At 32.0% G+C, this 72,089-nt stretch overlaps 3 protein-coding genes across 3 annotated transcripts; 1 reads left to right on the top strand and 2 right to left on the bottom strand.

Annotated features, from left to right (window-relative positions):
* Positions 1 to 18,786: 18,786 nt before the first annotated feature.
* Positions 18,787 to 46,641, top strand: LOTGIDRAFT_157385 (hypothetical protein; the record flags this gene model as incomplete). The annotated part of the gene is made up of 17 exons (XM_009049598.1): positions 18,787 to 18,827; positions 30,984 to 31,235; positions 31,606 to 31,789; positions 33,596 to 34,486; positions 37,863 to 38,011; positions 40,289 to 40,451; positions 40,955 to 41,066; positions 41,368 to 41,465; positions 41,746 to 41,802; positions 41,963 to 42,058; positions 42,286 to 42,355; positions 42,973 to 43,100; positions 43,678 to 43,721; positions 44,830 to 44,912; positions 45,341 to 45,426; positions 45,893 to 45,957; positions 46,515 to 46,641. 17 exons carry the CDS (start codon positions 18,787 to 18,789, stop codon positions 46,639 to 46,641), a joined length of 2,646 nt encoding a protein of 881 aa, XP_009047846.1.
* Positions 46,642 to 54,344: 7,703 nt separating this feature from the next.
* On the bottom strand, positions 54,345 to 56,171 carry LOTGIDRAFT_111844 (hypothetical protein; the record flags this gene model as incomplete). The annotated part of the gene is made up of 3 exons (XM_009049597.1): positions 54,345 to 54,515; positions 55,051 to 55,217; positions 56,108 to 56,171. Coding segments are annotated over 3 exons (402 nt in total), but the record flags the coding sequence as incomplete, so codon positions are not given.
* A 13,850-nt stretch (positions 56,172 to 70,021) lies between these two features.
* On the bottom strand, positions 70,022 to 70,459 carry LOTGIDRAFT_111997 (hypothetical protein; the record flags this gene model as incomplete). Its single annotated transcript, XM_009049596.1, has 1 exon — positions 70,022 to 70,459. A coding segment is annotated over one exon (438 nt), but the record flags the coding sequence as incomplete, so codon positions are not given.
* Positions 70,460 to 72,089: the final 1,630 nt, after the last annotated feature.

Raw genomic sequence — 72,089 nt, 5'->3', positions numbered from 1 at the left:
GACTAAATTCTAGTGCTGTAGGTGTAAGAAATACACTACAGCACATGAAAATAGCCCTGTGACCAAGAAACATGAAATAACCCAAGTGAAAGAGAGGCTGATCTCTGTCCAGTTGTAATTTGACCTTTATTTTCTGATTGGTCAAAATTATGCTCTTTTATTTCTATTTGAAATGTAGACTTTTAAAAGACAAAGTCAAAGTTAGAGGGTGTGAAACAGAAAGAAAAAATACAAGAAATATTTATTTGGTTTATTTTAACTTGAAGAAACCAGTTGAATATTGTCCTATCAAAACAACTCTTCAATATAGAATACAGGTGAAGTTGACCTCTAGGTCAAAGTTCACTAAATATTGGAAAGAAGCCAAACTTAATGGTAGATTTCTGTCAAATTCCTATGGCACAGGTTAAATTTTCTGTTTCTGTTCTATTTTCACTCTAGCACTTTTTTCTAGTGTGACATTTCCTTTACAATTCAGCAAAATGTAAGCCTGCACATGCATGTTAATATATGGCACAAATAATTAAAGGGAAATAACTTGTTGTCCTTTCAGACCACAATGATGGAGTTTATGGAAGCTGATCTATATTATTGTGATACCAGTTAAAATTAATCTGATTTTCCAGTCATTTTTTCCTCCAAAAGGAAATAATAAAAGATGCCTGGAAAATAGAGATAGATTTCAACTACTCTCACATCCCTGTGTTTAAATTTTTGGAGTAATGATCCATATCAGGACAAAGACAATAACTAGGCGATTGGATTTGGACTGACAAATAACACCTTAAAGGATATAAAACAATGGTTTATTCTGACAGAATTTATTCATATTGAAGATTGTACAATAGATAAACACATAACACAGAAAATACAGAATGTCAGCTACATTATCTAGAAAGTTATGATACAATATGAATATGGTCATCAGGCAACTGACCTATTTCTGTCTGTGTCCCTTATTTTAGTATTACCGGTATACTGTTATACTACTTATAATATTGTTTCATATGTTCCTAGCTCTGTATTTTAATTACAAATAGTGCTGTACACACAGAAAATACAGAAACAAAATATATACAGATATATTCTAATCAGATTGAGTGAAGTAACACACAGAAAATACAGAAACAAAATATATACAGATATATTTTAACTACTAAGATTGCTGTTACCCACAGAAAACAAAGAAACAAAATATCTGTTTTCTAATTAGATTGAGTGCTGTTACCAACAGAAAATACACAAACAAAATATCAATGGCTGTATTTTTATAACAATTATTGCAATAGTTCACAGAAATATCTAGAGCTATTTTAATCAGTTTAATTTGTGAAGTAACCCACAGAAAATAACTGAAACAAAATATCTAGAGCTGTTCCAGGCTTGACTGCAATTAACAGCGAGTAACCAAACTAAAAACAATTTATGTAAAATTTAACGTTTTCATCTTAGACATACCTGTAAATTAATATAAAGGTAACAAGACTGTCAGTCCAAATCGAAGAAACAGATTCAAAATACAACAACATACAATAAAGATAACAATAAATACAAAAAATATAACCTTGTACACCAGGTATGGTATTATCAATAGAAATTACAATATTAAAAACCACCATTTTAACAACTAAAACTATAAACGTAATAGTACACCTTGGTATTACATGTATAAATAGAATTTACAATATACAATATTAAAAAAAGATAGTGGACCACAGCCATATATGCCTACCGCGGCATGCAGATGGTAAATATTCAAGATTTTGGGGCAAGGGCAATAACTCTGCTTCTAAAGGTCGAAAATAACTCAAATTCGAATTTGATCTTCGTTTTATGAACATGTCTACACATACCGAATTTCATTTGATTCCATCAAAAAATCTAGAGCGTTTACAAGCAAATGTTGACGGACGAACGGACCGACCGACCAACGGACCTTCGTTTCATGAGTATGTATGCACATACCGAATTTCATTTGATTCCTTCAAACACTCGTTTTTAGAGTGTTTACAAGCAATTGATGTTGATAGAAGCACTTACTGTATAAGGCCTAAATATTGAAAAAGCCTTAAATTTAATCAGAAGTAAACTAAACTTTCTCAAACCTTTCGATTTAGGTCCAATAACATCCATTTTAAGTTTCATCAAAATCGGTTGAAAACTAAGAGAGTAATAGCTTATTCAAGATACAAGCAAATGTTGACAGGCGGACGGACCAACTGACGGACGGAGTGTTTACGAGCAATTGATGTTGATAGAAACACTTACTGTATAGAGGTTAAAACTGACGTAAGAGGTCTAAATCTTGAAAAAGCCTTAAATTTAATCAGAGGTAAACTAAACTTTCTCAAATCTTTCGATTTAGGTTCAATAACATCCATTTTAAGTTTCATCAAAATCAGTTGAAAACTAAGAGAGTAATAGTATAATCAAGATTTTGGGGCAAGGGCAATAACTCTGCTTCTAACGGTCGAGAATAGCTCCAATTTGAACTTGATCTTCGTTTTATGAAAATGTATACACATACCGAATTTCATTTGATTCCATCAAAAAATCTAGTTTTTAGAGCTTTTACAAGCAAATGTTGACAGACGGACGGTGCCGACAATATACATCCACATAGAGAGATGTGGGCGTATAACAACTAAAACTATAAACATAACAGTACACCGTATAAATAGAATAACAAAGTTTAAAGGGGAAGTATACACAAAATTTTCATTATCAAAAATGTTAAGTTCTAAAATATTTCTAAAATATGTTTTGTACATGTATGTATCTACTTGATCAACACAAAACTAGGTTGAAAATTCTGAAGATATCATCTAAGCCTATGCAAGCATTGAACCCTAGACCGTCTGGTAAGCAAGTAACCTTCAAATTCACTGAGCAACCTCAGCTCCCAAATAGTGTTCAAAAAATTGAGAGGAATATGAATTCATGAAAATAAAGTAATAGTAATAGAAGTAGAAAGGTGGTCGTTATCAGGTGGTCCAATAGTTATACTTGGCATCGGCTGGAAACCTTCTTCACTGGCTGGTAATGTGGGGCTGGAAGCTTTCTTCTCTGGCTAGAAGCCTTATTTACTGGCTGGTAACGCTGGGCTGGACGCCAGGGATGTGGTCATAATCAGCTAAGATAACTCAAACTATGAAAGAAATTACAATTTCAAATAGTAAAATCTAATTTAGACCAACACTTGGTCCAAAGATAGTGGACCACAGCCATATACGCCCACCACGGCATGCGGATAGTAAATATTCAAGATTTTGGGGCAAGGGCAATAACTCTGCTTCTAACGGTCGAAAATAGCTCAAATTCGAACTTGATCTTCGTTTTATGAATATGTATACACATACCGAATTTCATTTGATTCCATCAAAAAATCTAGATTTTAGAGAGTTTACAAGCAAATGTTGATGGACGGACCGACGGACCTTCGTTTCATGAATATGTATGCACATACCGAATTTCATTTGATTCCTTCAAACACTCTAGTTTTTAGAGTGTTTACGAGCAATTGATGTTGATAGAAGCACTTACTGTATAGAGGTTAAAGGGCAATAACTCCTCAAAACTGACGTAAGAGGCCTAAATCTTGAAAAAGCCTTAAATTTAATCAGAAGTAAACTGAACTTTCTCAAACCTTTCGATTTAGGTCCAATAACATCCATTTTAAGTTTCATTAAAATCGGTTGAAAACTAAGAGAGTAATAGCATATTCAAGATTTTGGGGCAAGGGCAATAACTCTGCTTCTAACGGTAGAAAATAGCTCAAATTTGAACTTGATCTTTGTTTTATGAATATGTATACACATTCTGAATTTCATTTGATTCCATCAAAAAATCTAAATGTTGACGGACGGACAGTGGTGCTGACAATATACATCCACATAGAGAGATGTGGACATATAAAAAGGTATAACAAAAGGTACGTATGATTCGTACCAAATTATTGGAAAAATTATTTTATTGTTTCAATTTGTTCTGCAATATATCTGGAATATCCAGTCCAAAAGTTAAAGAAATATATTCATTTATAAGCAAGTGAGAGCTATTCTAGTTTAAGTCTCATTTTCTCAAAATGGCTATACAGGTTACAATATTTCAACATGTAAAATTCTAAATTAACTATAACTTTCATATTTCTTTAGATAAATTAGTTTTGTAAAAAGTGTCAAGTTTGTTATTCTAACAAAAACCTGGAAAAATAGAAAAAATTCAGGACAAAAAAATTGCTACCTGGATACTGTTGTACTTTGTTGACACTATCTGGTTTCTAACTGTTTTTACTGAAATCTTCAAAATAATCACTTTGTCAAGTAACAGAAAGCTTTAGATAATATAGTATCTTGATATTTCCCAAACCTGGAAGAAATCAAAATATCAAACATTAAAATCTTTATATAGAATAAGCTAGTTAGAGCTATTTTACTTTTACACTCATTTTCTCAAAATGGCTATACACGTTACTATATTTCAACATGTAAAATTCTAAATTAACTATAACTTTCTTATTTCTTTAGATAAATTAGTTCTGTAAAAAGTTTTTAGTTAGGCATTCTAACAAAAACCTGGAAAACAGAAAAAATTCAGAAGAATATTTGTTACCTGATTTACGTTTCTTGTTTTTATAGAAATCTTTAAAATAATAACCTTTGTCAAGTACCATACAAACTTTACAGATATTACAGGCTCTTCATATTTCCCAAACCCTGAAAGAAATTACAATATTAAATATAGATAGCTTAAGATAGGCAACGTAACATACATCCACTACCAGCTGTCAGAAACGATAACAAAGTCTACACTCATTTTCTGAAACTGTCTATACTATTTTGACATGTAAAATTCTAAATTAACTATAACTTCCTTATTTCTTTAGATAAATTAGTTCTGTAGGAAGTTTTAAGTTTGTTATTCTAAAAACCTGGAAAACAGAAAAAATTCAGAATAAGAATATTTGTTACCTGATTTACGTTGTACTTTGTTGACAATATCTTGTTTTTATAGAAATCTTTAAAATAATAACCTTTGTCAAGTACCATACAAACTTTACAGATATTACAGGCTCTTCATATTTCCCAAACCCTGAAAGAAATTACAATATTAAATATAGATAGCTTAAGATAGGCAACGTAACATACATCCACTACCAGCTGTCAGAAACGATAACAAAGTCTACACTCATTTTCTGAAACTGTCTATACTATTTTGACATGTAAAATTCTAAATTAACTATAACTTCCTTATTTCTTTAGATAAATTAGTTCTGTAGGAAGTTTTAAGTTTGTTATTCTAAAAACCTGGAAAACAGAAAAAATTCAGAACAAACAAATTTGTTACCCGACTAATGATGTACTTTGACACCTTGTTTCTAACTGTTTTTACTGAAATCTTCAAAATGATCACTTTATCAAGTACTATAAAAACTTAACAGATATTACGGGCTCTTCATATTTCCCAAAAGCTGAAAGAAATTACAATTTCAAAGATTAAGATAGCTTAAGATAGGCAACGTAACATACATCCACTACCAGCTGTCAGAAACGATAACAAAGTCTACACTCATTTTCTGAAACTGGCTATACAGGTTACGATATTATGACATGTAAAATTCTAAATTAACTATATCTTCTTATTTCTTTAGATGAATTAGTTCTGTAAAAGGTTTTAAGTTTGTCATTCTAATGAAAACAGAAAAAATTCAGAATAAGAATATTTGTTACCTGACTAACGTTGTACTTTGTTGACACTATCTTGTTTCTGTTTTACGTAAAACCTTCAAAATAATAATCTTTGTCAAGTAACTTGAAAACTTTACAGATATTACAGGCTCTTCATATTTCCCAAACCCTGAAAGAAATTACAATTTCAAACATTAAAAATCTTAATCAACATCAAAACATAGTCCTAAAATAGGCATCAAAGAAAATACTATGTAAATATAGAATTGACTTGACATATTATATTTGTACCAAGTCAAACATTGCAGAAATAATTTTCTGCATAGAGTCTAAAAATTATTTTATTGTTTCAATTTACTCTTCAATATAATATCTGGAATATCCTGTCCAAAAAATATACAAATAAATTCATTTATAAGCAAGCGAGAGCTCTCATTTTATCAAACTGGCTATACAGGTTACAATATTTTGACGTGTAAAATTCTAAATTAACTATAACTTTCTCATTTCTTTAGATGAATTAGTTCTGTAAAAAGTTTTAATTTGTCATTCTAACAAAAACCTGGAAATCAGAAAAAATTCAGAATAAGAATATTTGTTACCTAATTTACGTTATACTTTGTTGACACTATCTTGTTTCTAACTGTTTTTATAGAAATCTTCAAAATAATCACTTTGTCAAGTAACATACAAACTTATTGACATTTGCATGGATAAATTATTTCTATTGTTTTAATTTGCTTTATAATATATCTGGAATATCCTGTCCAAAAATTATACAAATAAATAAGCGAGTGAGAACTATTTTCTCAAAATGGCTATACAAGTTACAATAATAATAGTGACATGTAAAATTCTAAATTAACTATAACTTTCTTATTTCTTTAGATAAATTAGTTCTGTAAAAAGTTTTAAGTTTGTTATTCTAACAAAAACCTGGAAAACAGAAGAAATTCAGGAAAAAAAATTGTTACCTGACTAACGATGTACTTTGTTGACACCTCTTTTCTAACTGTTTTTACTGAAATCTTCAAAATAATAATCTTTGTCAAGTAACTTACTTTACAGATATTACAGGCTCTTCATATTTCCCAAACCCTAAAAGAAATTACAATTTCAAAAAATTAAAATCTCAATTTAGAATAAGCAAGTGAGAGCTTTTTTTAATTTTCACCAATTTTCTCAAAATGGCTATACAGGTTACAATATTTTGACATGTAAAATTCTAAATTGACTATAACTTTATTTCTTTAGATAAATTAGTTCTGTAAAAAGTTTTAATTTTGTTATTCTATCAAAAACCTGGAAAAAAGAAAAAAGTCAGAACAAACAAATGTGTTACCTGACTAACGTTGTACTTTGACACCTTGTTTCTAACTGTTTTTTCTGAAATCTCCAAAATTATAACCGAAATTATCAAGTAAACTTTACACATATTACAGGCTCTTCGTATTTCCTAAACCCTGAAACCTTAAAGATTTAGATCAAACCATAGTCTTAAAATAGACATCAAATAAAATAATATGTAAATATAGAAACAGCTTAATGTATCTTTGTATCAAGTCAATCATTGCAAAAATAATTTTTGGCCTGACTTCTGCATGGAGTCTAACAATTATTTTATTGTTTCAATTTGCTTTTAAATGATCTGGAATATCCTGTCCAAAAATTATATAAATATATTCATTTATAAGCAATGAATGAATGAGCTCTCATTTTCTCAATATGGCTAAACAGGATACAATATTTCGACGCGTAAAATTCTATATCAACTATCTTATTTCTTGAGATAAATTAGTTCTGTAAAAAGTTTTAAATTTGACATTCTAACAAAAACCTGGAAAACAGAACAAATTCGGAATAAGAATATTTGTTACCTGATTTACGATGTACCTTGTTTCTAAATGTTTTTACTGAAATCTTCAAAATTATAATCTTTATCAAGTAAACTTTACAGCTGTTACAGGCTCTTCATATTTCCCAAACCCTGAAAGAAATTACAATATCAAACATTTAATATCTTTATTTAGATCAAAATATAGTCTTAAAATAGACATCAAAGAAAATACTACGTTAATATTGGCACGGGCACACAAGGAGGCAAAAATCTTGAATCTGTCGTTTACCACCTTGTCAATAATAACGTGATGAGCATGCAATTGAAAGTAAAGTGAATTGGATGATGATGCTCTGTCTTGCAAACGATAAAACTATCGGAGACAGTTATCAAACTTGTCTGATATTATAAATCCTGTCGGAGATGCAATAATCTTGGGCATACACAGATTTATCCCAAGACACTAATTGGCGACGAAAATCTCCGACAAAGACAGCTCGTGTTCCCGCACCTTAACAAAAACTGGAAAACAGAAAAAATTTCAGGATAAAAGTTTGTTACCTGACTAATGTTGACATTTTGTTTGGAACTGTTTTATTGAAATCTTCAAAATAATATTCTTTAACAACTTTACAAAAGATTGCTTGCCAGGCAAAGTAAAATACACCCACTGGCAGCTGTCAGAAATGATAAAACTGTCTATAGTGACTAACACATGAATTTTCTTATATTAAAGAAATTTTAATAGTTTGAATTCATTGATATATATATCTACTGCCAATTATTTATGCTGAGAAATACCACCAAATTTTTAAAAATCAATATCAATAATCCAAACACATCAAATTATCGCATCAATATGCATGATCACACCATGTTTCATTAAAATCAGTTGAAAACTGTATTCTCTATTGTGTTCACAAACAAATTTTGACGTGTTTTTCCTAAGTCAAGGGCAATAACTCAAAAACCGTTCATTAAAATATCAAATTCGATCTTGTCCATGATCTCATCAATATAAATGATCACACCAAATTTCATTAAAATCAGTTGAAAACTGTAGTCTTTAAAATCAGTTGAAAACTGTAGTCTCTATTGTCTTCACAAACAAATTTTGATGCGTTTTTCCTAGGTCAAGGGCAATAACTCATAAACCGTTCATCGAAAAATCGTGAATATGGAATTTGTCCAAGATCTCATCAATATAAATGAACACGCCACATTTCATTCGAATCAGATGAAAACTGTAGTCTCTATCGCGTTCACATGCCAATTGTGGACAGACGGACCGACGGACATGGGTGACGACAATATACGTCCACATTATAATGTGGGCGTATAAAAATCTTAATCCAGATCAAAATATAGTTTTAAAATAGACATCAAAGAAAATACTACGTTAATATTGGCACGGGCAAACAAGGAGACAAAAATCTTGAATTTGTCGTTTACCACCTTGTCAATAATAACGTGATGAGCATGCAATTGAAAGTAAAGTGAATTGGATGATGACGCTCTGTTTTGCAAACGATAAAACTATCGAAGACAGTTATCAAACTTGTCTTATATTATAAATCCTGCACCTTAACAAAAACTGGAAAATAGAAAAATTTAAAGAAAAAAGTTTGTTACCTGACTAATGTTGACATTTTGTTTGGAACTGTTTTATTGAAATCTTCAAAATAATATTCTTTAACAACTTATATAACAAATAATATTGTATCTTCATATTTCCCAAACTCTGAAAGAAATTACAATTTCAAACATTTAATATCTTTATAGAAAATAAGCAAGTAAGAGCTATTTTACTTTTTCACTAATTTTCTCAAAATGGCTATACAGGTTACAATATTTTGAAATGTAAAATTCCAAATTAACTATAACTTTCTTATTTCTTTAGATGAATTAGTTCTGTAAGGAGTTTAAAGATTGTCATAGTAACAAAACCCAGGAAAACAGAAAAATTTAGCAAGAAAAAATTGTTACCTGACTTATGTTGTACACCTTGTTTCTAATTGTTTTTGGTGAAATCTTCAAAATAATAATCACATAAAAACTTTACAGAAAATACTGGCTCTTCATATTTCCCAAACCCTGAAATAAATGAAAATTTAAAACAATAGCATCATAATTTAGATTAAAACTTATTCCAAAACAAGACAAGGAGAAATTGATAGAAATAGCTTGAAGTTTATTTATAACATTCAATCTCTGCAGAAATAATTTTTGTTTCAATTTTGTTTTGAGAGCAAAAATTTATTTTTTGATTTGATTTATTCTATAATGGGAGATTACAAGAATCAAGCATAGTTCATCTACAAATCTCATATGGCTTTTTAATTTTATCTGAAGATGTTATATTCATCGATTTTTCAAGAAAAAAATTGAAATTCGAAAACAGTGTCACTGTAGACTAGGTCAATTACAAAGATTTTAAGCAACTGGTTCATGCCAACTTCCGTCGAAAGTGTGCAGCTCTCAAATTATATCTTCTAGAGCGTTTACAAGCTAAAAATTGAATGCATTTTCAAGAACTAGGGCAATTACTTATATTGATTCTTTATGTAATGATTTGATTTTCAATAGGGTTCATCCTTTGTTGATTACAAACACAAAAAATCTGTTAAGAATTGTGCCTTCTAGAGTGTGTATGAGAAAAAACTGAACCTGTTTTCAAGGACAATGGCAATAGATTAAACTAGATATTTTTCGATATTTCTGATTTTCAATTTTGTACATCCTTAACTTAACACCCACGCCAAGTTTCATCAAAATCCATCAAGTATATTTAGAGAATACGAGCTAACAATTCAAAGAACAAATTTCTGATTTTCATTTTCAAGGTTCATCTTTGGGTGATTACAAGTTTCTTGAAAATCTGTCAAGCATTTTTTAAAAGATAGTGGACCACAGCCATATAAGCTCACCACGGCATGCAGATGGTAAATATTCAAGATTTTGGGGCAAGGGCAGTAACTCGGCTTCTAAAGGGCGAAAATAGCTCAAATTCGAATTTAATCTTCGTTTTATGAATATGTATACATTTGATTCCATCAAAAAATCTAGTTTTTAGAGCGTTTACAAGCCAATGTTGACGGACGGACAGGGATGCCAAAAATATACGTCCACATAGAGACATGTGGGCTATAAAAATCGGTAGCACTTTTATCTCTTTCAGTTGCCCGTTGTGAGCTCTCATCCTCTAATACCAAAAAAGCTCAAAAGAAGTGCATGAATGAAGGTTGAATATTTCATATTGGTGATTGTTACTGTACTTCCAAATTTTTTCATCCAAAGCTGCCAATGGACGTTTATTAGCATTATTATTTAGTCGGTTATTGTCAACGGTAACATTAAGACACTTTTTGGTTCTTTTGATCAATAAAATATGTTTAAATCAACTATTTTGACGGTTATCGAACAGCTTGCCAACGCTGGGTGACTCTTATCTCACGTCTGATAGTTTTTTTTGTAGAAATTGCTAAAATATCAATCTTAATTTATTGGTTTAATAAAAGATTATATTTCTGTTATATTTCTACATTGATCAGATATCAAAAAAAAAATTATTGGACAATATTATGGCCCATGACCAACTAGCATTAAGAGGTCCTATTCTTTTAATATCCTGTAAGCTAACTACGTTCAATGTTTCTCCATTTTATGTAAACAGACACTCAAAGTGTAATTTCACCAAGCTATCTGTGAGAAAATAAACAAAAGAATAAAAGGAAGGTGAATAGCCTTGTGGCGGATGAGACAATATTATTTTAGAATTGCTATTATTCCTATTACAGGTAACTAAGCAACCACAGGCAACATTGTAAACAATTTCCATCCCAGGACTTTTATCCGAATTATTCCATTTATCATTTCTATGGCTTGACAAACGACAGGGTATAGCTTATAACCTCTGCATGTATATAGGAAACACTTACTGCACTTCTCTTCTCTCATTCTGACCCCGCTCGAAGTCTACGATTTCTGAAATTTCAACAAAACTTGACCAGATATAGACATCAGTGTAAATATTACCATTAAAGCCAATTGTATTTTTGCAAAGGTCGTAATGTGGTCAAGTTTTCTAGAATTACAGATTTTGAGGCTATTTTGACATAGCTGTGGATTCAATGGACTAATTAGATAATTAATTTGTCAAGAAGGTCATTTTTTATTCTATGTAAAAGCGTGAAGATATTTTGACCATACTTTACATGGATTAAAGTCTTCACAGAACCCAATATGAAATTCAACTTCCTCATCAACAATATTTTATACATCCACGACTATATAAGTCTACATAGGTGACATGTTATGAGCACGTAAGAATTTCAACGCTTTTAATAAGTCAGAATATTTCGGACTAATTGTCCCATTTCCTCTCATACATAAATAAAAGGGTGAAAATAAATTATAGGATAAAATGTTGCTAGATCGAATAATACATAGGTTTAAGCTTAAAAACGTTTACATTTCATTGATTTCTATTCACTTAGTACAGACATATCATAGAAATTAATGATAAGATACAAACTGGCCCTGTAACCAATATATGATTAAATGTCTTAGGAAAATAGCCGACCATCATCAATAAATAAACTACTATATTATACTTGCTCCCTGAAACTCTCAACATTTTGTTAATTGGTCCTAAATTATTCACTAGTTTTATTTCTTCGATCAAGCATTAAGTTGCAGGTCTTCGTGACAAAAATACCCTTTGGGGTTTCATGTTACAAAACACTTTATGTTATCTGGGACATCTTAAGCATGTTGTAAAGATGTATGCTTTCATTACTATGATCGATCTTATCACAAATTAGAATGGAATTTATGTCTAAATTTAACTTTGTTAAAGGTTTATCACTATCAATATTTTTGTAGCAAATGTTGAGATATCTTTAACTGGAGGTAAGAGTGGAAGAAAAGGGCACTGGCACAGGGTTAGAGTGACAGTGTACAGTTAATTTAGAAAAACAAAAAAAAGCATAGCACACAGTACTTCCACTAGCCTTGGACCCTTTAATGTCAACCTGCATCACTGACAGGGGAAACTGAGTTGAAAAAAGTTGAAAATGGTGCACAAAACAAAAATCAACTGGCAAACTGTTGAACCGTATCTCAGGCTGAAGGCTCCACTACAAAATAGCATTTAGATATAGAGCTGACAATGTGTCAAATTTGTCAATATCAAATATCTAGACTAATTGGTCCAAATCTGGTTTTCAAATGTTCAACCAAACCTTACATAATTTGCAATTTCAGCTTTGACATGACAAAATAATGGCCTAATTTGTCGAATGGCTTGTTGTCAATAAGTGGCAGTGTCAAGTTTCAAATTCATTGAATCGTGGACAAATAGGATCTATGAACATAAACAATCAGATTGAAGAGACAATAGAATAACTGAAGGTGATCGGGAAGATAAGCTTGATAGGACATGGTAGGTACAACCCATACATGTATACCTATAGTGTGATTTGTTTTTCTCCATGTACATGTGTATAGGCCAACTAGGCTGCTATAAAATTCAGCGAAGCAGGGGAATAGAATGCCATAGGTATAACAAATAGTTATGTGCAGTCATAAGCAAAGGATGAAAATGTTCCCGATTGTTCATTTGGTTTGGTCTTAGCCTAGCGCCCAGAAAACAAGAATACACTATTTCTTTTGAATCTTAGGTCTTACACCATCAATTAGTCCTTAATAAACGATACTGAAGCAGCCTGTCACCAGGATTGAATTGGTGCTGGAGCTCAGATTTTGTACTCAGAAAATTTGAAGAATTAAAGGCCCAGAGAAACATTTCTCACAATTCTGAGGTGCAAAAACATCAAAATCTATATCTTTTTGGTTTTGTACAAAGACACTGTAAATGAATCAATCTCTGCTGAAATGAAGAAGGTTTTGTTGGGGTCTAATTCTCATATGCTGGAGCCCAGCCCCATGGACCTCACCCAAAACAACAGGGCTGTACTGAAGGTGTTACAACATCCACTATTGCTATTCCAAACGAGAACAATTTATTTTCATGGCTGAAAGATTAACTCACTGCAAAAAGCATTTCTCAGTCTATCAGTAGTCAGATAATAAAGCATAAGCTTAAGCATTTTGGCTATGAATTATTGAAAACCAAGATGAAAAGAAATTCCTTGCAATAATGAAGATAGCTTGCCAGGCAAGGTAATATACACCCACTGGCAGCTTTAATTTTAAATAAAAATATTTGGCAGTACAGTAACAATCACCTGTATGAAATATTCAACCTTCAGACATACACTTCTTTTGAATATTTTGAAGCGATACCGAATATTATTACCAAGTTTCATCAAAATCTGTCAAGAATTGGGCCTTTTAGAGTGATAACAGGCTAGAACTTGAACACGTTTTTAAGAACAAGGGCAATAATATTTTTCAATTTTCTGATTTTCGTTAGGGTTCATCTTTGGGTGATTACATACACTCACACCAAGTTTCGTCAAAATCCATCAAGAACTGTGCCTTCTAGAGTGTTTAAGTGCTACAAATTGAACACATTTTCAAGAACAAGGGCAATAACTCATACCAATTATTTTCCGATTTTTCTAATTTTCAATCTGGTCCATCCTAAGGTGACAACAAACACTCACACCAAGTTTCGTCAAAATCTGACAATTATTGAACCTTTTTATAGCGTTAACGAGCTAAAAATTGAACGCATTTTCAAGAACAAGGGCAATAACTCATACTAAATGTTTTTCAATTTTACTGATTTTCGATAGGATTTAACCTTGGGTGATTACAAACACTCACACCAAGTCTCGTCAAAACCCGTCAAGAATTGTGCCTTTTAAGAGTGTTTACAAGTTAAAATTGAATGTGTTTTCAAGGACATGGGCAATAACTTATATTATGTTTGATCTTTCTGATTTTACATCGGGTTCATCCTTGGGTGAAAACAAACACTCACACCAAGTTTCATCATAATCCGTCAAGAATTGTGCCTTCTAGTGTGTTTACGAGCGTTTTAAGACAGAACACGGGCAATAACTCATACTAAATATTCTTCGATTTTTTCAAGTTTTGTCGAAACGGTCAAGGATTGTGACTTGAAGAGTGTTTACTAGCAATTGTGGACTGACGGATATGGGTGACGACAATAAACGCACCAATTTCACGTGGGCGTATAAAAATTATCATATTATCGTACCACTCCTTCCTCCAGGGCTAAAACATGCTTACAAAATAGTTGTTATAACTGGTAAAATAAAGGTATAGATATCGTTACGATACAGTATTTACCTTTCACCTTCTTATAAATACAGATTATCATATAACACGTTACGTATTTGTTTTCATATTACAGTTATTATGATTATAGATTAATCTCATAGATAATCTCCAATTTTATCGTTCTTCAATTAATATTCTTACCCTCCATTTTGCTTATTACCATTTTTTTATTTTCAATTTTGAAGAGCGTCATTTATAACAGGTTCTAGTTTCTTAATACCTATTCTCAAGAAGATTGTAACCTCTTCTAAACTTTTAAGTTTGCTTTGATGTCTTTGAGCAATCGACACCTTAACGTAGATCTTTAATTCAGCCTGTTTTTGACGTTCACAACATATTCTCAAGGAGTTTGTAACATCTTACACACTTTTTAAGGTTTCTTTGATGTAGTTTAGCTGTAGATATGTAGGCTAGAATTGTATCTGCATCAAAAGGTCCTTATCTTAACATAGGCCTATCTGTTTCGAGATGGACATATTACAGCCTAAAATTAGGCTCTTTTTGACCCAATTATTTGACATTATTAATATATATTTAAGGAAGCTGATTTTAAAATGAAACCCAAAATCAAACTGGCTTTCAAATTTGACATAGACTGGTCGAATGATAGACCTATGCTTTACAAACTCAAAGAACACAATTTCAAATAACCTTTAGACTAACTTAAATTAAGATATTTAAACATTTTAAAATCTATAACTAGCAATGAAGTTAGTCTAGGTCTTCAAAGTGATCATTACATAATAAAAGTAGGCCTATTTAAAATCAATAGAAGTTCAGTCATAGAAATAATAATTCATAAGATTTAATCCGAACTAATTAAATTCGTCAATAATGGAAGAAATTAATAACTGAATACATGTATATCTTTTCATTGTTGCGACCCTGTTTTAGGGGAGGGTATTTCAAGTAACAAAATATGGCATGAACTGGATTTCCTTTATGACTGCTACATGGTGGCATCTAGAGAAATTAACCTATTGCTACATATATTCGAACTGAGCGCACCGCGTCACCGGCAACTAAAAAGTCACGATTGCAACCGTGTCCATCCTTATGCGCCTGTACGCCAACCGATGGTCGTTAGCAGCATAGATATAGGCCTATAGCTTTTTCGGGGATGTGGACATGAGTACATTCATGTCTTTTCAACAATGAAACATAAGTATTCATAGACTTTTTCGCATGTCATTTTTCTATTTCAGTAGGCTATCTGAAGACAACCAAGAAGGCATGTGTTCAATCATATATTGGTAGTTGTTGCCAGACGTTGTATATACTTATTGGTGTAATTCCAAGGGATGTCGTTTTCTACTGCTGTTTTGGTGAGTATATATATCAATATATAGGACATGCACATTTTATACTAATACAATATTATACAGCTTCTACAATCTTTTGCGTACGACGTAAACAAGTTCATAATAAACGACCTTGAAAGGTATTCATCAAGCAGAAGACTAGATTTTATATATTTTCAGTCAAGCACTTAAAATTTACCAAGCATTTTATTTAATATTCAATGATTTCGAAATCCATTGATGTTTATTTTTCTATTATTTATTTTAAACATACCATAATATAGTATCGTTATTGTAAGATATGTAAAGGCGCTCCTTAAGTCAACTTCTTTTCTGAAAAGAAGCGTACTCAATGTTGGGCATTGCCGGCGTAGCTTGCAATAATGATTATGGACAACTTCAAATTATATCAGTTTTTGAACATAACTCTTGAGATTAGAGCCTAAAGCTTGATCTCGGATAAAGTATGATCCATCAGTTGAATCATCAAGCTATCGGTGCCATAGTGTTAAAATACTAAGACAATCCTTACAATCGATGAAGTCGGTAATCTGAAAATTTAAAATTGGAAGCCGATATATATACGGTATGTTATCTAGTTCAAGCAGTACATTAATTTGTGTCAAATATAATAAAGTTCTAATTGTTTTTTCATAGTAAAGAAGTTTCATTGTCAGATCATGTTCTATATAAGTAACGTTATAACCCACAAGTCATGTATGTCTTTTCTTTATTTTATGACAGGCCCTTTGACTCTGGTCTTGATCGAATTTCTGTCAATCGGCTCGTCTAATGGAACATGTTTGCATTGCGGTTAAATAGGATGGTGGTAGATCTTTGAGATAACGTTACTATACATGATAGGTTTTAAAATCACTCTTTCTAAAATGAGAGTTATCACACTATCCGGAGAGAGAAAAATGTGCCACAATATCCAATATACTTATTACCATGAACAAAGCATAAAAATTATGTTCATATACAACTCGCAGATCCAGTGGTATATACAACTCTCAGATCCAATGGCATACAACTCTCGGATCCAATGGCTAATACAACCCAGTCTCAACTCTTAGATCCAATGGCATATATAACTCAGTCCCAATGACACAATATACAACTTAGTCCCAAAGGCATAGACTTCTGAAATCTAGACCCAATGATTATGCGTTTCAGGTGATGTGTCGATGTGTATTGGTATTTATATTTTGTGTCCAGATATCTCAATTTCTTCATTCGACACTAGAGGTCTTTAGATATTCACATTTCTCATCAATTCTTCATTCGACAATAACATTTCATTGTGCTAGCTCCTATATTATGTTTGTATCGCTGGAATTTATTTTTAATATTTATATCATTTCGACAAAAACAAGTCCCTTGAAACCCGTGTTTTGAGAACTGTCGTGTGGCACATTGGAAAAGCTGTTCCAGTCAGGTTCTGTGTAATGCGTCAAGGACAAAATGATTCGGTCAGTTTAGCAGTTCCCAATCTTCCGCTTATTTGGGCGAATCAAAGGTCACACATATCTAAAATCCCCCCCCCCCCCCCCAAAAAATGTATCAATGCTATGAAACTAGCTTTAAATCTTACGTTTTTGGAATGTCTCAGTTCACAACGGTCCTCACTTTGAGATATATATTTTTAATGGCATCATTGGTCATATGAGAGAAAATCACAATGAAAGCACCAGACTGTTATAAGCATCCTCTCGCCAGGCTTAGACAGGCAGACAGAGAGAATATGAAAGTAACCAGTCTGATAAAAGTGTACATGCCAACTTTCGTAGAACTTACGATATTGACAACAGAAAGAGTTACAAAATACATCTCACAGCAAGGTACAATGGTCTCAACCTTTATTTCCTCAAATTCGATACTGTATTTTGTGATTGTGTGTAGAGCGTTTACCAAAAAGTCTGTGCTCAAAAGGGCAGTACAGTAGGATGGGGTGTTTTATTTATTTAATTTGGCTTTTATATTGAGATGATAGTGCATTATTTCAGATATTCATTCCCTTACATGGACGCTGATTTATTCCCAGATCACGTATTCAACACCTCTGATGACCCCCCCGCAGTATCAAAATAGCCCATGTAAGAGTGTTAATGACTTCATTTCAGTTCAATTGTCAATTTCAGCAGGTGATTTAGACATCAAAGTTTTATTTAAGATGCATCCATTGAAATTAGTCCGATCATAATCCAAGTGTCAATGAAATCCGTTATCATAAACGGTCAACGCCCCACAATTCATTTCCCATACTACGTGGTTTTAATAGAACGTAAAATGAAGAACAATACCCAAAGGCAAATCTCTTTCCAATACCATAACACAGCAAGACCCTTTATTGAGAAGCTTAAGAAGGTCACCAGTTTACCACAGACATTCAGGACTAATGAGCTAGCAAAGAAATACGGTTGGAAAAATCTAACGAGCGCTACATGTAGAGGCCTTACCTGTGGTAAAAATTGTATTGTATAGTGACGGCGTGAAAGACAGTCATCTGTGTCGTCAATCGTTCTATTGGGACATATACAATCATAGTGTCTAAGGGTATGCTACTATAAATGTGCGGTAATAGCGTAAAAACTGGTCCTACAGGCTATGAGCTCTCGCTACCACTAACAATAGACTAAATAGAAATACAGGTTTTTCAAGTTCTAAAAACTGGATTTAGCATAAGAGAATGAAATTTACTGGTAATAAATCCAACAGCCACATTCCGAGGTAAGCTGAGCTCTATATTACATCGTTTATGATTATATCATATTTCAATAATTTAATTTGTTTGGTGGACATATATTTTACAGTGATAACAGTCAGATAATGTTTTTGTGAAAAAAAATGTGGATTATTGACATTGGATATTAATCTCTTTGATCATGGATTCATTTATTAAGGATATAATTCATTATATTTTTTGGAAGAAGACAAATAATTTCGTGACTGTTCATGTTAACCTATGCGTAATAATCATCAGTTTATTGTAAAGGGTCTCAATGAAATATATATTTAGATTTTTGCATGACTGCCTTTTGTAAAATTAAAAATTCTACGATGCGTACCCCTATAATGTCTTCATCGAATATCTTTTGGCCCAATTTTAGTGACTTGCCAGGACTGGACAAAAAGGCAAAATCAAACTCGATGCTGCTTCTAGCTGTTACTGCCATTATAAGAGTTATGGAACTAAGTATCAGTTAATAATGCTGTGGTATTTTTGCAGTCTAACGATACTAAGCATAAAATAGGGGTCGAGAAGCGAATTAAATTCTTTAGAACCTTTCCATGACGATTGTGTATGGGAATTTAAATTCAGTGATTGCTTGATTGCAGGTCCACCTGGGTTCTTTCAACGTATTTGAATTAATAATAGCTAATTTTGTTCTCATTTTGTACCCTCTTTAAGTGTGTTTGGAATTCGATACGTTGTCATTATGTTCATGGGAGTTCGATCAACCCTTAGGCTTTTTTTTCTATTCAAACCTTACAATTTATTCATCCTGTTCTTAATATTTCTAAATAGGTCTGCACTTGTGTTTGAGAACCCCTGTATCCTACGAATTTTCAGTTTTTTGAAAATTGGAAACAGATTTCTTTTGTCCAAATGATAAGTTTCCCTTTAAAAATACCAGATACTGTTTAAAACCTTCCGAATGTGTTCACATTTTTGGACCATATTCTCATAGTACTGAAAACGGGAAGATTTATTTTGGTGTCATCTGATTGGAAAATAACTTAGTTGAAATTTTGAATTAAATATTGCTTCCTTCACTTGGAATGTCAATTTTTTAAAAGGGGAAACTCACTTATGATATCAAAGACGTTATTAGATATGTGTGCTCTATATTGAAGTACCCAACTGAAAAAAAAAACTGTTGCAAAGTGACATCAGGTGTATCGTAAGTGAGAGATTCGTTGCCTTGCTAGCAGTACTTAAAGCGGAGCTCAAGTTCAATAAATCTTTCGTCTATGTCCATCTTTTCAACCATATCCATAAATTATTCCTCTTTTTTTATAAATGTGTGATTTTTGGGTTTATTTTTGAAAAGTGGAAATTTATCATTATTATTATAATATAAAATATCAATTTACTATGTAATACTTTGGTTACATAAGCTCTAAGTCCGTTTTTTAAACACCACAATTTGTATACCAGACCTATAGACCTATTCTTAGTTTGATTTTACATTGACTTGACATTGACTGTAATAAATAACACAATAAGACATATATGTCCTTTTATATATCTGAATAATATACTGAGTTTGAGTCCAAAAGATATGAGACCAAAAATTAGCATTTATACAGTTAGTATACAGTAAAGCAATGTAACGGTTAATGACCATGCAAGACCGAGGCTACCAATAGATTTTGTCTCGCTGGGAAAATGGGTTGTTATTTCCACCTAAAATTTGACTTGAATGGATTTAGTCATCTATTATAATATGTTTATGAATAATAACTAGAGCATATCTTATGCCTTCTAGCAATTACTGTCAATTTGTATACTCCCCTTTTTCCAGAAATTGAAAATATCTTTTCATCAAATATTACGTGTGTAAAACAATTATCTTGAGAAATTCATCAGAGCATTAAAAATTTCAGAAAACAGGAAATCCTTAGATTCAATTTTAAAAGGTTTTTTCCTTAAACAGGCCTACCACCGCAGAATCATTTGAACTATCTTTATTTTGAACGTGACTGTCGTGAATGGATCACAGTTTTATAACATTCATATCTTAAAGGATTGTTGCACAAAACTAAAAAAGAAAAAAAAAATAATAATAATAATAAAAAAAATTGTATTTTGTGGAAAAACGAACTATGAAATATGGTAGAAAAATTATACAACAAGAACATGCAGACCTTCGAAGAAATAAGAAATATGATAACAGAACCTTATTCTAATATTTCTATATTAGATACAATTACAATTTTCAGTTGATTTATTGACCATTTTTTCTAAAAGTGACTATATTTTGTTATTTCATGTACTTCGCATAATTTAATAATATACGTACATAGTTATCAATTACATAAACCAAAACCTTTGAATACCCAAGACTAGCCCAGATTTAACAACAGGGTTTTCACAAAAAACAGGGGCAAATTCGTAAATATTGAATTTCGTCGTGGGTATAATACATGTTGTCAACCAGACTGAAAAAAACATAGGTTACACAATATTTAGTTTCATTTGGAAACGCTTGAATAGGGCTATTTTAACCCACACATATGCACTTTTATTTTTGTCAAGCTTTTGAATTGGTATGAGCAAACAAGATCAGCGCCTATAGGTCGGCCACAGTTGCGTACGGTTTCAGTAGCGGTCATAAGTTTCGAACGCAACTCTCATGCAACTGAGTTGTGAATTGCGTTCGGACGCATGATCACCAACTGATAAGCGCTGCAGTCTGGGGGCACATTTAGCTGAAGAAGAGTTATGAAAAGAACTGTAACAAGAACATATATAGGCCTATTCTCAAAAAATGCTACTTTTTTTTAATTCTTATGCTGTGAAAACACATAATTCTTATACAATGTATTTGAGTTGTTGTTACCATTCGTAAACCTTAAATTGTTTCCGTATAACTGAAAATGTTGCAGAATCTTAACGGTGAACCGTTTGAGCCTTCTGTTTAAAACTAAATGTGAATTTATTCTACGTGATAATTCTGATATATCTTTGAACTAGATCAATTTGGAATTCAAAGAATATTGTTTATTTCCTTTTATCGATGTTACTTGAAAAATAATATTTTCCTTATTCATGTCAATTAAGTTGATGAACTTGTACTAAAATAAATCAATTATTTTCTATTGACATGAAATATGATGTAACTAAATCAAAATTCTTCAAAACATAGCAACAATCGATCTGATCCTAGGTTTACTCAAGTTCTTAGGTAGTTTCTGGTACATTGGAAATACAAATAAAGTACATATTATGTCAGCAGATACTTGCATTGTCAGATATATTAACATTGTAGCTTTAGTATAAACATATAAATAAGACCGAGTACGTCTATACGAAATTTTACGGCCATTGTAAGTTGCGATTACAGGGGTACGCAAACTCAGCAGCTTTAACTCGTCTATTTGCAACTGAAATATATAGTTACGGGTGTTGCTGAATGTGCCCAAATTTCATGGGTTTTCTGTTGATTTCTTGGCATTTATTCACCAGGGTTCCGGGAAATAGAAATTGGGTCTAATTAAGGTGGTAAAGAAATATTTATAGGGTTCAATGGCCTTAACGACTATAAGTCTTAATTGAAACGTTTAATATTGTTTCTAAATTGATCAAAAATAAATACAATTTAACATCTTTACGATCAAAAGCGACCAATATTAGCATGGAGCTAATTGTCAATATAACTTTACTCTTTATTATATTGTCAAGTTGAGTTTTTTTGGAGAAGCCCGAGGGTTGACATGAAAAAGGTTCTAATCAGGTGGCAGGATAACAGTGTCTTATCAATAGTCTCTATTTTCAGGTGATCAAAAGTATTCATGAAGGTCATTAATGTCAAAACACTATAGTAAATCCCATGGCCCAGATCGTAATAACGGTATTAATGTCCATTCACCATACAATTCGTTAGAATTAAACCATTGTCCTGGGACAAGAAAGGACTTAGGGTTTTCTTCTGTCGAGTTTTATTGATTCGATAGTCGACCGAGAGCTTAGACCGACTTTGTCCCACGAACGACAAGTTAAGGCTATGGTCACATTAAGACTTTCTCAGATAACACTTTGAGCGATAACAATCCAATTGTTTCAATAATTGTTGACAAATTTGAATTTAAGCCAATTGTAGTAGGCTATTATTCTTGTCAACCACAAACTACGGCCTAGATCGGACTTAACGACCGTTTTTTGCTGGGCTGAAGGGTTGTTACAACGTTTTATTTTATCAGGTTTAAAAGTGGCCCCAAAGAACCAAGATGAAGAAGTAAAACACTGGGAGAAGACGAATTAAATAAACTCAAGGAGAACTAATAAGAACTATAATACGCGACAAATATTTCAGGGTCTGAAAACACAATGAAAAAGAATTTAATTCGTATTTTATTTCACACAACTGTATTCATTGGCCGACTATCGACAATCGATTCGCTTTTTTTTCTGTCCGTGTAAAGCATGGTTACTTCTTAGTAATGTAGTGATTGACTGGCTATGAAGGATTGAAATGTTGACATATTACTTGAGCACTTCAATGAAAAAAGCATAATGATATAATAATTGAATGTCACTTTGAATGCAGAGAATTTTAGGGTAAGAGGTGCGTGTAGTTCAATGTTTTGATTTAAGATCGATCCAGATTCTGATACGCCATCAAGAAGTTGGTAGATTATGATGAAAAACAAAACAGTTTCTATCACATGCAAGGTTCATACACCATGAGTATTAAATCACATTCTGTTATGACCCGAAAAGGTCCTCTATATCTCAGTCTTCACCAGTCAGTTACCAGTTATGTGGGAATGAGTGCAGTCGGTTGTGACTCCCTTTGATAAGGATAAGACATAGGCCAGTGCTTTCATTGAGACTCGTCTCATCTCAATACACCCTAAGACTAAGGAAGATGATTGTAAAGATTTAGAATGCTTATTTGGAACTGAATTGATGAAATTGTAGAAGCGATTTGCGCTTACGATTCTAATCGACCAAATTGTAAACAATATTGGCAGACTGTTGTCTTAGGGTTTATATGCCAACAAGTAAGATTCTTTCCACCTTTATTGGAAAATTGCAGTCTTTTGTGGTCATAAGAAGATCTTTCCAACCTTGTAAAATATATTTTTGGACAAGAAAAGAGGATTAACCATTATGATTTATGTATCCTTTACACTGTATATTTTAAAATATTGTTAATTTTATCGTGTTAAAAGATGTAACAAGGATTAAACAAAATTAGAAATATGTGTGTAATATAAAAACTGATGTTTCAACCAAATGTAAGGTGTAAATCTGCCAAGTGTGTTTTATGTTATTATTTATGAATATGTCAACTACTGTCTACATGTCTTAAATATGACGTTTGGTGACATAAGTAAATTGGGTTTAAAGGAAGCATTTCTCTATAGATATTTATCAACAAAGGTTCCTGATGGTGGATTAGGTGATAATTTGATTTTATTCAAGCTCCCGAAATAAAGAAGATCACAAAAAATAGATATCGAATTTTGGTTCAAAGAACTTGTTTTCTAAGGATGGAGCTAAAATTAGAAAAAGTTTTGAAAAAATATGAAGGTTGGCAAGAATGTTCTCTTGGCGGTTATAATAACTAATTCAAAATATTTGTTCAAGTTTGAGAGAAATATATGTGTTTTTAAGACTAAATTTAAAAAAAAAAACTGTCAGACTCTCTGCACAACTTGTTACGCTTTGACGTTGTTGGTACGTTAGACTGCCATCATAAGCTCTGTAAAAGGTGTCAATATTTCATCTGAATTCTTTGAATTATTTGCTCGGGGCTCCTATGGTACTCACTAAGGTGCTAGCAGGTAATCCAAAAAGGTACTAGTGCCCAATGGTGAGAACCAGGATACCAAGGAATTAGTATTTGACCAAATAGTACAGAACAAGCTTTATACATCAGAGTAATTTATCAAATACATTGAACAGAATTAACTAAATTTTATCCTCATGAACCACGAGAGGCTCTTCAACTAAATAGAAAACCTTGGTTAGAACAGTGAAACGAATCAGGGCATGACGATGTTACAATAGCATCACAAGCTTTTCAAATAAAGAATTTTTTTTTACAAGTTTTATTATTATGGGTCTGTAAAAGAGTTTTATTATCCTTTTCTCATCAACAACTATAAAATATGTCATGAAGAAACGACTGACAGTCACAAAAGATAAATTGTCAATGTCTACTTTATGATAGAATCAATATATCGACAAATTAAAGAGATTGTGACACTTATATTGACATCATGCTGTCATCAAATGTGGTAGGGTCTTCTGTATTGCATGTTATTGGACCCATTGCATATTAGGATCGTGCAGGAGGGTTAAAGCTAATATCTAGTTTTTTTGTGTTCGGTGTAGGCTATAGGAGAGAGTCAACAACCAAAATATTAAAATGATGGTGTTATCCTGTTTCTGTGCATAGGAGAGGGTTCATGTCAAAAATATTAAAATCATGGTGACATCCAGTTTCTGTGTGTAGGAGAGGGTTCATGTCAAAAATATTAAAATCATGGTGACATCCAGTTTCTGTGTGTAGGAGAGGGTTCATGTCAAAAATATTAAAATCATGGTGACATCCAGTTTCTGTGTGTAGGAGAGGGTTCATGTCAAAAATATTAAAATCATGGTGACATCCAGTTTCTATGTGTAGGAGAGGGTTCATGTCCAAAATATAAAACTCATGGTGACATCTAGTTTCTGTGCATAGGAGAGGGTCAATGTCCAAAATATAGAAACCATGGTGACATCCAAGTTTCTGTGTTTTGTGTATAAGAGATATATCTAAAACACTGAAATCATGGTGACACCCAATTTCCGGTGTCGTAGAGGGTCAATGTCAGAAATATTGAAACCATGGTGAATCCAGTATTATGTGATGTTCAGTTGATGGTCATATCTGATGTACCACAACCGTGGTGACATTCGATTCGGTTCTATCAATGTAAAATCCGGGATTCTTACTATAGTCAATGTCCAAAATATTGCAATAATAGCGAGATCTACCGTTCTGCATTGTATATATGAGAGAGTCATTGTGACAGATATGCCTACTTCAATATTACGCCTTATAGACCTTGAATTTGATTTCTAAAAAGTGCTCAAAATGAGCTATATCCTCTGGTAAAGCGAAATGTATCTCTCTTAGGGCAGACTTTTCAGATTCTCTGCATAACAAATCATTTGAAAGCCCATTATTCTCCAATACAAGTCTCTTTAAAAGCCAATAAATAACGTACTTCAATGTTCAATGTTTGATTTGATTAAAAAGGATAAAGAGAAATTGTATTGTTTAGAGTTTTATTGTGTTTGATTGTTCTGATTGTTTATATTCATTGATTGATTTTCAACGTTATTGATGGAACCATAAAACAATGAATCAAACAACGCGTATACTTCACGACCATTTGTCGATTAACATGGTGCTTCGATAGGTGTATGTATTTACCGTTATCAAAGCAGGTCGTATTCACAAATACACAAGTACGACACGACAATGTTCCTTTGGTCTTGAACATTGCATGGAATAATATTACATTGGTAGTGTTTGTAAACAAAGCACACGTACGCTCAAAGTAATATAATATTCTGTTATAGTCTGGAAAGCTCGATGGAGCAATATAACATTGGTAGTATTTGAAAAGAAAGTAAGCATAAGGGCAGCAAACCTTCGTTCCTTATTATTTTGGTCTGGAACACTTGGTGGAACAATATGACATGGTAGTAAAAAGCAACAAGTAAAGCACACATAAAAGCAACATAATATATAAGATCATCTGGTCGAGGTTGTTGACTATTAGGTATGCCTTAAGATATTGTACCGCATGGCCCTTTCTTAAGCAACCACTTTAAGTAGATCATTGTTATCATCAACCCTAGCAGCCAAGCATTAATGTTTTGAAAAGTCCGGGATTAGCTCAAATATCCAGGTGGACCTATGACCTTTTAATGCTTTGAAAAAGTTGACAAAGGGAAGTCAAGCGATAGTGATCAGTAATAGTGAATTTGTGTGTAGAAATAGGATTAGGGTTACTTATAAAGTAACTTGAAATGGTCAGTAATTTAGTAAATTACAGTTAATGACCAACAATACTATTACAAACTGGTAACCCTATGTTAATCACTGAAGATTATCTTTATAGGAGTGACATAGATCAAAATGCCGATAGAAACAATCTTTAGGTCGGCTGGTTGACACGTTCTTTGGCCCTGGAGGCAGAGGTGTTTTGTAATGACTTCATTTTTCGTAATAGATTACAATGTCCGAAACACCATCAGAATCCCAGGACTTAGTATACATGTATTTTGAATTGATGACGATTGTATATAATATATTCACAATTTGATCAGGATGATGAATAATTATAAATGATGACGATAATGATTTACTTGATACTCATAATTGCCATAATTGTGATAAATAAAATAATGATGATGATATATACATGATGTTATGGACGCTGATGATAAATATCTTGCCATGATAATGATGATGATTATGATTATGGAGGTATTGCAATGATATCGAATCATGATGCCTGTGGGTGACAAATGGCTTTTACTGCAATTTGAAAAAAAGGGGTATTTTTGAAAAAGAGATTCATACGTGCAAAATATAATATATACATACGATCAAAACAGATCTTATGATCTTAATGTCAAGATCCAAAATAAGATTATTATTTCTGCCCTTAGATGAACCTTGTTTGAAAAGATCACGTGATCAATTTTGTTACGATAAAAATCTGACAATAAAGGTAATATAATGTAGATCTATTCATGGCCCGTCAAATAACTACTTTAGGCCATTTAAAAATGGCTTCCCACGAAGAGGTTTAGTTTTTGAAAAATAAATATTCATAACGTTAAATCAAAAGTGGGATTGGTTCTCCATAAATCATATATGAGTCTCTCTACGATACAAGAGATACGATGTAATGTGTCCACCAAAGTAGCAGACATATTGATCAGCTTAGTCTGAAAACTGTCACCTTCTTCGATGCTTATTGCGTGTACTCTAGTCTAGTTTATAATCTAATATTCGTACTCTTTGAAGTAAGACAAATCGACAATAGTTAGCTAATACATGTATATGTAATATCATATTATTGAAACGAGCTGTTACGCTCTGATAAATTTAAATATAGTCCTGATTATGAAAAGGGGTAAGACCTCATTTAAAAGGGACTTTTTTGGTGTTTTAGGTTTCTAACATGTATGACAGTTATATTTTAATATCAGTTATATTTTATTTCAAACAAGAAAATCAGAATAATTTGATACGATATGATTTCTAAGGCAGTACATACATAACAAGGTTTCTCAAAAGATATGACAAAAAATTACAGATGCAGATAGATCGTCGATGCAATCCATGCAAATGGCTTAATCAAAAGATATATGGAAAAGTTCATCCCTAATGCAAGGCATTCAATGGTTTTTATTGTATTCAACCTTATACTTAGTTTAATATAACTATACACATGAATATTAGTCTTTTATTTACTCTGTCAATACTATTTTGAAAGAAGCAAAGTTTGCTCATCGTAAATATAAAATAAGGTGTGTCCTCTTCCATCTTTTTATTTTCTTATTTTAATGTTGACAATAACATTTTTTCGTTGGCGTTGAAGATCTTGTGAGACTCATTAAATTGCCGAGTTGGACAACATCTTGTGTGTGTCAAGAGCGTTGCTCTGGTTTACATAGTCTCTTGTTTACATCTATGCCCTTTTCTTCTTTTTAACTTGAACTTTTTCAATTGCGAGTTTCTTGTTTTCATTAAATCTTATCATGTAGATAATTTTTTTGCACACTTCAGTAAGTTTTACATTAACGGTAATTTTGTTTATTGAACCCTGTCTAAAATAGTTTTGGCCGCCATCTTGAAATATTTAAATATTCATATTGCATATAATCAGATATCCTGCTGTTTATTACTTTATTTTGTGTCTGTAGGCTCTCAAGGTCCTACCAGACATGTATGCGTTTCAGACCGCCAATTTTCCCTTGATGGCGCGAAAGCTGCAGATGAAGCGCCATCTAGCGTCTTTGCCTAGAGCATAAAACATTTTGATAGCGGGAAAATATTTCTTTACTGTTTCGATCAGGACAAAACTATAAAAAAAAGTTAGTATTTTTTAGAATTACTCTACACAAGTTTTATATAAAACATTTGAATCCATACTACGATAATTACAAAAAGAATCCGCGACTATTTTGAAAATGGGTACATTAAAGACATTGCACAATTTGTAACTATCATCTCAGTTTGTCCTTGTAAACTCATTTAATTGCGATGTCAATCAAACGAATTACAAACAGCAATCGCGTGAAGATAAGTTTTAAACAAATATTAACAAATTTGAAGATTAGCTTTATTGAAGAATGAGCTTTCTGTATACGACATGTAAAGACTAAATTTGGATTTCGGGGAAGCGTGGGTTCGATTCTCCCAAATACACAGGCAGACAATAATAATATATGATCCTTCAGAAATATAGAAACCTAATCAAAACAATTACGTGTTGAACTGTTCTGAGAAAGCTGGTTTTACTAATGAAAGATATTTGTGGAAATAATGAAGAAAAAATGTATTTGTAGAAATATTCAAGGAAAAGCACAAGTCAATAAAAAAATTTATTGAAAAAACAAACAAATATAGTCCAAACTATTTGTGGAAATGTTCGAACTATCAAGCAGCATTATTTAGTAATGTGAAAACTATTGGTGAAAAAGTTAAAACAAAATCAAAATGAATAGATAAGTTCCTTTCATGTTATCCTTGGTTAACGAAGCGAAAATGAAATTATGAAAAACGTAAAACATGTAATATTGTATTAATACAGAACAAATGTACAAATGTAGTTATTTGATAATGGGTCTTATTACAAGGAAATAAAACTACACGGAATATTTACAATCTGTTTTATTGGGCAGTTTTTATCCGCCCGCATGGAAATGTAGACTTTTTCGGCCGCCGCCCCTGTCCATTCGAACACCCCCTTATCCTGTAGAAGCGATAAAAGGCCACAGTTTTTATCTCGATGAAACCTGATATGCATATTTATCTCACCCAAAAATACCACTTATAGGCACTCATTGGATGAACTGTTTTTGAGTTATTACCAAGCTTACATAGTTTTTTAATGGAACTATGTGCAGATTATTGGACTATACTCTATATTTTTTTCGCCTATACGCAGTCAACTAGTTTGACTAGCTTCCAACTGATCTGTTTTGAAATGAATATCCCAACCGCCAAGTGGGGTTACGAAGACCCGAGATCTGTTTAGGGAAGATTTGGGTTGGGTTTTTTAAAGCTTACACCTACATGTAATATCATAAGCCACTTATAATATAACTGCATTACAACAATATAATAATTTATTCTATTACTTTAGAAAGTAACATATATATATATGCCCCACCTCAACGCCCATTTTTATTGGATATATTAACCTTGCCTATAATACTATACTTTTTTTATCAATCGAGTTTGCCCCAATCAGTGATGCAGGTCGGAAGGTCTGACATAGAAAAAACGTGTAGTTGTTCGGATCCGACAATAAATACATTTTCGATCCCTCGATAGTTCGAAATCTAAATAGAGCAGGTTAATACTTCTGTTCTGGCAAAATTTCACACATTTCACATAGTCTGGCGTTGCCCGTCTTCATTAGCCGTGTGCACAAAATATGACTTACAATTCCATTCATTTCATTATTTATATAATATACTTCACAGCACAAATCAAGGGAAGGCAACGTGTTTCATGCTTTGTATTTCATCTAACCATTCATTGGAGCAACAGTTAGGGAAGTAGGTTATAGCATGTTAGAGAACCAAGTTCTTTGGCATTCATAACATGTATAACATAATTTGATGATACACAAAGTTGAATATAGTAGTGATTTATGTTTATCAAGAAAGAGTTATCTCCCATACTCCATAGTTGCAAAAATACTGTTGCTATTATTCTTTAAAAGCAGATGTCCCCTTCAATGCATCTTATTTTTAAGGTAAATGGATCAGAGATGGATTTTGAAAAGATTAAAGCTGCGCATGGAATTTGATGCTTTGTGGGTACATAGCCTTTTGGGCGACCACTCGTTTGGCAGTTAACCAGAATCGGATCAGAAACACAATATGAAGACCTGAATCTTTGTCTATTTCAGTAGTCCAGTTGAAGATCCAGAAAGTGTACAAGTCAAGTCCACAGAGAATGAAATCAAACCACCTTTACCAACAGATGGACCCCCTGATGATGTTCAGGCATTCTTTGGCCATCCCCTCACACAGCTGGCTGCCGATGATATTAACGGAGATGCAGCAGGGAAGGCCGCTGGTGCTGCCTTATTTCATGAGTTTAACAAGCTTCCCCCCATAAACAAATTGGAACAAAATGAACAAAAGCAAGAATTTCAAAGGTAAGGGTTCAAGTAGAGTGATCATGTAATATTATCTACTTTAACATATTGTGTTACACTTGTTGCATGTGCCAGTTTTGTTAAATGTTTTCAAGTTTTGTTACAGTTAAAGGGAGATAATTATCGGTTAGAAAATGTTAAAATTAACTCAGCTCAGTATAGTCCTCCTTTAAAAGGCATTTCACTAGAATAAACAGCCTTGGTTTTGAGTTGAAATTTCTCTTGAAACCACAGATTGTAGAAGACAAGTATGGCTTCAGAATGGATTTTTTAAAAATTATATTATGGTTGTTCCTCTTTCATATTTTTACAATTATAACAACTGTCAACCATCGTCTGTATTTGAGACATGTCGATTCTGATTTTTCAGAGAAACGGTAGTCAAATTAGCGGGAGATGCAAAACCAGTAACTGGAGTACCTATAACAGAATATGAAACAACCACCATATTCATCAATGAAGAAGATTTGATTTTGAACAATAAAGATATAGAAAGTATTGAAACTGCTATAGAGGAAGTGGTAGAAACGACGACAACAGCTGAGCTAATGCAGGTACATATACGATTCGCCATTTTTAATCTTTGCTTATATTTGAATTTTCAAATAATTCAAATTCGTTGCAGAAGAGGTTAGTGCAATCTGTTTCACGGATACTAAACTAAATTAAAATCAAGGTTATTAGAAATACAATTGTCTGAGATAATAAAGATAGATTCACTGAGTGCTGGATGCAAGAATAACATCACAAGATATAAGCTACTGGTTCATATGGATACAGCGATTTGTTGGACTAAAATGTTATTCAATAATCCAATTATCGAGTAGGTGTATCTGACGAACTTTAAATCTGGACCAATATATCACTTATCAAAAGCATGTCGAAAAATACTGGTTTAGTAATTTCTCACATTTATTCATGGTATACTCCAAGATGGAAATAATATGTACCTCTGTCGTCCCGTCAAATTGTCTTTAACAATTGACTTTTATTGCCCTTTGGCAATAACAGATTTGGCAAAAATGTTACAAGATATATTTTTGAGACTTTAAAAAAATCACTTAATGATTAGCGTTTATTTGAACATGACACGGAGAGCCACTGAAATGAAATCGTTCAGATACAAACATCAGTATGCTCTGAATAATATTTAGTTGCATGACATCGATATTTTTCAATAGATAAATTGACAATGTTGTTATATAACAATAATTGACGTCAGATGTCATGTTAATACCAATCAGACTGGACGGTGCCTTTAGACCCATTATAGTCACCCATCACAGTTATTGATTAACGGTAATATCATTTCAGCTCCAAATTATTATTATTTTGGAGTTTTCATTAAAATGTTGATTGCTAGGTAAGGACGATATCTAATTTCCGACCCACATCGAATGATCCCGGTGTGCTGAAGTACTTCATATCATAATGTCCCGAAGGTATATTTTAGTGGCTATGTACTACACATCAGCCAGTGAAGAAATGCATAATAATAAGCCAGCGAAATTGTGCAAGATTTTTGAATTGATATATCGGTGTTAACTAACGCAATGACGATGACTTTTGGATGATTTCATTTACATGTGCTTACGGCATACAAACGTATTTGCAAACAAGTGCCATAGTTTTTAGATCGTGATGCACTCTCTTGAATGCATGATAATATCGAATGCATGCAAGACGTTATTTTTGGATGCAATTCTCTTGTCCAGCCAGCACTCGGATATGAGGATGAGTAACATAAAATGATATAGTATACAAAGATAATTTAAAGACCTCGTTAACTACTTAATTGAGTAGTCAAGACATAGACTACAAGTTTCTTATGGCATGTCGTTAATCATAGTGTCTTAAAAACCAGAGTCAAACACCATCACTAAGCCATTGACTAAAGTGTAGACTACACCCATCTCAAACTTCAAACACATCTTTTCTCCCTTAGCGACCGAATAAGGAGAATCTTTGCCTAACTACGCAACCCACGCCGCAGGCATTCACACTAAGTGAAATTATCCTTATAACTGCAACAATAATAATCGGTCGTTAAGACAAAATCGAGTACATTAAAATTAATTTCAATTCGCCCATACCCAGTAGCGATGACTCTCGTAGTCTATGATTGATGGCTGTTCGAATGGAAGGTGATTAGGACACCTTGTTATGAGTACACTTGTCTACGTTACGGCCAGTGAAAACTGAACGTCAAAGGTAGTTTTCTACCTGAACCATTCACCTACATCTGATTAATTGGTTTCAGCCAGTTCATTCACGCTCTCAAACTTTCTTGGTTATTAATTATTATATGTTGTTGTGTGTTTTATCAAAATGATAACGATGACTTTTCTTTTATATCAAAGGTACAAGACGAAACTCCTTCATCTTTGTCAGTGATTAAAGAAGTGGCCTTACTAAACTCCAATCAACAGAACGAAGAAGAGTTGAAAGAAGGGAGGCCACTTTTAGAGAAGAGTCCTGATGTCTTGATTAATCAATCGTCAACAACGACCACGACGACGCACCTAGAGGCAAATTTTCATCATAATTCATTACCAATTAACCATGTGACAACAGAGAGCGCACCCATCACAACAACATCATCATCACCGATCACTGCTGAAACCAAATCTGATTCAATTGTGGACGAAACTCAGGTTGCGACGGCAGCTATTGAACTTCCAGTAGTAGTTAAGGAAGAGAATCCGAAAAAGGCTTTAGCAGAAATGCTGAAGTCGAAAGCAAACATGATGCCAACTCAACAAAATATGATGGATGCTAGTCAAGTGCAGGGATTTATTGACGAAGCTTTAAATATGGCTCCAGAAATGTACAGTGTGAAAAACGATGGATTTTTAAAACAATTAAATGGCGAAATAGACAATGGATTATACGGTGCTCATGTGACGGAACCCTCCGTGGTGTGCCAGTCTTCACTGACGCAAGACAATTCTTACGGATCGATCGTTCAATCGACTCAAGGACAATATTTTCAAGTGCTACAACCAGTGCCAACAATAGACACTACTCCGCCATGTATGAACAATATCTATTATAATCAGAATTTTAACTATAACAAACCAATGGAACAAGATAAACATGTCGATATTGAGCGATACATTCAGCAACAACAACCTTATGTGTACAATCACCCCAGTTATTATACCGGTGCTGGCACCAACGATATTGATAATATGAAATCACCTGATAGTGGTTACCAGGAACCATGCTTATCACCAGCTACTGGCAACATGGTAAGTAGTGGTATTTGAATTTTTAAAGCTATAAGATTTGCACTGCAAATGTTCCTTTTTGTCGTGCATGAATGATGCATGAATAGATAGATTTTCAATTGTTTGGTAACATTTTTTATACCAGAATTTTCATGCCTTTTATGATTTAGAAATTTGAGTTCCCCCACTTTGCTTTTATGCCTATAGTCCAAGTTTGGAGGGTTAATACACGATCCTGAGATTAGCTATAACGTGGTACCTGATAACTTCCAAAGGATAAACTGCAGCAAGAAATACAGTTATCTAATTTGACCAAATCAGATGACGGAAAACCAAAACCATCTGAATTTAAAATTCCGATTGTGTAGAAGAAACACGTGTCGGGAGAATGAGATTAGCTCTATTCAATTTAATTTTCGATGTTTTGACAACCTAATCTGAACTTGAAAAGCTTAAGCCCTAGACAGGCAATAATATCAAAATCTTCTCAGAAATTATAAATAAAAATGTAGTTACTTACTAAACATAACCTTGGAAAATCTCTTTATATCGGCTCGAAATTAAAAATGAAAAAGTGCTGATATTATGATTTAATTTATCTTAAATGTATAATATTCAACAATGCTCGTGGAATAGGAATATAAAGTCAAAAATTGAATCGAAATTAGACAAGAGTATCGTAAAAACGAAACTAATATTGTCTTGTCGTTTATATGTACGTGGTCAGAAATATGACAATGTCATGACACTTACTAACAAGAATAAAAAATTTCGCTTCTCTCTCTTCTGCTCCAGTTTTGACTAATAAAGACAGACAACGCCATGCTGTATGCAATAAAAGAAAGAATTATCCTACGCTGTTTCAATTTCAAATGTGCACAGCCTCTTATACTCATTGATATACTTGAATTTGGTGTCGCATCAGAGTTTCTTGCACAAACTGAAATGTATTTCGGTCATATCACCAACTCTTTGACGTTTGTGTTATTTACTATGATAACAACTAAACAATAGTATTTATTTTGTGAGAATTGAGTATAAATCTGCAAATGAAATATCATGTAAATGAATAGTTTGTATTTCGATTGAAACACCTTTGCTGTGCAATAAACATACAATTCACAACTTAATTTAATTCCAAAGTTTTTCTGAAGTATATCGTCGGTATATATCCATTTTAAAATTGTGCTTCATTTGTCATTATATATCCGTTGAATCCAATTGAATGCCGTTATTAAGATTCCCATTACGTTAAAATTCATGTAAAGTATAACTCTGGCATATCCATTTTATAATACTTAGAACACTTAGATGCACTGAATTTGCAAATGATTTTACACCTATATCATGTCTATAATTCCAGAATGCAAACGGCGTTCAATATCTGTTTTCGCCACATTTGTCCTTTTCGGACATTCCCAAAGCTATTGCGCGGACCTTACAGACGCAATTTGAAATAATTCTGCTATTGAGGAAGTTGGCAAGACATTTTCAGGAGCAAGATTTTCTTGTTTAACTTGCTCCTTATATTATTTTTCCCGCTAAAATTCCAGTTCGTTTATAATGCTATGTAATACACGAAACAAAACCCACTTGTTCTGCAGGGTTTTCCTTCAGATTCAGGTTTAAGAACCACGAAGTTGAAATATGGATTCTTACGGAGTGTTCAGAGCTGACACTGTTCTTGAGAAAAAGATTCGAAGCTATAGTTCCGATCAAATAGCATGCAAAATCTCACCAAGACTTGGCCAACTGTATTGCGATTTGAAAAGTTTGATAAGACAGTTACGAAATTTCAATGGTAAAATACAGTGTATTTATATGAAAATTACATGCGGACAAAATCAAGAAAGCTAGCGATGAAGATAGTTCAAACTATTTAACAAATCAAAATCGATTATCAGACAAAATAAATAAATTTAAATTGCAAAGTAAAACTAAACTAGTATTTTAAAATCACCATCGACCAGAAAGTCCAAAATAACTATTATTTCAAAATCATTCATCGGGCAAAATCATGCAATCAAAATAAAAGACAGACTATTATTTCAAAACCACCATCGAGCTACTGATTATTCTTTCAAATACACCTAAATAAGAGAAAATTTCACTTGACTCTATAGGCAAACGGAATAAAACTAAAAACATCTTAGACCTTTATTCAAAAATTACAAGCAACAGACAAATACTGTGAAGTGTTCACCTTTCCTGAACACCTGATGTCATTGTAAAGTCTGGTATCATTTTCGGGGAGTCAAGTTTATTTAGTACATTTATTACAGCCCGGAATTTCATATTGACAAATTCTATGATGCTATATTGTTTCGTGATTTAAGTAACTATGTCATAAGAATTTACCTATAAAATTTGTTTACTAGACATTTGTCTTTGGTATAATGTAATAAAATTATTATATAGTTAAATAGTAGATTGCTAGGTGTACTGGTATTTCAGTCAACTATTTGTTTACTTGTTTACGATAATTTGTAAAATTTTATTGTTATATTTACGAATATAGTATTTTTGTTTATGTATATACAGTGAAATGTATTTAACTGCCAAATACATCGACTAAAGGCGACAGAAATTCAAAGTGTATATCATATTTGAATGTGGAAATAAAAAAATGTCTGAAATTCTTTAAGAGTATTAATTGAATTCTATTTATATTAATTCTTCATATACAAAAAAAATATCGATGACCATCAAAATATATAGGCCTATGAGATGAACATTCGCAATATTAACAATTTGCAAATATACAAATAAAAATATTGATAACTATATTAATTGAATTCAAGAATATATGAAGCTAATGTCTGAAATTTAAACAAATTAATTTGAGTTTAATATGCGAAAAATTTGATTAACTCAGAGACAAATATTCAATAATTTGAATAAAGATCGATTGAATTGAATCATTTTCAAATTGATCGTCGAATGCAGTTAATCGAACATTTAACATATACGAATGTAAATCGAAGGAAATATTCGATATTATGAGATAATTGTATGAAAATATAAAACGTATAAGTATTTGTAGTCACATATAAAAAGTGGCAATATAATATTCAAAAATATTTAAATATATTTGAGATATTGAATTATATATTTAAAACTATAAGCTTATTAAGAATAGACAGATATGATCTGAAGTTATACAATTTCTATCTCTCTGCTTTCGCCCTTTAAATGTTAAGTTCGGCTTTATCTTCATGCAAATTAAGGAGCACTTTTTATTTCTGAGGAAACTTTTTTTGGACTTACGTCCAATTCACATGAAGACATCATGACATTCAACTACAGCTGAAAATTTTGAAAAACTGAATGTAATTTTAATAAATTTCCATTTTTTCAGAATATTTATTTAAATTTTTTACTAATCTTTAATTTTCAGGGAATAAAAGATTTAAGTGGATATTTAGACAATAACATGAATAAAACTAAAACACCAACCAAACGACGAAGATCGGCTAACGTGGGAATGTATGTAAGACAGTACTCGAATCCCGATAAACATGGCAGTGGAACAGTCATTCAAAAATTGTAAGTGCCAATTTGTTTTCCTCTTTTATGATGATTATGACTGCAGTGTATTTTCTCAAACCTAATGCACCATTTATAATGGTCTGTATTTTAATTTCTCAAAACTAATTTGCCGATTGGACCGCAGAGCCTTTGTTCAAACCTTATGTATCATATTTGTGATTGTAATATAATTTCTCAAATCTAACATCTTTAATATTGATGCAGAATGATTTCTCAAACTTAACGCGTTTGATATACGTGTATATGGACAGTAATATATGACTGTTTTACAGTCCTTTATACAAGAATACAAATTTACAAGGCATATTGAATGTAATGAAAACAGTCCTTAAAAGGGCATGACCATAATTATTGTAATTCGGGCACAACGCAATATATATGAGTCATAAAGAAAATCAGAAACTAACATGATAGCACACCTATATATAGAAGTCCCGAGAGACACTCTTTGACTTGACAATGTGATGAATTAAAGACGACTTAAGAAATTCCAATTATAGGTTGTTCTGAAAATGACTATTTTTGAATAAATTGATATATTCAGATTTTATATATTTTGAGTGTCAATGAGCAGGGTTTGACTCAAATTTCCCAGAAATTTAGCTTAACGAATATAAAACGTACATCTTAATTTAATACTGGTGATTGAAGAAATTAATAACATTTTTGTCTGCACAGCTTGACTTTACAATACATCCTATGACAAAATCTACGACGATCTCAAAATTTGAATTGACGTATTAATACGATTGTCCCTTGCCGTTGTCAGTTGAAAATAAGCTAAATTGACAATAAATTTGTAACGAATGAGTAGACAAATTGACGGTATAAACTTGAACACCTATTCCGTAAAACTCATCTGTAAGACAAAGGCAATCGTTCAAAATCGGTGATACATTTCGGTGGGAAAGCTAATATCTAATGTTTCCTATGAAATTTATTTGTCGTGAAAAATGATGGATTTTGAGGGGTTTATAATTTATACTGTGGTAAATACCATTTCCTTCGACAACTTAACCTCAGATCTACTATCCCTTTTGTCATGTTTGATTCGGTTGACTTATAACCGGATTACTATAAGGGCTTTATTTTTTTTCTCTTTGAAATACAAATTACGATTTTTAATAGATTTTAGAAAAATTGGCGAAGTAATGTTGGTGCCAATTTTTGAATCTTAAGATAAATGTCAAAATTTCTGTTTTCATAAGCGTCAACTTTTTTAAGTCAATCGAGTGAAATTTAAGTTTCTCTCATACTGCTTTATAGTTTCAAATTATTCGAATATTTGGTTTTACTAAGAATATCCTAATTTGAACCGTTGGAATCAAACAGGGCCTTTTCACTTATTTGATGCGAATTAGACATAACATGTGATTAGAGAAGTAGGTACAGTGTTTGACAGTGATTAATAGTGTACACAATCTAAAGTAATGTACATGTCTCCGTACATAATTAGTACAACATACAACTTCATGCGATCTCTGATTTTTTGTGAAGTTTCGCTCCTGTATAAGGTCAATTACAAACATGGCTTAAGGTCAAGAAATATAGGTGGTTATTTATGACTTTTTCAATATCAAAGATAAACTACAAATAGCAAATAAAGCTTTATTTCTTTACGAATATTTGTTTTAGTTAATATATCAATTTATCATTTTTATACCCAAAACATGTGCTCGTGTTGTTTATTATTATGTTACCAAGCAACCGACAGATTTCAAACATTTCCTAGACTATCTTTGATCTTTTTAAGATTCTTGTCAAAAACAATCGACCCTCATTAGAAGATTATGATTTGTGTATTCAAATACCTACAGTAGATAATTGAAATATATCATTTCTTTAAGAGTGTCTTGGCGTTTCAATGGCCCGGCACGATAGATTTTTTGTGAGGAACGAATTATAAGAATAAATCATAAATGATTATACTCAGCAATCTTGATTGCATTTAGAAGCTGTTGGTCGTTCCTTAATAAATTCAGATTTTATGCCTTCGAATCTTATATTTTATATTGTTTCAGATTAACTTTTTCTTATAAACTATATTTATAAACTGCAAAATCTGTTCAATGATCAATGATTTTTATATGTGGTTTGTGGAGTCGTTGTCTAGTCTTCTAAATAGGAATTTCCAAGGCATATTTCAGGATCTGGCCAAAAATGCTCTACTATTAAAGATGTGATCATCGTCGCGTTTCTCGCCAAAAGCCATCTTACACGAGTCGTACAAATAGTAAGACGTATGATTTCATTTCATTGCATTCTATATTTCAGAGAGTCGAACCCCACAGGTTACAGGTATTTTCTAGAATCACCTATCTCAACTACTCAGAAAATAGATGAAGATCGTATAACTTACTTGAATAAAAGTCAATATTATGGCCTTACATTAGAAAATATCAACACAGAAAGAATCCCTAAATCAGCTACAGTTAAGGTATGTTCAGAATTTTGGTCGTGCATTTAGTACCGTAGTCTAATTTAAGCCAACAGCCCTATGTTAAAGTGGTCGCTTTGTAAAACGTTTTTTAAAATCGTCTTACCAAAAGTAATCTATGAATATTTTGTTTACGTCAATATTTTCCTTACCGTTTACGTCAATATTTTGTTAATATCAATATTTCCCTAACTGTAAACAACAATATGTTGTTAATATATATATTTCCCTAACTGTAAACACAAAATTTTATTAATATCAATATTTCCCTAACTGTAAACAACAATATGTTGTTAATATATATATTTCCCTAACTGTAAACACAAAATTTTATTAATATCAATATTTCCCAAACTGTAAAAAACAATATGTTGTTAATATCAATATTTCCCTAACTGTAAACACAAAATTTTGTTAATATTAATTTTTTATTTACTGTAAACGTCAATATTTTGTTACTATCAACAGTGACAGTTTATTGTATTGTTTGACAACTATTTCAGTCTATTATCATGTTGGTGTTCAGAGATCACAAGTCACCAGAAGATGAGAGAAAGGCATTTGAATTCTGGCACAGCCGACAGCATAGCTACAAACAGCGTCTTTTAGATATAGGTAATGATAATGACAAAGTTATATATTTCAAAAAGCATGTCCTAAAAATTTCTCAGTAATCTTTTTGAGCATAATTTTATACTAAGTACATGTAAATGGAAGTAACCAATGCATTTTGTTTCAAATAATCCAAGCTTATTATGAAGTAACAAACTGATTTCCAGAAGAAAACTAAATTTCATAGATGATGTTCTACAGATGTGTGATTCGAACTCTTGCGTTGTATAAGTATTTAAATAAGTTTCATTAAGCATCAACAAATTTTTGAATCAGACTTTAAAATTGATCTTTTTTTCTGTAGATATCAAAAACAGTCAAGGTATAGGACCAGGAAGTATAGAAGAGAGAGCATTTAATGCAGTAGTGATTAAATGGAATCCCAGAGAGGGACAAGTCAAGGTGCATTTTAATAATTCCATTTCTGATTTTATCACATAAAATTTGTATAACAATGTATTGCATCACAAAATGCAATATACCAATATCATTGGTGAAATATCCATATGATGAAAGAACAGTATCATTGGTGATATCACTATGTCATTGGTGATATCACAATGTTATTGGTGCTATCACTACTGATGATATCACAATATCATTAGTGCTATCACTGATATCACAATATCATATGTTGCAATATTTGTATGGTGAAATAACAATATAAATTTCTTGATTCTAGGTGAACATAGCAGCTAACTGTTTAAGTACAGATTTTAGTAACCAAAAGGGTGTTAAGGTAAGACATTGAATTTTAGGCAGTCATTAGAGATTCAACCTGCTATATATAAGGTGCATTTCAGTTATTAAGCTGTGTTTTTCAATGGACTTTGTGGAAGTGAATGGTTGAAATGGTTAACAGTTTGGTTCAATCTTATTGTATGTATTTATTATTTTAGGGAATATCATTACACGTACAAATAGATACCTTCGAAGAAAATCACAGTGTACCAATACATAGAGGATATTGTCAAATCAAAGTATTCTGTGATAAGGTAAGTTATTAGCTATGTTAGTCTGGTAAATATATTGCCTGATTTTTGCAAAAGAATGTCTCAGAGTAGGACTGGGAACCCATACTGAGATATTTATATTAAAGTAAGTTGCAATTGAATTTTATGGTCAAAACTTCCAACAAATTTCTAATAAAATATCCATCTGTTGACGGATAGACAGGATCCCTGTTGTTACCCAAGACATAACTAGGTTTATATATTTCTAGGGTGCCGAGAGGAAAACTCGTGATGAAGAAAGGCGAAAAACTGCCAAAAGTAAGGCAGAAAATTATTCTCGTAAGTTTTTTTTTTGTCAACACAAATTAAATACAATTCATATTTATAACTGCAGTAAATCAAGAGAAGTAACTATTTCATAAGTATATTTGAAAGTAGGTCAATTGAAATTGTCAATTCATAAATCAAAGGAAGTAACTTTTGCTTGAATTTTTTTTAATTAATTATGTTTTTAAAATTGTGTATTTCCATATCAAGGGAAGTAGCTTTTACTTGAAATTTTTTTAAAAAGTTAATTTTAAAGTAGGTAAATTTAATTTGTCAATTCCCATATCAAGGGAAGTATTATGCTTTGAAAGTAGGTGTGCTTGTATATCTGCAAATTTTTTATAAAAAGTAAATTTTAAAGTAGGTCAATTGAAATTGTTAATTCACATATCAAGGGAAGTAACTTTTGCTTGAATTTTTTTTATTAATTATGTTTTGAAAATTGTCAATTCTCATATCAATGAAAGTAACTTTTACTTAAAATTTTTAAAAACAGTAAATTGAAAGTAGGTAAATTTAAATTTTCAATTCCCATATCAAGGGAAGTAACTTTTGCTTGGTTTATTTATCGATTATGCTCTGAAAGTAGGTGTTCTTGTATATCTGCAATTACCCCTTTTTTTTTTTAGATCGAAACAAACAACCAGAATTATATCATAGTCAATGTGAACGATCTCAGTTTTATTCCATGGCTGATCTACAGACAGTGCCAGCTTTCTTCTCCCCGGCATTAGATCATTTAGAATACTCATATAAAGTAAGTATGATGTCCATTTATCAAAGATTTAGGATTAACAAAATCTTTGAAAAGTAGAGCCTGGCAACTTTACTGCGTTTATTTTAAAAAAAAAAGGCAATGAAGCGTTTGATTGGAAGGCTAATTTGAACATTGGGGAATATTTAACATTGGGAGACAGGGTATGAGCCTAGTCAAAACTCCTGTTTTGAACTTTAAAGGATGTGCGTAATTTTGGGGTTTGATTTTTATCTTAAATATGTACATAGTCTTCAAAAATATCAAATAATTCTTTTAAAAATACTTAAAACGAGGAATTTTACTCACTTTTCCTCTATATGTCTTTTCATATCACAGGGAATCATAAATTCACAAGTTGTCATTTTAACATTCAATCACGGATAATTCTGGACACACATTTTAAGGCCCAAATTTCTGCGGTAAGCTTTGAACACTATAACTGATTGGCCTAGTTTAAAAACATTCCTGTTACTCAGACTAAATTATGATTGGTAAAAAAAATGGCCTACCTGTCCCCATCTAAGAAGGTGACACCACCAATCGTAATTGTACCATTTGCTGTCTTTTCTTTATTCAGCCACGTCTTGAAGCCAGTCCTATTCATGAAGAAGATCGAATAAGGTACAGAATTCAACTTATATTTTCTTGTAAACACATATTACGTTTTTCTGTTTGTCTGATAGCTTAGAATGGTATTATTTGTGGCGTTCAGGTGTACTTGGGTACAGATTATTCGGAAAAGATCAAAACCACGAGGTTTGAAAAAATTTCATTGCACTTAGGACATGAAAACTTTTGGATAAAACTACGAGAAAATAAATAATAAGATAGCTTTCCAGTGCTATTGTGCGTTTTATCATGCTCAGTTTTTTAAAGCTAAGGCTAAAAGAAAAAAGAACCTTTATTCTTGGCTTACTATACTTTCTTTTCACAAATGACACAAATTTTTCATTTTGGATTTTGATTTTGAGTTGTCTTTATCAGGTTTGATAAAAAGGATTAGACTAGGCAAATTTTTTAATAAAAAAACCTGAATTAAGTCTTACTTGAAGAATTGAAGAAGCTACTTACTGTTGTAGGAGCGTAATGTGACAGGATGGTCTATAAATCAAAAGATAAAGGCCTTCTCTACTCGTCTGCCATTTTTCCACAGGCCCCCATTTTCTTTCAAGGGAAACTACTCAATTAGCATACGTGACGTTTTGAGACCACAATCTATTTTTATATAGACAAGTATATTTCTGTCATTTGATTGGTTGAGATAATAGTGGGTGTGACTAAGATCATACTCAACTTAGAATGACCCTGAGAAAAGTTTGTATTAAAGTAAAATTCTCAACATTATCAAAATTATTCTTAGGTCACGAAAGCTTTGTGGCCCTTTTGCTATCCTTGTTAAAGATTGAGTAGGCTCATATAAAGTTTTTTATTAATCGTATTTGGTCTAAAATTGACATGGTATGGGAGATAATCATTTCCTACTCATTGTTGATCAGGACACAACTTATTTCCAGACGTGAACTGTTCATTAGCTATTACCAATGTTCCGTCAATATAAAAAGTTGTTTTGGATTCCGGGTTACGTTGTGCAGTTCGGATCGTTAGTTCCGTACTATAGTAGGCTACTTGATATATTTGTGGACATTCCTTATGTTAGTTGCATGTTGTTCAACTCCTCGGGGTAGCTTATTTTGAAGTAATCATAAGGCTAAATTTGTTTATATTTTAGTTCTATAAGTGATGAAGAACGATTTGATGGTGAATTTTATCAACCTAGTAAGAGAGTTTGTAGAGGCCCTAAAGAGAGCAAAGGTAAGAATGAATTCAAATAAGCCAGGCTATCGCGAGAAATGAGTAGCCTGGGTATATTTAATTAGTTTAAGGTTTAATATTAACAGATTAACTTGTTATTTCTTATTTTGTATCAAGTTATAACTATATATTAGCACCTTAATTGTATTGTATATTATTCTATGTCTCATTGTGAGATTATCTTTGAATAAAGAGATTATTATTATTATTATTATTAAACGAGATTTTTGGAGCGTTTTGTTGTGGCCGGACAAAGGCAATATTTTGAGAAAATTTGTCGGTTCTTTTTTGCATAAATGAAATAAAAAAAAAGTATTTGTCATGTAAAAAAAGAAGACGTTTTGTTTTATAGTCAGCTTTTCAAATGTAAGTTTTCCCAAATTCTCCTTAGGCCTTCTTGCTGTAAAATACATGCATTTATGTTACAGTTTTATTGTACGTGAAGGAGAAACAAGACACAGCATTTACTGCTCTAATGTTAAAACAACCAAATGTTCAAAGTCTATTACAAGCTGTAAGTAGCCATTCCTTATAATTATAGAGTTATCGCCCCTGGCAAATATTTTTCAATATTCCCTTTCTTGAATTTATATTATCGATATGCTTTGGGGTCCATCTTGACTATATTTGTACCATCAAGCATTCTTGAGCAGAATTTGTGGTTTTTTATGTTCAATATGACTGTTTAGAGTCAGAATAGTAGTTGAGAATTGTCAGATACGGTACAACTGGAAATTTAACTGTTTCTAAACATATTTTCATCATTGCCATTACATCCGAACCAGTCGATCGGTCCAAGCGAAAGTTAAAAAAAATAGTGATATTCAAACGAAGGCGAAGGCCTACCGAATGTCACACCAGTTCAAAGGAGAAAAACAGGATATTGGTGCGTTTCCTTACAAATTAAAAGAATTAATCTAGTAATATTATCGTTAGTTTCTATTTTGAAAGTAAGAATACATGACTACCTTTTTTTTCAGATTGAAGAGAAATATAAAATTGCAAGCTCATCTACTAAAAATCTCTTTAAGAAGTCCACGAAAGGGTAATAAACATATGATTTTACTTATTTTGTTCTTTAATTTCGAGAAATCAATTATATCTCTATGCTTTTCATTTACTACAGTTACGATTTTCTGACATGTGCAGATAGTCCACGTGGATGTTGCCTGCAAATTTCAGCCTTGTAGTTCTGTAACTTTAACTAAAAGATTCATTTGCATATGAGCACTTATTGTGCACCACTGTGCAGACTGCAAATGGCTATAGTTGAAAAGGTTTTCACAGAAAATATAAATATAATTTATGTTATTATTTCATCAAAGGCGAACCTTTGTAATTTCTGACCCCCGAGACATTGTAAATCAATTTATTCGGAATGGGCCTCCAAAACGACCGCTGATTAAAATTATTTCGTTGTCGCTTTGTAATTGATAAATGTAATTTATTTTTGTTGGGGTTATACTTGTAGACGTTTGGATATTTGATTATGTCAATAATATTAAAGTAAATTGTAGGGGCATGGGTTGATTCTACCGGATTGAAGTGTTGAAATACAGGAAACAAATATTCAATGATTTTTTTACCCACTTTTATTTACAGGATATTAGTTAAAATGGATGATAATATAATACAACACTACTCTCACGAATCAACTTTCAACATTGAAATTAAGTCTTCAGTGGACCAATATGACATTATATTAAATGAATTACCAACAACGTCTTAGTTATGTTATGTAAATACCCGTGGACAAGATGCATCGTTGGATAAGACGCATGAAAATACTTAATGAAGTCAGTGAAATGATGATTCTTAATTGACCCGTTATTAATGAATTCTTAAAAATACGCAAAGAAAATGTTCCACTGGACTGTTATGACATATAGGAACTTGACCTTTATTTTAGATAGTCCATATCGAAAAAAGTCATTTTGATATTGTTCACTAGATGCATTTATAGTGAACATCTGAAAATTGAAACTTAATAAACGAACATATGAATGTGGTGAACGTTAAAGAACACGTTGGGAAAGCATTGTCTCATCAAAGTGCTGGAAAGTGAAAGTAGTGAAAATATAATGATGTGTTCACATGTTAGTGAAATCTGCACGACTTGTATGTGCCACTCATAGAATCTCAAAGCACAAACTTATGAAAGTGTGTCCAAGAGAACACACGAATGTTCTGAAAGGTGGCGATGGAAAAAGGATCTGAAGAGTGAAAGAATATTATTTGATAATTTATTAGATTACAATTATTATTATTATTATTATAAATATTATTGTATATAGTTATGTTTATGTATCATTATTATAATTTCTAATTTCACGTTGCACTCAACACCCTTTGTCTCAGTGTATACTTAGAATATATACTCCTTTCACATATACTCAATGTTAAGATGTCTATATTTTAAGGTGGGCTGGGGTCGACCGGCGGTGCTCGGCATCTCACTGTACCCTAGCAGTTGCTGTTTTAGTAGAAAGAAGATCACGACAGTGCAAGTGTGATCGTTCAGATTCTTATAGTTGTATCCAGATGCTGGAGTTCATTGAAAATTTGATGCAAACTTAGACAAACAGAGGTGATACTGAATTGTCAATATGATTTTGAATGTACAGACTGACATATAATCAGCATAAACCCACGATCTGCACCATAACAAACTGTGTTCAGAATAATTCCCATAATACTCACTCTCTTTTATCATAAAAAAAACATGGCCAGTACTGTTTTTTTTCTTCTGAACCGGAGGTTGCAGATCGAATTTTGATTAGAGCATATTTTACATTACAATTTTGTTTTCAAATTTAGAATGGATTGACAATGTTACGATACAATTTAATTGTTGCGTCCTTTGATTCAATCCAAACTAATATGTTGGAAAAAAACGATTGAAATGTATTCAGAAACCACTTATATCTATAAGAGGAATACGTTTTTTGGTCATTTTATATCGTTATGTGGTAAATCTACTACCATTTTAAGCAGAGTCTACGATAATTAAAATATTACTGAATGTTATTTGTATATTCACGCAAATATATTTGTGGACATCCGTAGTAATTAAATGATAATTGAAATCATACATGCAATAGGTATTATTTGTTCAATGATACTATAATTACCCCAACCTCCCCCCTCCCCTAAAAAAAAAAAATTGATTGCTGGTGTGTACAGTTTGAATTGGATGTGCACAAATATATTTGTCGATTATCTCATTAAAAATACAGTTTGTGACTTCAGAAGATCAACACTAGCAATCCAATGTAATTTAAAATAGTTTAAGAAGAATCTATGTTATTGTATACAAGGAAGGTAACTACTTGCTCTACCTGTCCATAAAGTGGACTGCTCGTGTTGATGTTTTGAATCAGACCGGATGTGCACAAATATAATTTTGAAAAAGTTATGTCATTGTTTAATGCACCTAAACGTCATGGTTTAGTACATGTAAGTAATTATTTCATATTATCCATGTAAATTTGTAAGCACTTTCATCCACGGCATAATATGACAACATTGACTGTTTCACGAACTTACTCAACTATTTAAGTACATAATACCATAATATGAAGTACATTATTTGCTATGAAGTTATTACAGCATTACAGAATGTAATAGATGTACAGTGCCACAATCTTACTCAACTGTTGAATTACTTAACCATTTGCATAATATGATGTACTTATTTAATATGCAGTTATCACAACATTACAACATATTATAATAGATCTGGTGTGCCGCGAACTTACTCAACTATTTAAGTACATAATCTCATGGCATAATGTACTTACTTTTTATGCAGTTATCACAATGTGATATATCCTTCATATCAATGAAATGTAACAAAGTGCAGTTGGACAACTTAATTTTTATACTATTATCACGATATACTTAAATTTTTACCTGCATGATTATTTAATATTTATAACCCTGTGGCAAAGTACTTAAAATTTGAATTTTGCACACCACTTCAGTAATTTGCTTTCACTCTATAGAACTGTCACAAACTTACAATTTAATGAACATTTTGCACAATATGTATAAGCGAGGCAAGATACACCCTGAGAGGGGATTTATACCTTAGCAAATAGTAAGATTTTGATAGTGTAATTTTATCTGAATGGGGCCCAACAACTTACTATTAAAATATATTCAATGTAATGTGCATTATATTTCCGTACTTTGTCATTTAATGTAATCAAACTGTGTTTTCATGTCTCCATAAATATAAGTCTTATTTGAGTAAATTACAAGTTATTAAAAGGGGAGTGAGTGTAAGAAACAGGAATTGTGACTAAATTTTATCTATTTGTGTTCAACAATATAATTTGGTTTTTTGTGTATACAGGACTTTAACAGTATTCGTTACCAATCGTTGTCGCTAGCCAGGTTGGGAATGCTTACTATTGTAGAACACCTGTCGTAATTTTCCCGCCTTAAAAACACTATATACGAAAATGAATTTCGCAGCACATTGAATCTCCGTCCTATTAAAGCCTTTGAAAAATATTTCATATCATTCCATGACATTCCAGATTTATAACTGCTGAACATTTTTATATTATAATATATTTTAATGATATTTAGATATGATTTATTTTTTACTATTGTTTACTATTGTGTTTACCGGATGTTGTAAAAAAGAGCCGTTGTCGGTTTGCACCCCGGTATAACCAACCTATTTTGTCGCAATGAATATCCAAATAACCTATACAGACAAGGTTCTATGTTTGACTGAGAAATATTATTTATGTGTAGATTTGTGTACAGGGAAATATCAAATCTGGTATTGTATGTGTCTATCTGGTTAGTTAGTTAAGTTGCTCTACAATGAGTTTATATTAGCCAATCAAATAATATCGTCTTTTATATCATTCTGCAATCAAATCATCCAGATTTTGTATCAAGTCAGTCGATCAAGAAACTTCATAGACTTTGGCTTCTTTGACACAAAAATTGTAAGGAATATGACCAATATATGCGTTTTGATTTGAATTCAAAAATCTTGTTATAGATGTACGATATTGTTATCATTTACAGATAGATCTAAATATATTTATATTGTTGTTAAATCGAGAGTAGATATTGCTGAGCGATTTCAATCTCAAGTAGTTTAGATCATTCTACAACTATCTATGTTATTTAAAATTGCATTTACATTTCTTAAATATATTATTGTATTACCATTCTGAATGTTTAAAATTCTATAATGAAATTTATAAAAAAATAAAATTCTCTATAAACATGATAAAAAGTCATGGGATATCTTTTGCTGTTGTAATAGTTGGATAAGTCCCCCAGAGGCAACAGTTAACATCACTACAGTGTGAGATTTCTTTTTTATGAACTTCATTTTGAAAACAGTGCGATTTGACCATAACATTCTATAACAACTATGCTTTTTAAAACTATATCGGTGCACACTGTTACAAAAAACATGAAATGAAAATCGCATTTTGCTCCAAATAGCATTATGATATGCTTGCAGAAGGTCTTACGAATTATTCCGAATTCATAATAGCTAGACATAAGGGTGGGGCGAGGATTCGACAAAACACAAAATAAAAACGCATTTCTTTTGTTAAAAATGTTACTTCTCATTTATTTATAAATTACATAACTTCATATAACATTCAGGTAAATTTCTAAGCTGAGAAAAAAAGATTCAACAAATTCAAATAAAACCAACATAAGTTTGTCCTTTTATGCTACTTAATAATAATCAATAACAATTATGAATGAGAAAAATGATAATTATCAATCCCTGACAGATAATAATGTGGCATGAATTGTAGTTTTGATAGGAATTGGTCTAACATTATGTCTCTCAGAAGAGTTCCAAGAGTGTTCCACACAAATTTATTGATATTCTTACACCTTTTCATCTTTTTGATGGTTTTTTATATCACGCTTTGACAGTTTATGAGACTAGTTTTTCAGTATGTTAAAAGCAAAACTATTTTGATGCACAGAAATCGTTGAATTCCTTTAATATTGTATACAAAAATAAGAAAATAAGTAACTTCAGTTACCATGATCTAATGCCATTCACTTACAATACCACAAATTTTGGATTATTGCGGAGAATTTATGTTTTATTCTGTTCAGCGAAATAATTTCTTTCCAAAATTTTGAAAACAATTCCTTCTTTAGTCAAAAGCATAAAAGGTGTAAAAATTCAGAACATCTTAAAACATATGTTAAAAACATTTTCTGTTACAGAACATATATTATCTGTTACAGAACATATTAGATCTCTGTTACAGAACATATCAGATTTAATGCTAGAGAACATACTAGATGGAGAACATGTCAGATTTTCTGTTAGAGAACATACTAGATTATCAGACAGAGAACATATAAGATTTTCTTTTACATAACATGTCAGATCTCTGTTTGAGAACACATAAATATTTTCTTTAACAGAACATGCCAGATGTTCTATAAGAGAACACGTCAGATTTATTTTGACAGAACATACAACACATTAGATTCTCTGTTATAGAATACATGGGATCTTAAGTTACTTTACAGCCCGTGTGGATTTATTAGGATATGTAAATTACCTGAATATCTAGTCATTACATAATATGGTCTTTGAGTTGGTTTGACAGGAAATATATGACTTAATAAAGATAGAAGATCGTTCTGTGGTTTATAAGATATTGCTGTGGTAAAGAATTTTTCATTTTCAGAAATCTCGCTTGCATTGTTTAGGAGAAAAAAAAACTTGTGCATTTATCTATATTTTGGTGAAAGTTGAGAGCCTATGTCTGTAAAAATACAGATTCTGAAAAGCTTGCGTCCTGTTACAAGATGTAGAAACTCCCGACATATTTAATTTTCTGTGCTGCAAAAGCACAACCGTCAATCTAGATTCAGTGAAAAGAGTGCCTAAGAAACTTAGCATAGTGTTGTCTTATCTCTTGTACTGTAGAATTTTGTAATTTAACTTGCACGATTTAGGCTGAGAGCTAACTTTTGTTCAATGTCAATGGTAATAGTTAAGAATTCAGGGCTAAATTACGTTCAATGTTGGTTGTGTTCAAATTGTAAAACATGGTCAAAGCAATCTTAGAAGACGAGAACAATATATTAAAATGGTATTATTATAAGGACTACCTTTGTTTTACCGAAATAATATGAGTTTGTTTTGTTTTTCTATATTTATTGCAATGATAATACTAATAAGTCGAGGTGGGTTACAGCCATTTTTATTATTTTATGGTCAACATTCAAAACTTATACAGTGTGACAGTTAATTATTAAGCTGAAAATCTTAATAATTTAAACAAATTTTCGTACAAGGGGGAATTTGGAGATCTACTATGTTAAAATACTGAATTTTGTATAACCCCAGGGTACGATCCCAAGGACCCTCGTTACAGCTTTGGATAAAGACTGCGAGAATAAAAATAATCACGAGAGAATTTGCACCAGCTTTGAAAAAACCAAGAATTGTTAAATATTTGTTTTTTTCTCTATTAATGTCAATTGAGGGAGTAATCTTTGATTAATGAACGTCATTTTCTGATACTTTTAATTCCCAATGCTGGGTCTTAGTTCGACAGAAAATTTCAAGCTACTTTTTTTTTGTGAAGGTAAAAATAATGATTATAATTTGCTTTGCAATCGAGAGGGTCTTTAGACAAACACAGCGCCATTTTCTACTAATGGGTTATGTTTTTTTAGATGAATTAAACCGAAAGAGAATGGTGTATGAACTAATCAAAAAATACACATTCTACATCAAATCCCAGATTGCCAAATGGCAAATTTTGAAAAGACGTTTCAAAATAACATATTTGAAATCATAAATGTTTTCTATATTATGTAAAATACTGTAGATGTATTGTGGAAATTCCATACCTATATTGTTCATTTAAACTTTCGTTTTGATACGATCCTTTAAGGCAGAGTTTGTTTGATTATCTACAGGCAGTAATTTATAAAATAAAACAAGTGTGCCTACATTGTGTGCCTTTACATATTTTATTCTCTGGACAGGAAAAAATGTAATTCAAAATTCCAGAGGCACTTTGCGTTATTTTGCTTTTTTATTTAAATTCTGGACCATTTAACAATTCACAGCAATTCATACCTATCTGGTATTTCACTCATTTGGATTGTGCATTTCTTAACCGAAAATTATTTTTCTGGAAAACATCATATATATTATATTTGTTCGAGAGCATTGCATTGCTACACCATCCAAGATGAATTTTCACAAACAAAATAGAATATAAATTTTCCTAATTAATTTTTTTATTTGCTGACTTTGCTGTTTTATATGACAATGTAAAGAATTACTTAGGAGTTTCTAAAGAGTGACAGTGAATTGAATTCTTCTTTTCTATGCCTAAATCAATTTGTCTTAGAATTTTACAGAGCTTTTTATACATTCACTTTTTAACATCGAGCTTGTAAGAACAGAATCACATTATGAGCTAAAATGAATTAACTTTTCGTTTTGTGGTAAAAACGGACCAGCACATATTTAAAACACACAAAATGAACACTACACAATCACACTATCACACTTTTATTGAAACACCTCATCGACTTGGTCCCATATCGCAGCTCTTTGGCTTTGTACACTTTGTTAACTCTTAAATAGAATGAAAGGAAATATGCCGTGTAATATCCTCCGAACACATGCTGTTTCCTTAAACACGCTTTCTTCATGTTTATATTCCTAGCTCCATAATAAACACTTTTAAAAATTGATAATAAACACTTTAATCCGAATAACATTTTTAAAATTTCCGATAACACAGTTAAAACTACGTCACTGTTGATAGAAGAAGTCTGTAGGTGATATTGGCGCACGTGCAACAAATAACAATAAAAACAAACAAATGATACTTTTGCTCGGTAGATACTACTTCACTGTTTCAGCCGCCTCGTCATTCATTCCAAGTGAAGATATTAACGAAAAAAAATCATAAAAAAATAATAAATAGATAGTAATTTTAGAAAAAAAAGTCGACAACAATCAAACAACAAAGTCCATTCTCCGATCAACAGACGTTCATACACTATATAACATTATGAAAACAGATGAATAATTCTTTTAATATCAAATGAAAATGTTTTTTAAAAACAAATATCAATTTGTTTTTAAATTTCATAGTTTTTTCCCCTGTTTCGCGACTATACACAAGTATTCGATGAAAGATATCAATTTTCCTCTTTTGTGTGAAGAAATTCTATTAATACACTGTTTTTTGTCATTTTTCACAATTATTTTTTTCACTTTCTAAAAATATGGGAAAAGAGGAATGATGCCCACCAACACTCATCATAACGACGAATCACTTTTTGAATATTTCACTGAATAATCAACTGAATATTTCATTGAAATTTCACTGGATATTTCAATATAAATATAATCATTTCACAGGAATTCTAATTGAGCGAGTGTCATGAAGTTTGTTGAACAAGCCGTTTATATATTTGAGAGTTTAGAAAACGTGGATATGAGTCTCGATGCATTAAAGTAAATATTTGTAATTGTGCTTCGTCAAATGTATTGGGCGTGGGATCGACCATATTCCTATTAATTACTTCTCGTACTCTAGAATCTAAACTAACCTGAAAAATAAAATCAAATAACAAATCAAAATATATAACAATATTCGAGGAAATAACAACTCAAAATTGATAACAATATTCAAGGAAATAACAAATCAAAATTGATAACAATATTCAAAGAAATAGCAAAAAAATTTCAATCAAAAAGAAATCGAAGTAAAATGTGAATTTGAAGTCCATTGTTCAAAAACGGTCAAGTTTAGTATAGTTACTATAATTTTAGTAAGGTAATTAAACTCTCGAGCAGTCACATGTTTTGAGTCATAGCTTAGCTATGTAGACGAAATTTGGTATTAGGGGGTGATTGCCGACACCGGGCCAGCTCATGGAAACACTGGTTCAGTTAGGGTAAGACAGAACCATATTTAACAGAAATGGCAAAGGGGAGATAATATTTTAATATCAGAATGTATCTAAATCGTGTATTAAAAATCACCAAGACCAATGCATCCTACCATTCAATATACGATTGACATTCAAGACCAATGGTCAAAAGCAAAGCAAATGTTTTTCATAGTTCCAGATTATACAATACCTCTTTAGGTGATAATATAGATATATAATCTTCATATATTAATCTAGCTTTTTCCTCCACTTGTTCTGGTGTTGCTTCCTGTTTTAACTCTTCACAAGCTAACCAAAATAACATATTTTCTTCACTATATTCCGACCGTAAAAATTCCCTAAAAACTTTTCTGCCACCTACAAAATTAATTATTATACAATTAAAAGGTTTTTATCTTGAAAGAGCAGTTCTCTTAATCTTTAAACTGCCCTGAAATATTTTCAAGAAATAGTCAGTTTATCAAAAATGTCGATAAATAGGATATGGTACTGAATACTTTTAATTTTAAACAATTAATTGCTTTAACAATATCTGGAACAGAATTTTCCAGCAAGAATTGTGAGAAAAAAAGTCAAAGACGAAGTAACATATTGACAGATATAAACGTTAGATAAGGACAGCTGCTGTAACTTTCTGATGTTCGTAATTTGTATTGACTAACTGTCGTATTGCTAGACTAAAATTTTACGCCCGACTGTTTTAAATCTTGTTGAGCTAATGAAGATGGGCAACTTAGTGAAGTGTAACAACTTGCCTACTCTTTTTCTATTTTTTCTATTTTCGACCTCGATTTTCTGAAAAGCTTGGAGATGTCAATAACCGCTGGCTCTTCTCCGACCAACATCACTGAATAGGGATTTGAGCACACGTAACCGCTTTTCCGAGTGAACTTAAGTCAAATTCTAAGACTAGCATCACTAAGATGGCACCCCAGCATATTGGCTATCGATTTCACCGAAAGTCTTATTCAATTCAGTATCATCGACCAGTATCATCACATCAAGGTCATTTTTACTCAACGTTTCGCCCCAGGAGCAGCATCAATTAAATTAAGAAAGGAACTCAACACAACCGTCTTTTTTATTGAGCTTTGCAACACATTAACCCACTCAGCGCACTGCGATTCCATTTTTAGTGCAGCTTTTTTTAAGCTTTTTGGATAAAGCAAGAATGCGAGAATAAAAGATATTAGAAGATATTACATGCATTATTAGTATGAGATAGTATATAAGATTTAATACAGTACCCTTACTTTTCATTAATTTTTCAAACGATTCACCCCAACTTTTTACGTCGTCGAAGGTCGGGCTGTAAAATACAAAGACATTAACCGCATCAGTTTCAAAGTTTAAACATATTTGATTGAAATACTCAAAAGGATTGGGTACAATTTTCTGCCCTTGGCAAATTGAGATTTAAGAATTGGTAATTCAAAATTAATGCAATTTCTTGTAAAATCAAGCAATAATACGATAACTATGGACCGTGAAAACAAGAAAAATTTCTATATACTTACGGATCGTCTTTTTCGGTTATTGAGCTCATTTTGGTATCTTTAACTCGTTCGTTAGACGCATTATTACTTTTCATAGCGAGACTGAAACATAACAGACACATTGCAATAATAATACATTTGTGACCTCTATAATAATAGAATTAAGACTTAAAATTGCTACCACATCCTTTCCTTTCTCACAGTTTGTTCAAGCTAATCTAAATTAACACCAAACGATGCTTTATTTACATGATTAGTGCTTCGAAGTAGTATGTCCCTTGTCGATAATGGCTGGGCTTCAGAAGGCGAATGGAACTTGAACCCAAGAAAATTCTCTTATTATTTTGTCAAATTATCACTTTTTATATAAAATATAAACGTTAAATTTAGACATTTTCTCACTTATTTACGTATTCGTGAATGAAAGGAAACGTCAAGCCCATTTAATGTCTTTGTGAATATCAGATTTCATTGTGTCGCTGTCATTAATATACATAAGTAACTTTGGATTTATTAATGTGACTTGGAATGTTTTGGTTCCCAACTTATGGACACTACATACCCCTTTTCGATATAAAAGTACCCCTTGGTACCCCTGGCTCATCACATAACATAGTAAAAGAAGAAAAACATAACAATTTGTTATTGGTTGGTTATCCCCTGGTTTTTACTGGTACCACCTACAAATACTAGTACCCAAGGTTGTAAACCGGGTTCTTACTGCAAACGTATTATAGTCAAATAAAATTTTAAAACGAATTGTTGGCAAACCAGGCTTTTATTTTGTATTTGTTCACCTTCCTTCTGGTCATTGACGTCTCAGATTCCAACAAATGTCGAGAAAGTGAAAATGAAAGTTTTTGGTCCTACATATTTGCACCTGATCAGGCGAATGAAAACAGTGAAAATTTACAGATTTTAAATCTAATGGACCACATAGACCTTCACATGGAATGATTCGTCCTCTTATAGCGTGAGTATTCTGAAGCGTGTAAAATCATCAGTAGCCATTCATTAACAGAATCAAAATACCATTTTTAGAAACAATTTAATCTAAATTCTTCCTCTTTTATGTCTACATTTATAATTAAGTACTGGGCAATTTCTATTTCTAATTCTAATGTCTGATTTTCAAATGCAATGCTCAGCACAGTATCTCTCTGACTTTATAATCTGAATTTATAAAACTGAAATATCATTTCCAAGATGTTCCAGATCTCATATCATCTACAGACAAATTTTTTGCGAGGGATGCAATTAATTATATACCAACTGTAGGCCTATAGTTCATTCTAAGTTGTGTTCAAGGTTATCTTTGGAAGAAAAGAAGACATTCAGCAAATACAACCCACTATTCAGATCTTTCCACATCCTGATCAAGTATCTGAACGGCCACAAGCCAGTTAATAGGACCATACTTACCAACAAAAACAGCAACCTGGTGTAGATGGTTCTGTAGGCTGACTGGGGGAAGGTGGTGGCGAATCACAACTAGACTGCTGATGACTGCCAGAACGATTGTTTCGCATTCTTACGTCGTTATTATTGGAAGCGGAGGACTGCCTTCGCAATACCGTAACGGCACTCATCTGGAAAATACAAAAAATACAACATTGAATAAATTATTTTATACAGGTATATTTTCCGTTGCGTGTGGGTTATAAAATCAACATTTTATGTATCAAGTCGCACACGGATACACAAGAATACATCCACCGCATGAACGATTCAAAAGTTAAAATTCGACATATGTTGATGTTTGTAAAGCATTCTTAACATTGTAACGAGTATTACAGATAAGGAGTGAACGTGATGATGAAGTTAATTGCAAATTCATAAGTGACCACACGTCTAACAGTTGAAATTGCGGTTTTCAAATTACTCGGTTATGCCGATGGCAGACCTTGTTACTTTGACGATAACTGTCTGCTTGCATTCCGCCATATTGGATCTCAACCGGAAATGCTTTAGGCAACCATTTTATCTTCTTTGGTCAGACTTAAGCTAATCAATTTTTATGTTGAAATATTTACAGAAAAAAGAATACAACAAAATCAAAGGCTGCTTAAATTCCACTAGTCTAGCTTATAATATCTAGCTTTGGTATTGTTTAGCTACGTTGACTCCAAGAATGAAGAATAAAGACAAAGATCATTACGTTTCTTTCTTAAGGACATTGTATCTTTTGCACGTTAACAAAGACATAAAATGCGTTTTCAAATTATGTTTATGATTTTGACTTGAGAAGCATATATGTACATCATTGAATATTCTAATATATAAAGTTGGATTTTTTTTTGTGCTGAGCAGTTGTAGTACATTCGAATATTAAATATTTATAGAGGAAGGCCTATGCTTAAATGCATTTAGATTTAGTTTTGCCATTTGCAACAACACACATGAAATGATTAAATTACACATTGGAATGCACTCTGATTAGACTCTTTTGCTTAAATCTTTAACAATAATGTACGGTAACATTTGAAAATAACTTAACAGTAAAGTAATAAACAGTATATTGGAAACAGAAATTCACAGAAAGTAATATCAGATAATGTTAGAAGTATTGAACATTGAAACCGATATTGAAAGACCACTTTTTTCTGTCGAGGACAAGAATCGATAGAAGATAGCAAGACACATCTTCTCTAAAGTGGCAATCCATTGAGAAAGTCGAATGACGAACTGGTCGCTATCGATTTTCTCAGAAATTCACCATTGGTCATATGTTAGTAGACGGATAATAGAGTGATAATTTGTCATGACAAAAGAAAGAAATAGTAAGAAATGCCAATATTTTAGAGGGATCGCAGCTTACGTTTCAAGTCTACTAAGTCTACTTGCTGACATTTTCTAGTCTAGTGTGTAGCTACGACATTGGTATTCTGATCAAACCGAAAAAGTCATCACCATCAAGATTCTGCCATGGAGTATGTGATATCAAGGATAAACAGAACCGTTGACATTTACACCTATAATGTTATATTTGATGGATATTTTCAGGGGTGTTACTTGGGTTAACCCGTCTAAAAGTCAATCTTTCAAATATCGGCCCAATTACAGCAAGCATTTTTCTTTTGCTTGAAACCGCTATTTGTCTTTAGCCTATATGTGTGTGCTTGTGTTTCGAGAAAAGTGTCGGCAATATGATCTTAGCTCTTCACATTAACTTCTCCAGTCTTTCTCCATGGGCCTCGGTGTCGGCAAAGGTTAAAAATTATTTTCTCGAGAAGGACGTCATAATGTTTCCTTTCTATAGTCGAGAATCTTTCGGCCTCAAACTGTTTAGATGTTTAAAAATGGCTATTTGATACTAAAAGGGTATGAGATTGGCTTATTTATGATCATCAGACTAGGAAACTGAGAAAATATCAGTTCTTGGTGTAAAAATCAATGAAAGCAAATAGTTCATGGTTAGTAGGCTACAATAACCTAGTCGTTAATAAGGGATAGGTTCATTTTCCCTTCTTCCACATGATTAATCTACCATTCCTTTTTGCTTTCACTGACAAAAAAATGAATGAGACCGAGCCCCAAAATGCAACAGACTGTGAATTTTAAAGATCCTGTGGTGGTCTGAGAGCCAGTATATGCAGCTGTCCCGACCAAATTTCCCTCATTGCACACTACATGGTACTATATACTACCATTTCAAATCACTGATTTTCATTAAAAATTTGTAGCTTAAAATGTCCTTAAAATGATAAGATTCAAACTGGCATCGACGTTATCGATTCACTATCAAGAAATCTACAAATGGGATACAAAAGGTCATGGTAGATAATCACATATTCATTTAGAAAGGCTAATGCAATGTCCATACAGTAATAGCCTGTTAACAGGATCTATAGTAGCAATTCGCGTAAAGCATTCTAAATCAAGTGAAGTATGTATCGCACTCGATTTGAACTGGCTTTCACATGGCTTTCAGCTATGATTCTTTTTTTATCTCCGATAAAAATGAGTTTGTCTTAACTTACAACCAACGTAAGACTAGCTTAGACGGAGTTTTATAACCGAGGCTCTGTGTGCAGGTCTTTCGATGGTTGGATATCGAAAAAGAGTATAGGTTAATGCCGATATCCTAGTTGAATTTCCCTCGTTGTACACTGTGTGGGCCTAATTAGGAGCAGATGAATATGATGTTAAACTAGTTAGCCGCTTAGTATAAATTTATGAACCATGTAATGTCACAATGATCGAAGTTACACAGTGTTAATATAAACGTATAGCCTATGATTCAACAGGGAAGTTATACCGCAGTTTTCACATATAAAATTTGTTTTTAGAAATCAACCTTAGAAATCATATCAACACATTTTGAACTGAATAAGATTCTCTAAGAAGTTAAATACGAAGTTAAATATTTCAGAGACCAATTTCAGTCAAGCACGTAGACCTGATCAACACACAAGCAACATGCTTTCCCATTATATTTGGCACATATTAACGCAACTAAATCGTTCATTTCTTAGGCTATTTGAATAAATGAATTTAAAAATTGGCGATTTAATGAAGTTAAATTGATCATACGAAGGTGAAAAGCAATCTTCAGTTCCAAAGACGAAGTGCGTTAAAACAAACTGAAGCTTGAAAGAATATAAGTGAGATTTTAGAAATGATGAAAACTTACCTTCATCATCCGACAGACCATGTTTGGGACTAATATTAAAATTTCTATCATTGTCAAGTAGGTTTGATATGTAGTAATGAACAATTTGCTTCCTTTTCCTGGTTTTGAACAATTTTTGTACAACGTATCATATTCGAATATAATTATGTTGGGTGTCAACGCCTTTTTTCACTCAGTGATTTCAAGCCCATAAATTTCATTTTCAATTCCTTATGCAATCATAGACGCAATTCTTGTTATAAGGACAAAAGTTCTTGACATTTGCCATACTTTCGGGGCATAAATAATACTAGCTTTCTAATGAAAAGGTTTCGAAAAAAACATTTCAATTGTATGTTATTTACTGTTATAAATGTCTGTGTGTTGCATACTGAAGTATTATCTCTTCGTATGAGTGATTCATTTTTCGGATCAAATGACAATTCCCCTCTATAATATAACTTACATTAATTGGGTAAAATTAGATTACAAGCTACAGCAATATAAATTAAATGGCCTCATGGGCTGTTCAGTGAAAACTAAAAAGTTTAAAGTTGAAACGAGGTTGTATGGAATTGTCGAAACAGTAGAATTCAAAACAAGCAAATACACATACGTATGTATTTTGATATTGAATTTGATATTCCCCATCTAAAATATATATCCTAGCCAATAAACATATTTTACCAGAAAAAAATTATATCTGTATCTCTTATAACCAATATCACTGATGAGAAACGTATATTACAAAGTTCCACATCCAAATCTCTATCATGAGTGTCACCGAGATGTTAAATACTGAACTGGTATTCTTCTATATATAAACTTATGTACTTTGACCTATACATCTCGTACATATGTCTCTTATATTCCAACATAGAAATCACATATCCCACCCTAGAAATCACATATAACTTAACCTAGAAATAAATTATCACAACCTAGACATTACATATCTCAACCTAGAATCACATATATCTCAACCTACAATGACTTATCACAACCTAAACATCACATATCTCAACCTAGAATCACATATATCTCAATCTAGAAATAAATTATCACAACCTAGACATTACATATCTCAACCGACAATGACTTATCACAACCTAGACATCACATTATCCCAACATACAAATTATCAAACTATTATATTTCCTTCGTGCAATATATTGAATGTTTCAACCTATATCAGATAATTTTCAAGATATCGTCAGATAATCCTCACGCAAAGCCCTTTGCTGTACTATGGTATCCGCTCGTTGCATTATGCCCGATATTAAGAATTTCATGTTTTGTTCCATAATCAAATAGCTGTTTAAGTTTACAAAACTATAATCCCAACCTAATGGTAGAGTCTTCATCTTTGTTGACATAACAGGAACCGTTTTGCTTCAATATCAACTTCGGAATGTCTAAAAGAAGCGCATGATGTAAGATCAATAAATTACCAATTCTCAACTATATATCCACTGGCTGGTCAGTCGGCCATTTTCTTAAGATCAACAGCCGTTGGCTCATTGGACTACTTTTCTATCGGAATTTAACACAAGTAGCTTTTAAGGTGTAACTCATTGTCTTGGTTGAGGGAAATGATAAATATCGATTGAAAAGGATGTTAAATACAAAACTAAATATAAAACCTAGGAAATTCTATTGTCTGAACCGGACTAAAGAACGTTTACGCTTCAAATTTAGTTTGTCTTCTAATACATCAATTACCTAAAGTTAATTTCAACTCAATTCCCTGGCATTCAGTCTATTAGATTGTAGTTACTAAATGATGGCTAAAGGTTGGGAGGTAAATATTACTGACCCATTCCAAAGTAGACTCGATCTCCTGCTTGTCTACTATGATAAGACAAGATGACCAATCTCTATTATCTATATCAATTAAGATGGGATAGACTAGATCACCAGTCTCTTTATTATCTATACCAACTTAGATTAGACTAGATCACAAGTCTCGGTGCTGTCTAAATTAAGATAAGATAGAAATCAGTTTCTGTACTTTTTATATTATCTAAGTTAAGATAGACTAACTTTGGATAGACTAGATCACAATTCTCAGTGCTTTCTATATTATGATAAGATAGACTAGATTACCAGTCTTTCTGCTTTCTATATAAAGTAAGATGGGATAGACTAGATCACAACTCTCAGTGCTTTCTATATTATGATAAGATAGACTAGATTACCAGTCTAACTACTATCTTTATTAACTAAAATGAGATAGACTAGATTACCAGTCTCTCTACTATCTATATAAACTAAATTGAGATAGACGAAATCACAAATTTTTGTACCAAAAAAAGTTCTGCTATAAAAAATTTAGTGTTAATCAGATGGCAAAGATCTACATTTTAATCATATGGCAAAGATATTTGCAATAAAAATCCAGATTAACATTTAAATCAGATGGCAATGACGTTCTGCTATAAAAATCTAGATTTATACATTAATCAGATGGCAATGACGTTTTGTTATAAATCTGATCTACATTTTAATCACATGGCAAAGATATCGTGCAATAAAAATCTAGATTTACATTTCAATCAGATTGCAAAGACGTTCTGCTATAAAAATCTAGATTTACGTTTGGCATTGCCTTTAATGATGATGAACATGAGGACAATTTGTAATCAATGTAACTAACGACAACGATAACCTCCCATCGACTTACCAATCACCATATTGAGCGACATGAAGGTTATTATAATCGCCGACCTCATTGTCACTCCACAACGTATATCTTATTATTGATAATGTTTGCTTAATAACTCGAGTTTTCCGATAGAGTTTATAGCTGGCTATACTGGCAATATATATAGTGTCAACTAGAAAGAAAGTATTGATCCACATTATCAGCTATTTCTACAATATATCTGTGCTGAAAGAATTTCTTGCTTAGTGTTGAGACCGAGTACATAAAGTTCTTTGCTCATTAACAGACAAGCTACACAATTGAACGGATCAGATAACTGGCTTATTCGCTGCCATGCACATCAATGGTTATTCATAAGCTTGAGTATGTGGCATTACCACATCAATATCTTGGTGAATTTGTCCCTTTCACCGCAACTAAAACAAATTATATCCTGGTTAACTATGTACTAATCCTCGCATGGAAATATTATGATATTAAGGAAGATTTTTTCTTTTACTTAGGGGTTTTAAATATATCATCTTCCTTAAGAAAATATGCAAACGCCTCCACTTTACTCCTTTTTAAAAATAGATATTGGATTCTTTATGAGTCAGTGGTTATTTGGATTGGCCTATGTATGCGAAATTGTCATATTTACAACATAGAGATCCCGTTCAGTAATCTAATAAATTGCTACATAGGCAAGCACATCCACGAGATTGGTCAGAATTGACTGTTCTGTCTTATAGTAAGTGCTAGAGAACCACACCACATATTTCCATACAAATTTATGTAAAACATACTAATACATACACAAGCAAAAAGTATCATAACTCATAAGCGCCTACAACACTGTGTCAGTAGAGGTATTGCTATTTGAGTTCCTTTTGATGTTCAAGTAGCGATATGTATGGATGTTACACCAAATTATGATATGTATTGATGTTACACCAAATTATTGTCTGTATAGATGTTACACCAAATTATGTTTATGTATGAATGTTACTCCAAATCATTATTTATGTATGAATGTTACAAAAAAATATTATTTATGTTATGTATTGACGTTACACCATCCTATTTTATGTACAGATGTTACACCAAATTATGCTATAATCATTTATGAAAAAAATATTATAAAAGTTTAACATACAATAAAGGATTGAGATATGCAAGCTTCGCGGAAGAGAAATTCCAAATATGATTTTATCAAGATGACAATAGAAATAACTTTTAAGTGTCCGGAAATAGATCGTATGACTAGTCACGCGACTTGTTCTTAAATTCTACTGATAACAGGAAAAAGACTGGGTGGTGTATAGGTGTACTTTACCAAACACGTGCCCAGTAAAGAATGAAATAAAAGAGAGTTTTACGCGTCCCACTTTTCGGCACCACAATGGGCTAATGACATTGTGGCGCATGTATACAGAAAACCAGCACATTGTGGTGCAAGTGTATACAGATAACCAGCACCTTGTGGTGCAAGTGTATAATACAGACAATCAGCACATTGTTAGATGATGTCAGTTCCTCCGACCTACATCATTGGCGGAGGAAACCGTATTGAAAAGTGCGAAGGCACTGCTTTGATTTATACTGGTACAATGATGGGCAATGGAAGGATGAATTGTTATCTATCAATTTCAGGTTAGTACATGAGGTATAGGCCTATATGAAAACAAGACCCTAATAGACAGATGACATCTGACGGCCTAGTAAATATCCAGAGGCGTATTGTTAATTAGTTTAAAGTCAACAGTAACTGGAAGACCAATATTACTTGTAATGGACAGATTTTACACTTTTCACCGATATTCGGTAAGCCGCCATAAACGTATATCATAACCTGCAGTTATTTTAATATGATAGATATCGTCGAGTATTTTCTATCTCTCGTAAGAAAAACGATCTACCATCAACATTTTGCAGTCATATTCCGCTCTACGGAAATTGCCGAGAGTTGCCGATTGATTGCCAGGGACTTTCAAGCTATCTGCAACACTTTTCAAAATTGAATTGCGATGTTTGATGAAAATGACAAACAAAAGTTAAAGCAAACATTTTACATGGTGACTTCAGTAAGCCATCATTCAAAAAAGAAATTCTATCCATCTAATAAATTACCTATAATGTGCAGCCGATAAATAAAGAAATGATAAATGTTCAACTAGACAATATCATTCAAAGTCGTATTTGGAGACGACGAAATTTGTTGCGAATTCACATTCAAAGAAAATATCACTACATTTATGAAATTATTGGTCTCTTCATACAAAAGAGCAATTAAGTTCTCTCTCTTTTAGTATTACGGCATATTGCGAAATTTTAAACAGATGGAAACCACATTAATATAAGTAATGAAGCCATCAAATTTCGAAATGTTATTATAGTGAGAGAGAGAGAGAGAGAGAGCATAGTACTATGATGTTTATATTGACCAATATATCGATTGAAGCATTAATTCTGATGTCCGGATTAAATATTTCAAAATATTACAACACTATCTCAGATCACGTTCACATAAAATACAACCGTTGCTATGTGACCTTGTGAGGTGTAAAGGTCAAGTTTGCAACTGCAAGCAACTGGATTTTCAACGACTGCTAACAACTTCCGGCATGCAGGAGAATCTGGATTAGTTGACAAAAAAATCAAAAGGCGAAAAATAAAAGATGACGTTTGTTGTCATCGTCTTTTCCCGACCTACTTTCTAGAAAAAAAAGTGGAACCGTGAGATTTTGCAACCACCCAGTTGTACAAATATGGAACAAATATTTTAAAATATTTCGCACCATCCTATGAATTAAATGGTATTGGCGCGGTGGGAGTTAAGAAAAGTGTGTACAAATGATTTGCTTCGATGGCCACAATAATGCTGATCAGAGTTTCCTATTCCCCGAAGATTGGAAGTAAATTCACAATCGACGCGAAGAATGTTAGTTTACAAGGACAGTATTAAATCCTCCATTAGACTACCGATCGATGGATGACCTTCTCATAGTATGAAGTAGCTGGCGTCTAGATGAATGTATAATATGAAACTGTAATGAACATATCACTCTAAATAACTTATGTGACCATTATTTTCTCGCTTTCCATTATATGGTGCTCTGATGACAGGAACCATCTGGTTCTTGCCTACTGCAATAACAGCTAATGATACCACAAACACTGGACTCTGGTACCAATAATTTATGGGTATGATCTAAAATCCTGCTCGAACCATAATGATATCTGAACAGTCCTACATTTTACATGCTTTAACTTACACCCGAAAATTACCGTATACTCCCCTGTCAGGATTTTCTCGGAATGAAAGATGTACATGTAAATGTTTTACTGCGTTCTATTTCTGAAGCAACCAATCTATGAACATTAATGGAATGAATATAAACTAAATGCACTGCTATATGTGTAATGGACTATAAAATTAATCAAATACAAAAAAGAACAGTATTATGAAATAAATAATGAAATTAAAAAATTCCAATTTATTGCAATAAGTACAGTAAGCTGTACGATATGCTCGGAAGTACAGTAAATATCAAACGAGTTTGTCAGATTAGGTACAACAGGCTTTACAACAAGCCACAATAAGTAACCAACTGTACTTTGTACAGTTACCCTCCATTGATAGTAGAGTATGCTATAAACGAAGACCATACTGTTCGGGCTAACAAGCTGAATTTGACAAGTTTGTACTAGAGATCCTACACCAAATACTTTTCAAACCCAGCCAAAGTCAGCAGTAACAATTTCGAAGAACTTATAGAGAGCAGTATTAACTGATATATCGAAAAATATAGAAATCAGTTCAATTTCTATAAATGATATAATTATGTCATTGCTTACGCAAGATTCTTTCTATATTTACACCGATCAATATTCGGCAAACACCACCTAATCTTTTTTTTAAAGACTCATCTGTTCCGTTTTGTTTTAATATTTTCTATTTGACGCCTAAAATTGTCATTTATCAAGATGACGTCATAGCAAAACGAATTCAAAATTTAACAATTTCAAAAAAATCAAATTGCTTGGAGAAAATGAGAGCAGTTGCGCAATGCACGTTTCTGTACTGTTTAAAATTTTCTCATGAAGCCGTGTAATTGTCATATGATATGAGTACACTACAGTAAACTACGTTCCAGCAATAAAGTGAGGCCATTGAAAATTGCAATCGATAAAGATGTCTAATCGAATGACCCAAATTTTTGAATCAATAATTAGGTCACACACTTGACGGAGAATGAAACATTAACCTATTAACGTAATGATAAATGATGTCTTAAAAATTGTCAAACTATCACTCTTCGTCTTTTCAACCTCCATGAAATTCAGTTTACAAAAATGATGTTCATGTTACCAGAATTACGTAGTAGATTACAGCTGTGTCTGAAATTAAGATATACTTAAGAATTACTGCTACTATATATACATCTACAAGAATTACAGCTACTATATATACATCCTACAAGAATTACAGCTGCTATATATACATTTACAGGAATTGCAGCTACTATATATACATCCTACAAGTATTAAATCTACTGTATATACATCTACAAGAATTGCAGCTACTATATATACATCCTACAGGAATTACAGCTACTATACATCCACACGAACTACAGCTACTATACATCTACAGGAATTACAGCTACTATATATACATCCTACAAGAATTACAGCTACTATACATCTACAGGAATTACAGCTACTATATATATACATCCTACAAGAATTACAGCTACTATATATACATCCTACAAGAATTACAGCTACTATATATACATCCTACAAGAATTACAGCTACTATATATACATCTACAAGAATTACAGCTACTATACATCTACAGGAATTGTATATACATCCTACAAGAATTATAGCTACTATATATACATACTACAAGAATTACAGCTACTATATATACATCTACAAGAATTACAGCTACTATACATCTACAGGAATTACAGCTACTATATATACATCCTACAAGAATTACAGCTACTATACATCTACAGGAATTACAGCTACTATATATACATCCTACAAGAATTACAGCTACTATACATCTACAGGAATTACAGCTACTATATATACATCCTACAAGAATTACAGCTACTATACATCTACCGGAATTACAGCTACTATATATACATCCTACAAGAATTACAGCTACTATACATCTACAGGAATTACAGCTACTATATATACATCCTACAAGAATTACAGCTACTATATATACATCCTACAAGAATTACAGCTTCTGTATATACAACTACAAGAATTGAGGCTACTATATATACATCCTACAGGAATTACAGCTACTATACATCTACAGGAATTACAGCTACTATATATACATCCTACAAGAATTACAGCTACTATACATCTACAGGAATTACAGCTACTATATATACATCCTACAAGACTTACAGCTACTATATACATCTACAGGAATTACATCTACTATATATACATCCTACAAGAATTACAGCTACTATATATACATCCTACAAGAATTACAGCTACTATATATACATCCTACAAGAATTACAGCTACTATATATACATCCTACCAGAATTACAGCTACTATATATACATCTACAAGAATTACAGCTACTATATATACATCTACAAGAATTACAGCTACTATATATACATCTACAAGAATTACAGCTACTATATATACATCCTACAAGAATTACAGCTACTATACATCTACAAGAATTACATCTACTATATATACATCTACAGGAATTGCAGCTACTATATATCTACAGGAATTACAGCTACTATATATACATCTACAAGAATTACAGCTACTATATATACATCTACAATAATTACAGCACTTGGATATACATCTACAGGAATTACAGCTACTATATATACATCTACAGGAATTGCAGCTACTATATATACATCCTACAAGAATTACAGCTACTATATATACATCTACAAGGATTACAGCTACCATATATACATCTACAAGAATAACAGCTACTTTATATACATCCTACAAGACTTACAGCTACTATATATACATCCTACAAGAATTACAGCTACTATATATACATCTACAGGAATTACAGCTACTATATATACATCCTAAAAGACTTACAGCTACTATACATCTACAAGAATAACAGCACTTGATGAATGTATAATATGAAACTGTAATGGACATATCACTCTAAATAACTTATGTGACCATTATTTTCTCGCTTTCCATTATATGGTGCTCTGATGACAGGAACCATCTGGTTCTTGTCTACTGCAATAACAGCTAATGATACCACAAACACTGGACTCTGGTACCAATAATTTATGGGTATGATCTATACATCCTACAAGAATTACAGCTACTATATATACATCTACAGGAATTACAGCTACTATATATACATCCTACAAGACTTACAGCTACTATATATACACCTACAAGAATTACAGCTACTATATATACATCTACAAGAATTACAGCTACTATTTATACATCTACAAGAATTACAGCTACTATATATACATCTACAAGAATTACAGCTACTATATATACATCTACAAGAATTACAGCTACTATATATACATCTACAAGAATTACAGCTACTATATATACATCTACAAGAATTACAGCTACTATATATACATCTACAAGAATTACAGATACTGTATATACATCTACAAGAATTACAGAACATGGATATACATCTACAGGAATTGCAGCTACTATATATACATCTACAAGACTTACAGCTGCTATATATACATCTACAAGAATTACAGCACATGGATATACCTGTACAAGAATTACCGCACTTAGATGTACTTAAACAACATTACATCCTTAAGATAAACATGTACTAGTACACGAATTATAGCAGTGGGGTATACTTTTACAACAGTTAGATATATGTACAGGGATTTCTGCTTTAAGATTTCTTATTCAAGAATTGCAGTTGTTAGATATACTTGTACAAGAATTACATTTGTTGAATACACTTGTACAACATTGCAGCTGTTAGACCTATTTGTGCAAGAATTACAGCTGTAAAACATACCTGTACAATAATTGCAGCTTTAAGATTTTTGGTACAAGAATCATTTAAAACTTTAGCTGTTAGACATTCATGTGCAAAAATTGTAAAGACGCTACCTTTCGATTTCTTAAAGATCATTCAAGCTAATGAACGGACAGCGAAACGAAATAACATTGTGTCAGATAAGTTATATTTTTACTTGAAATATTCTTATTTGTAAAATCTAGTAAATGCCATCAGTTCCCATGAAATAATTCCATTTATTTGATCAAATTAGTTTAAATGTCATCATGTTCATGCAAGTTTGAAGTTCATTAATTAATTATTTATCATTGTATGAAAATGCCGAGCGACATTATAGAATTGTAGAGTATTGTTGATATATAAAATTGTTAATTTTATTATATACAATAGCCAACATTTTGGAAATGATCGCTGAGAAGTCTTTTACTGGAACGTTATTATACATAAGATGAGCATTTGATCTTCATCCTTGACAAGTTTGATTTTCTATGTATGTAATTGTTCATTCTTTATTACATTCGACTGTACCACAGATGCACAAATCACTGTCAGGTGTGGAATCTCGACTTAATTTTACTGGAGATCGAAATAATCCTGTTTTAATTAGAAATCGGGTGTAGATGATTCTTTTCTAATTGATATATCTCTATAATACACTGATGACGTCAAACAAATCCGCACTACAATTATTATTATTTATAGGTTATTAGTTCCATGTAGCAATAGTTATCACATTCTAATTATTTCATATCACCGTATTCTCATCATTACCTATACATCATCAAGTTCGTCAATACAAATCATGTCAGTGTTACAGGAATCAATACAAATCATGCCCTTGTTACACGAATCAATATAAAATAAATCATGTCATTGTTACACTTACAGGAATCAATACAAATCATGTCATTGTTACACTTACAGGAATCAATACAAATCATGCCATTGTTACAGGAATCAATACAAATCAATTCTATGTTACAGTAATCAATTCAAAATAAATCATGCCATTGTCACACTTACAGGAATCAATACAAACCATGACCTTGTTACAGGAATCAATACAAATCATGTCATTGTTACAGGAATCAATACAAATCATGTCATTGTTACACTTACAGGAATCAATACAAATCATGTCATTGTTACAGGAATCAATACAAATCATGTCATTGTTACAGGAATCAATACAAATCATGTCATTGTTACAGGAATCAATACAAAATAAATCATGTCATTGTTACACTTACAGGAATCAATACAAATCATGTTATTGTTACAGGAATCAATACAAATCATGTCATTGTTACAGGAATCAATTCAAAATAAATAATGCCATTGTCACACTTACAGGAATCAATACAAACCATGTCATTGTTACAGGAATCAATACAAATCATGT

The sequence above is a fragment of the Lottia gigantea genome (assembly GCF_000327385.1).
Source record: "Lottia gigantea unplaced genomic scaffold LOTGIsca_14, whole genome shotgun sequence".
Taxonomy (NCBI): domain Eukaryota; kingdom Metazoa; phylum Mollusca; class Gastropoda; family Lottiidae; genus Lottia; species Lottia gigantea.
Note: the sequence above shows the minus strand (reverse complement) of the source record. Positions and strands in the feature narration are given on the sequence as shown.